Raw genomic sequence first — 72,089 nt, forward strand, 5'->3', positions numbered from 1 at the left:
CATGAGAAGAAGCTCTAAAGTCCCGCTGATAAAAACTTGTTTATGCTTTTTGTACAAGGAGCATTTCAGAATATTGACACAGTCGCTATTTATCACTAAAATGAATTATACACGGTGGTGAAGTAACTCTTCACTTCGAATTGGGTTTGTTTGAAAACTGATAACAGAGTATCATCATAAAATATAAACCAGCAACAGTATGAATTCACGTTTATATTATTTATGTTTATTTTTTTAACTGTAGAAAATATAGGGTTAGGGTCTTTTTCCAATCTTTGTGTGTTGTTTTTAAAAATTAACAAATAAAAACAGATTTCTCAGTGTCCTCTACAATCTCCTACATCACAGTACCTTTTTGGATACAGTGTGTACTTGCCTCTTACTTTGTAAACCAAGCGATTGGACAAATATGAGGAGGAAATCTGGTTCCAGTTAGTTTTTACTGCTGCTCCCCTGCTGGCTAAATCTGGGGGACAAACATCTTCCGCATCATCGTGCCATGAGGACTTAACACTCAATCCATTGGGGACCACTTGGAATGGAAAACCTCTCAGCACTTCACAATTATTTTACAGATCGGTGCACATTAACTCTTGCAGGTAATTGCAGCAAGCCCGGCTCTGTGAATAAAAACCAGCGAAGGACACAAAGTGTGCTCTTTTTTTTTTATGCAGCATGGAATCTTTCAGTTAATTCAAATATATGTAATCTGTGTGTACAATCAGTTGGTTTGCTGCATTATCTGGTGCAGCCATGAGTTAAAATTCCCTTAAGTATGCCAGATATTACATTTTCTGTATTTTTCAGCAGAGTAATAGTTTGTTTCCGACAACTACGCACATGTTTTGGCTCCTATTTCTAAAAACACTCATTCAAAAACACCGAGAAGGGAAAGAGGGAGAAGACAAACAAGCAAGAAAGCAAATATGTCTCATGGCTAAAGTATATTTTACTTGCACCGAGAAGAAAAACACTATTCATGTTCATCCATTTGGTTGGAATAAACTCCACGTCCTTTCTGCATCTGAGGCTGGGAATTATGAAGAATAGCAGACTGTCCCATTAACATCAAGAGGGAGTTTAGCATTTCTCAGAAACTGGAGTAAGAGGGGAAAAAAGCAGGTGGCTATCTCTACACATCAAACATATATTAAGCCTCCAGGTTGACCCAGCAATGCTGCTCAGTTTGGATTTTTCAGCGGGCCACAAAGCACAGCCTGTCCTGAATTTCAGTGAAGGGGGGGAAAAGAAAAAAAAAATTAGATATGCAAATGTACTCAAAGGATGCACGATTGAAAAAGGATGCCATATTGCCTCAAAGCCACATACTCTAAAGCTAAACAAGATTAGGAAAATTGAATCATTTCAAAAGCTGTGGGCAGAATGTAAACTGGTTAGCATTCTAATCCTCTGGGCCAGGTGACCAGCTCAGCATGTGTACAAACATACTGTATGAAAAACAAATAAGACGAGAGCCCGCGACTGAACCAAATAATACCTATACCTGAGAAATGCATTAATTTACTTTTTTTCTTTGTGTGACACGTCCTTGCTAGTTTTTTTTTAAATAATATTATTAGAAATCTGGCCTAATTTCCATTCTGCTGTTCCCTTCGCCATATGTTTGTTTTTCCTTTCTAGGGAAGGTCTTGTTTATTTTCCAGCATCTTATATTTTCTCTTTTTATTCCCACAGACATTGCAGACAATAATTAGGTATTTATTTCCTACAATAACAACATTCTTCATATTTATTTGGTTTAAGCTGTTCGACTGTGGGTTTCTGCAGGTTTTGAAGATTCTTAAAGACATTTTTTCGGTTACCCACAAACCCCCCCAAAATAGGCGATTATGGGAAATGAGATAACTAAACACGTCCAGATATACCCACGACATGGCGGTTGTGGTGAGGTTTATGAATAGCAGTATAAATAATTTGTACTTAAAACGGATACAGCGACATATCTTTGCCGTGGGGACGAGATCTGCAAAGGTCATTCAAACAGGAACTGAACTCTCGACCCTCGCAAACTGATAAGTAAACAGGCGACCCTCTAATAAAGTGTCACATTTCAGCTGTTTGTTTTCACAGAAGTCGACAATGTGCTGCGGGAGGATAGCTTAGCATTAGCTTAAACGTTACATGGCCAACAGCTTTGGTGACGTGTTAGCGCACAGAGGGCATCTCTTCAAGCGCTTTGATGGTCTTGGATGTGTACAGTCTTATCGACTGCACTCTGGCTGACCTTTACGCTACGTTCTCAAGGCTCCGCTCTATATTTGTCATATCAACAGCAGAGTGATAGTCTTTCAGTGCTGCTCTCGAATGACATTGTGGGAATCAAATCTTGGGTCAACACTGGAGTTAAAGGTATATTTTGGACACAGCCTGACGCACAAATGTTGCAATGGGCTTCAATTAGACAGACGAGTATCTTTTTTTCACCCTCATGTGGTAAAACGTGTCAAAGAAAACCACCTATTCTTTTCTTTATATTATTTTACACTATTTTCATCACAGAAAGATTTTCACTCTATTATTTTCATATTATTCATATTATTTAAAAAAAACACAGTGAAGCTTTGAGCCTGACGAATGCAGTGACTAGATCTGGCTGGTGTATTCACGCCCTGTCAACAGAGATCTTGTTTGAAGCACTGGGGTCAACAAACTGCTTAATCCCCTCCGTCAGTGGCTCATACTGACAGACTGATAGATGTGCCCAGCTTTGACATCTTTTATGAAACTGCTGCTTTCGAAGGGTTATTTGAGTTCAGTGAGTTAAAATGAAACTGACCAGACACAAGTGAATGGCTGGATGGATTTTTTCTAGATTCAATAAACATGTGTATACTGCAATTTTGACTTGCAGTAAAAACATGTGGGAACACATAATAAAACATAGAGCAACAATTGTAGGGTCTAACAATATTTAAATGATAACGACAAATATTTTTGAAATACAGAAAACTTGTTTTACCTTTGAAGGAAAAGTATTGTATATAGAAAATAACAAATATTATCAAATACAATCTAACAAAATACTTGAAACTCATTTGATTTATTATTATAATTAGCATTGATATGATCACTTTAAAGATCATACTGAGTAACTTGTGTCTTAAATCCCCTCCCTCTACTTCTTATAGAGCGAGGTGTATACCACAGGGTTTAGTCATTGGACCACTGCTGTGCTTTGCTAGTATATAGATAAAGTCCCTAACGCCACGTATAAACTGTTTACGACTTTTTTGAAGAAATCTTTTTCTGGAATGTCAACTGTCTTGTTGATATTAAAATCTATGTTTATGTCCATGTTTATTTGTGTTTTTGTATATTGAACAATTCCACAATTATTGCATTCAATGCTGAATTTGTTAAACAATACTTTTTAATGTGTATATATGTTTAATATATGATCAAATATAATAACATAATACATCACTAGAATATCAGTATCAAGTGTTATAATGATGTAATGTAGCTTGCTTTAGTTTTCTCTAGTTGTTTTAGGTCCCATTTGAATCATTTTATCTATAATAATACATAGTGAATTAATCACACACTAATTTGCAGTGACCTGTATAAAAAGCCTACATAAACTAAACCAAACCAAATATAAATATTCCATTATACCATTTGAAATGTGACTGTGTTTGGGTTCTTTTCAGCCCAGTTTAGCAAATGAATGCAGCTGCCTTTGTACTTTAGCTTTAATAGTTTGCATGGACCAGCTGACACTTTGAAAATGCCAAGTCTCTACAGGACACTGACATTATTCTAGTGGAAGCTTCTAAAGCACGCGGCTATCATAGATCAAGGGAAGTGGGGACACGCAAATAGCAAAATGAAAGGTATGTGATATTTGGAAAGAAATCTATCCCGACTTTGAAAAGGCTCCCAAATGAGTAAATACATAAAATCTGAAATACACTGCGCGACAAATTCTTTTGCACCAGAAGGTCCAAACATGTGTTCACAATCTGTTTCTCAAGTATGTGACAGCGACCTGTCGCACAACTGCTGCCTCCATGACCAAACTGACTTCAGTTTGTAAAAAGCAGAGGGCAACGTTTAGATTCACAAAGTGAGTAAGGGTGACATATGTTTTTGTAACGCGCATAAAATAAATGTGTTGCTCGTCCCTAGGCAACGTGTGAACAAATTCATTTGGCACTAATACAACCAGGATAAGGTAGCATCGTATTTATGCCCCCTGACATGTGGCATTTGGTGATCTATCATTTCCTGGGTCATTCGTTAAGAATGTGGTGGTGTAAACATTTAAAAAGAGACAGACACCTCTTACGTCATTTGCACTACAGATGTCCTCCCAACTAAGAATATGCAGTTTCATTTGCCGCAGTGAAACTTGAGTGAAACATGCACGTTTTAATATGCACACCTAAAAATAATCTGTAGCTCCATAACTACATGGAAATATGACCACGGCCAAACCCCACCAGCACTGGCAGACCACTGCATCCAGCCACCAACCTGTTCGCAGAACTCTGTTAATACCAATATACCATTTCATATATCATGATTGCAAAACCAGAACTTGGTTGTGCTCCACAGAGATTTTGTTCGGCTTTCACAAGAAGGGCTCGGATGCCGTGCTTCTCAGTAGTAATCCTAAAAACAGAATTACTTCTTGTAAGATATTTGGAAAGTCTTCCAGTAAGTATTAAAGGGTGGGATGCTGATGGCGAGGGGCAGAGGTTTCACGGAATCGTTGCCTGCAGAGCCTGCAGTGAAAGTTTGGTCACAGCACATAGCACGGCACGGCGCAGTATACTTCAGTGAAGAGCCAAGAATGTGTGTGTGATAAATCTCGCTCAACCCGGTGCTAAGTGTCACATTGTGTTTATGGTGTGCAGATTGCATACAGCTTGTTTTCTCCGAGGCTTGGGCCAGGGCAGGCGTGCTCTGGCTGCCTGACACACTGACAGACTCCACAGGCAGGCTTTGACTCTAACTAGTATTGTTGAAATGATTTTGTACTTTTCACTACCCGTGTGGCTCAATAGCTCCGCGAGTGGCAACCTGACTGTCTTACCTGGTTGGCTTGATGCCTCACTGCCTGGTAGGTTGAGCGATTGGCTGGCTCGCTGGCTGTCTGAGCGAGGCTGTGTGATATATGATGCGGTTCGGCGTGGTTGCGATTAACGGATTGGCAGAACAGTTGCATCCATTAATAACTCCACCCTATAGGGCTGGAGCAGTCCCAAGCTACACGCTGTTTCTGCACTCGCATCACATTTTTTTCGGGGGGGGGTTAAATTAATAAAGCTAGTTATATGATTTGTAGATTTGTGATTTTGGAAATGAGTTTACTCTTGCATTTGCGAGCGAATATCAATTTTGAATAGAAAAAAAAAAGAATGCATCAGAGGTGTCATCATCACTGCGCCTGGCTGTCACCGAGAGAGAGAGAAATGCACCGTTTCCCTGGGCCGCATATAGATCTCCTTTGAATCTCACCCACTCATCGCTGCAGGGTTTGAAGAATTTAAGTTAATAAACTGGCTCATAAGGCAAGATTAAAGATACCGTGTAATTTGATTAACCGAATGGAAGCGCGAGAGGCCACAGATGAGAAAATAAGCTTTTCCAAGGCCTCATTAAAGGGAACAATCCTGTCAAAACCTCATGGGTGAAATCTTACTGTGAAGATCCTCTCTCGGTGAAAAAAAACAATAATGTTTTCGTGAAGTTCCACCATGTTGACGAAAAGTGGCTGCAGAGGAACATTTTGTAATAATTTACATCCTCAATGAGAAAAGTGTTTCCAGTTGCGGTGGCCGCTCTGACGGGAAACATTCTGTACCTGATCCCTCGCTGTTATTTTAGAAACAAATCGGGCTCAGCCCTCATTGTTCAAACATGATAAATTTGCTTCTTCATTCTTAGTCACCACAAAAAAACTAAACAAATACATCTTGATGATCCAGAAGTGTGACTGATTCCACGGTAAGCACCGGCCCTATTTCATTTGTGTGTTTAACTCATTTTGTTTGAGTGTTCCCCCGCCATTTTAATCCAAGAAAACATCAAGTCAAAGGCATATGCTGTTGTATATAAGATAAGAGATTTTTCATTACACTGCTGATATTGAAAATAAAACCATGTGATGGGGAAATCTCATTTTAAAGTGAGAATGCATTTAAATGGCTGTAAATGAATGTAGTAGCCTAACTCCGGAAAAATGTACCATGTTTATACAAGCATGCATTTAAAACACAACTCGTATCTGCACAGGTTAAACGTATTTTACATTTGTTTGCAGGTGTTCATCTGAGAACTTTATTAAAAATAACATGTGCCAAGTTCCTTCTAATTGCTTTCGAATATGGACACATTTCCAGTGCTGTCTGACTTCATTCCCTCCTCCACATGTGCCAGGAGATCAAGATTAGCCGTCTGCAGAATGAAAACCCAGGAAGTTCACCTGCTCGCCCTTGATATTACGCTGGAAATATAAAATCCATTCCCAGATTTAGACATCTCTCGCCACCAAAAAAAATGTTCTATTCTGTCTGGAGCCACAGTCTGCCTGTCTGCGCCGCCGTCCCTTTATGGCTCAAACTAGATGTCTCAGTTATTGGGATGAAGAAATCCCTGTCGGTGGACATTCCGGGGAGAATCCCCCCCTTTTTCTCACTCTCAGCGAGGTGAGGTTAATTTATATTTCTCAAACCTGTTCCTTTCTCCTTAGAAATGGATTCAGTTGAAGTGTTGGCGCCGGATCGTTATCGGCGTGCTATCATTCCGCCGGGACAGCCCAGCCATCATCACAAATGGCCGTTTTTCAGCGGAATAAAACATATGAATTAAACTTCATAAGCTTATCTGGTCTTTGATATGTAGAAAGCCCAAGGTTTATTTCCACATTAATCCCCACACCCGTCTATTGCTTTGGCTCTTTGATGCATGAAGGTGGGTTTAGAAACTGGAATCTGCCAGGTATATATAACTCCATGTTTTACCCATCGCTTGAGCTTCAGGCCCTCTCTTCTCCCCCTCTCTCTGTCTCTCTCTCTCACTCTCTCACACACACACACACAGTGGTTTTCCCTAAGAATTTCATTACAAAAGGCAGCCATATGCATTGAAATACTGCCGGCAAGCAGGGGTCATGTAGCCCGATACTGAATTTCCCTTGCCTTTGTGCAATCTTAATTGTCTGTCATTTCTGTCTGCAGCCCCGTCTGTGCGTGCTCCAAATAAAACCTATGGAAACATGAAAGGTGGAGCACTGCCCTCACTTTCATCAAGGGATCGCTTACCGGGCCTTGCCGTGGCTACCCCGGGCTTGTGTTACGTACCTCATAAAAGTAGCTCTTGTTTCACCGATGCACTGCCCCATCTGGGCACTGGGCTAATCTGTCAAGCCGAGCTCCCAGGCAAATTCTTCTGCGGCGTAATAGACACTGCTACAAACTCCGCTCCCTCTCTCCTCCGCTCGTTTCACCCCTCATTTCGGCGGAGGGCTCCCCTGATGCCCTCTGATGCTGCTGACAGTTGGAGCTGAGGCTGGATGCCACGGTGAATTTATATTGTGCTACTGCATCTGTCATTGTTTTCGCCGAGGTGTTGACCTCCACGCGTCCTCTTCGGGCTGTTTGCCTCAGTTCTGCAACTCCAAGCAAAACAGATACCTACAACTTGGTTGATCGAAAGGGGGGGATATACGTGCCGCAGAGACCCTTTCCTCCTCTTTTGATAGTTGGTGCAAAACTTTGACAGGCGGGTTGGAAACCTCTGGGGAATTAGGTCACAGAGGGATGGGAGAGAGATGGAGGTCTCAGGGGAGTTGGGCTGTTTCTATAGCCAGAGCTGCATCACTGCCACAACAGCATGCAGTCAAAGATGGGGAACGCTCTTTAAACTGTAACCTATCTCGTGTCCTTCATACTTCACCGCAACATCATTTTGATCCTCTACACCTTGATCTCACTGTCAGTTCCACCTCCTGCTGCCATTTCTCATCTAAAATCTCTTTATTTGTATAAATGTGCATGGAAAGCCCTCCATGTAGGACATTATCGCTTTGTAAGGAAACTTCTCCGAACATTCACTCAATGTATTGATCGCTCACTTTCCGCTATAGCCGCTGATATCTTACAGTAACGCTTATTCTTCCTTATCTAGCACTGAGGGCATCAAGGCAGATACTGTATGAGTGGGACAGAAACAGTGACAAACCCTGTGCTCTCCGAAGGCTCGCCCGTCACATGGGCCACGAACGGAGCTGGAAAGTGACTGCATTGAGTTTATTATACTCTATACTGCTCTTAAAGCCGAGGATGGCGGATATTTCCCCCCTTTTTTTTAAAGTGTTATCACTCGGAGCTGTCGACTCACCGGGAAGCCTGACAGCTCCAGCCCGCTGAGACACGGAGTGGCCTCGCTGTGTCTTCTGCTCGCTAACGACAGACAGGCGGGACAGCCGTGCTACTCCACCATTCTTCTCCTCGTAACGCAGAGTGGCACGGACCTTTCCGCCTGCTTATTTATGGACGTAATGCCCTTTTTTTCAGTGTTTAACTCAAATTGTAGAACTTTTTACGTGTATACTATTCACGGCAATGGAGAGAATCTCCAAGACATGTAAAATTATTTTCTGAATGAATAAAGAATATGTCCCACCACGGCCTTGTACAACCTGACAACCTCTTGACGTGATTGATGTAGATACTTTCATCTTTTTTCCCTCCCCCCCAGGGTGATGATGCATTACTGTATATCCATGACTTCTAGAAAACCCCAAATCTCAACTTTAGACAGGTTTACCTATGGCCATAAATTGTGTAAAAATGTTGTATATACATGTGCAAATGTTTACTGATACGTGCACATAGAGGTGGTGTTCAAGCACCGGCCCTTTTGGCCTCTGACTAATTCAGTCCCCTTTTGGGAAACATTTAAAAAATTGTATTTTTCTAAATTCATTTCGATTTTTTTAACGTGATAGCATCAATCCTCTAATAGAAACATGTTGTAATGCCCAAAAACTGCATTTGAAAATTCTGTAAGAGCACACAAGTTCCTGCCCCTCCCTCTTCCACTTCCCTTATCCAAGCCACCACATTTTATGCATAAGAATCAAGCACCCTGCAGAACTGCATCACGGTTACGTTTGTTGTGAATGTAAGCATCGCAATGCATACCCTGTGGGTACGTTGTACATACGCTACTATATGTACACCATATATTATTGTTATTATTGGACATCCTCTTGTGTAGGGATACTTTAATGAAAAAAAATGTTATTTAAAGATGCACTACTGTATGTAACTTCATTTTACTGTCTATACAAATCCCTGGGGACAAGTCTTACTCTAAATCAAACCCAGTGTGCATGGCTCACCCGAAATGCACCCAAACCGAAACAGATCGTGGTTTCAGCTTAACTTTATATTTTCGTGATCTGGTTTCTCTTGTCTTTGTTTTGTTTTTCTCTATCGCTTAGTGTGTCCATATTGTCTGTTTATGTAAGCACAAGTGTGTGAATAAGAGGTTAAAATAGATAGATGGATAGATAACATAAATAATATAGAAAATACATGAAAACCCCCCCAAATACCTTTACTTTGAAAACTTTCCCACGACTCATCACCTCAATCATTATGCTAATTCCGCTCTGTTATTTATGCGTAAACGAATTCTCTTGTCTCAGCCCGGGGTCAATGTTCAGCTAAAGGCCTCAGCCATGTGTAGTAAAGTAAACCAAGCTCTGGTGTTGTATATAGAGGGGCTCTGTAATGTTCATTATGCTTAACAACACACCAAGTTGAGAGTTAAGCTCTTCTCACATTCCAGGCCAGTTATTAGTCAGCATTACGGTTTATTTGTCCAAAGGTAAGATAAACCAGAATGCTCTCGGCCCGCCTGCTCCGGACCTGCAACACTGACTGGTTTGTTTGAACAGAGGGAAGTGCTCTCTTATGACAAATAGTACAATAACAGACGATAATGCATACACGGCCCCCAAAACCAGATAGTGCCACTGTCGAGCTGTGACTGGGAATTATAAGACATTCACGTTTTTTAGGTGCACTTTGAAGTTGTGGTTTTTGGCATTGGAAACAGAGCATTTATCACATGTGTTAACCGAGGATGCATTGTATCAGTGAAAGCCGAGATCCCAACATGGGTCTTTTTTTTTTGCCTGGGAAATATTTAAAATGAGATTGAAACTGGAGAGCACTTAATGAGCTAAAAGTATTGCCGCAGCTTTCCATCAAACAAGTTGTACTTTAAAAAGGTATTCTAATTCATCATACAGTACCCCACCCCGGCCTTTAACTTCATACATGTAAGTTTTTTCGCCAGCAGCTGCGTCTGCTGCGCCGTCTGAACCGTGTTTTCTTCTATAGAACACCACATGTTCTTAACCTTAAAGCCAACAGCACATGACAGTCTCCATGTATGTGAGCTCTTCCCCCCATGCAGCCACATGCATACACTTAACTAATCAGGGCATGCAACCACAGTCACATTAGGTACATGTAACCTCAGTGGGTCAAATTTGTCTCCCAAGAAATTAAATCTGCACAAGTGTCTATGCTGTAATATCCTGCCAGTGGTCATATCAACTTCATTTTTTCTTTCTTTTTCTTCTTTAGAGGACAGCGCCCTCCTTACAACTATAGGATTGTGTTTCAGTTTTGACTTTTGAGGGAGTGTGACTGCTGCTGTCCGTCCGAATACGAATCCAAACACTTGACAAAGAGTTGGTAAACATGTCTTGTGGAGTTTTGAATTGCGGAGAAATGTATGCATCGACCACAAGCATTTCTTTTTCTTTTTTTAAAAAAACATAATCCCTTCGATTATCACAGCAAATAAACAAGTTAAGTGTAAGGTGTGACACGCACGCACGCACAACCGCACGGATCGTCAAACAAACCAAGCCACCCGCGATTCCGCCCATTTGCTGCGAGTGCGTAAATGTTTTTAATTAGCGAGGAGCTGTGGTGTTCCCTCTGTGACTGCTTACGGCCTGCCCATCACACTCACTTCCTGATGTGTCCTGAGGATGAACTTCGAGAAAAACATGGATAGGAAAAAAAAAAAAAAAGGCATCTTCTTCTTAACCAAAACCAGCCTACAGTGTGGCAGCTTGCGGGCCGCCTGCTGCTGCACAGAACATTCCCATCACAATCATGTTCAATTGTCCCCTAATTGTCCTCTTCTCTCTCCGCAGAAGAAGTTGCTGACATGAGAAATTAGGCAATCAGGATGGCATTAGTGCACGAGTGGAGGGACCGAGGCATGGTTATACTATAATGCATAGGCCCCATTGGGGGTGCAAATAAGCAGGAAAATGCTTGCGTCTCCCTTTGAAGTGATGGCCGCTCCCAAATTAAACTCTTAGTCACACTGCTATCAAAAGGATATGGTTGTTAGCAGTGCCCTGCTCTGATCTGCAGCACACTTCTGGATCTTATTACAATGTGGCTTCTGATTGATGCCCTTTAGGGTGGATCATTGTGAGTAAACATCCATATTCCTGTCCTTTTTCACGAGGCTGTCGCAGAGGAATGGTGAAATTACGGGTTATTACTCCAGAATTCACGCGGTTGCGGAAGAGAAACGTGCAGGGTAATTTGATCAGTTATCAAGAAATAAAATGTTTCTTTAATATTGTTGTATTTTGATGTGAATTCCTTTATATTATCAGCATTACAGTTTCTCATAAATATATAACTTACTTGTTTTTTGAAAGCTGAGTTTATTTGTTTTGCTGACATCATTTGCTAAAGCATGTACCTTTAATGACCAAAAATAAGAACGGAGCTAAAATAGCACTTGTGGGTAAAACTTTTGATGAAACAATTACAAAATACCCAGAGGAAAAAAAAAGAGATAATGATAAAAGGAAGTAAGCTGTATCCAAATAAACTGGGTCAGGTATAGCACTCTGTGGAGAAAGAAAAAAAAAAGGGGGAGAAAAGTTCCCCCAAAACCTCTCCTGGGGATTCAATGAGATTACCCCCCAAAAAGATTGAATTAGTTTGGCCAACAGAAGGAAGAAATGCTAGAAACTTAATGGCAAATAACAAGCTTGTGACAATTCATCAGGAGGCTTCACAGAGGGGAGGGCTCCGGTGGAATGCCGGAGACGGGACCTTTCCCCTGTGCTATGTTATTCTAACAAACAATGTCAATGAGATGGCATCCTACCTCTCACCAATTTGCATGGTTGTCAGAGGAGTGAAAGCCAGTTTAAAGGTACATCCTTTATGTGCCGGAGAAAGGATTAGGGCCAGCCCCACAAAGAGGCTTTGATTTCCCTGCAAATATGTATAAGAAGTTTGGCTGAGAAAAGTGAGTTTTCAAAGCTGCAACTTTTTAGCAGCTTTTTTTTTCTCTCCTCCATCTCTCTCTATCACTCTCTCCCTCTCTTTCTCTCTCTGTCTCTCAGCTGGCATGTGTGTGAGCTCAAAAAAGAAACTTGACTGATGAAAGTTCACCGTCGTGCATGTGTGAGTTTAATATAACACGATGTTTCGAACTAAAAACTGTTGTAAACTTAATTCCAGGAAAGATTTTTTTTAAAATGACAAAATGAACTGGTATTCATTTGCTTTATGCTGAAATCATGGAGGATAATTATGAGGTGTCAACTTTTGGTTTAAGGAGGCACGGCATGGAAATTATTTAAAATTTCAAGATAAATTTCCAAAGTTGTATTTAAAGTATAATTCATCCTGTGGCACTCCTTTCTTTTTCAGTTTTCCTTCTTGGTTTTCTTTCTTTCTTTTTTAGTTTTCTTTCTTTCTTTTTGTTAGTTTCGTGTTGTTTCAGGGTCTCGGACTGAAAACGCCTGCACCACTCAGTTCAATGATCGACACGCTGATCCCACGTAAACACAAGGAGCACGCCATATGCACTTATAGGGAATGGGGTTAGAGTGCAGCCCTCATTAGCATGTATAAACTCCCTGTGTCAAGAGGTCGCCTTTGACCCGAACACACAAACTCCTGCTCGAAACATGGCCGACACGGAGCGCATCTGTGTGGGTGAGGGAGGTACACAACACTGTAAAGGTAGATTGAAATCCATCATTGGCTTCTACGTCATTCTCCATAATATCCAACAAAAACAAATAGCGAGTTTTGCTTTTCACTTGAAATCAATATTGATTTCATATTATATAGACAACCATACATTAATCATTTACTAAACACAAAAATCCTTAAACTGCAAGCTACAAAGCAAAAAGACCCATTTCTATTTGCATCTAATGGTGCCGTCACTGTACTGAATAATTAAGTAAGTAAGTCAATAAGTTTATTTTCCTCTACCCACTAGTCTGCATTGCTGTATAGATGGAAGTTATGTTGCAGTAAAATGGATTTGTATGACCACTTATGGCTGCACCGACACTTGCTTACAGCAGACTTACAGAAATCCCTCACTGTCCGAGGGCTGCTTCACAACTTTAAGTCACTTAATCGATTGATGGCTACATGGTATCAGGATTTCCAACAACTCCAGTTGACATTATAGGGTTTACACACACACACACACACACACACACACACACACACACACACACACACACAAACACACAAAACACTGCTTCATGCTCAAAAAAGATCACCGGAGAGGCGATGTCCCTTCGGTGGCAGTCCAGCACAATGTGTTCCAGTTCACTTTCATCATGTTGTACCAGCTGAACATGGTGTAGCTTTCAGCCCTGCCCTGTGGGAAACCAGCCTGTCTTTTCTCTCGCTGTGTGTGTTTGTGTGTGTGTGTGTGTGTGTGTCAACGAGCATGTGTGTGTGCGCGAGAGAGAGAGAGAGAGAGAGAGTGAGAGATGCTGTTGGAGCTGTGTTGTCCCGAGCTTTCAGCGACACAAACTCCCTGTCCTCGGGCCTCCAGCGTGGATTGGCCACAGAGACTCTGTGTGGCATGCTCGGATGAATGCTACCCCTGATTCTCGACCAAAATGCCACCAATGCGACCCCTAAAGCATGTCTGTTGGGCCGCGCCGGGCTGCCAAGAGGGGGCCACTCTCTGCAATTTCTTGTTCTACTTCTCCATCTTTCTTCCTTTCTTTTCTTCTCCCTTTTCTCCGCTCATTCTGTGTCTTTACAGGCAAACAAAGCGAGTGTCGGCCTGAAAGCCATGCGATGTGTCTACAACCCCCTCCCAACTTCTTTCACGGAGAAATCCTCCTTCCTTCTACAGTCTCCTTCCTTCCGTCCTTCTCTCCTTCCTTCCTTTCTCCATTTGCTGACAGATGAACCCAGGCATACTGTAAAATCACAAACATTTAAAAAGTACGAATACGCCATATGGCCTCACACATCGTATACACACTGTATCCTTTACCCTGCTGTGGTTAATGAGCCTCACGGCCGACATGGGAACCTTCCTCTTTAGAGGCTCTAGTTAAACTGCTCCCCTCTGTGCATGTTTATAGGTCAAACCATGAAACTTGATCATATCTTCTAATAATGGCGACTCTTTTGTTTATATCACATGACAGAGTCAGCATTGACACTACAGCTGACTGGATCCAACAGTAGTCCACCAGTAAATGGCTCCCCTGTATTTGTTAGATGACAGTATACAGCCTGAGACTCTTGCTAATGTAATCACACTTCGTTGAGGTTTTGCTAATGAATTTCGTTTTTCTTCGTTCTCATCTTCGCCCCCCTCCCCCCCGAGTTCCTGTCGAAACAGCTGTCTGGCATATAATACGCTCCTCTGTGACTTGTGTCAACAGGTTTACGAAAATAACAATGTTCTCATTGTTTAGATAGGCCGCCGCTCTGAGACGTTCTGAATCTTGAGCTGTTGACGTTCTTGAATACTTTATGATATGAATTCCCCCCCCCCCCCAAGGTGACTGAATGCGACCTAATAACAAGTGCCCTTATTTTTGTAAATATACATGACAAATTCTGGCGTTAAACTCGATCCCCACTCTCCACCGTGCGTTTGGTCTTGGCACAATAAATCATGGCACTAAATAATATAAATGGAAACAAGAATAATACACGAGAATAATACACGAGAGGTTTTGTTCCGCGTCACAAGTTAATGGTGTAATCTAATTAGAGGATTTTTTTTAATTCGAGAAAGAGGATTTTAATCACAGTGTGAGTCAGACAGGCATTTTGGGGCCTGGCTGCCTTTCAAACCCTTATAGAGATCCCTTAAGACCAACAGTACACTATGTGTGGCTCATGTGCAACTCTGAGTCTAGCCGTAGTGAACAAATACATCTTTTATTTACTTTTCACCATTTTTAAATTTCCACAGAGCAGCAGCTGTGGTCATCCTGCCACTTCACCAATTATTACTTAAAGGCCAAATGTTGCCGAGCCCAGGGGACTCGAATCTAAACAAACTCCAGGTTTCCATTTTCAAGCAGCCTTAGCGAAGAGGATGGGAAAGTCTGAATTAAATATCTCCTTTCAGATGTCTGGTTTGTTTACATTTTGTTTCCCCGTGTATTCCTCTGGGGACGCTTGGAAATGGTAATAATGTCAAGAAGTGCTATGTCTTTAATGACTCAGGCGAGGAGGAGCTTGCCTCCAAAATGTCCATGTAAAACCAGCGCTGTGCCTGCAGGTCTGTGTGTGTGTGTGTGTATGAAAAGCCTAATCAGTTCTGAAGCTGATACGTAGGTAAAATAAATGAGACTTCAAACAAAGTAAAGTAGTCCTCGAGGGATGAGAACGAGGCACAAAGGGAGACGCACTCTGTGTGACATACGCAATGTTTCATCTGTGAGGAACACCAGAGAGCCGCGGCCTGTTTAACATAAACTCAGAGAGGTTGGATTTGTTTGGTGTCAAATCTAGTAAATAATTAGCTGATTCAGAGCAGTGTGGGGTCCTTCACAGAGCTCACCTCAAGGCCACAATAACATAACAGATGTAAACACCTATGGGAGTCAAGAATGTGTGGGGCGAAATTGGAAATGTGGACAGGTTCCTATATGTTTTTCTTTTCTTTTTAAGTACACATTTGTAGTTTATTTCTCTTAATTTTATGGAAGTAAACTGTATTTTTCTATTTTTTTTTTTTTAATGAAGAAAAACTGTTGTTGGCAAGAGGCTCCTGTTTGACTGTCTGCTTCAAGGTTATATCCCTTCAAGTCCACATTTTGGAAAGTTCTTGTTTGACACCTCTTCAGTTATTTTCATGAATGATCTACAGACTGTATAACTACATATACTATTTGTAGTTAGTATGAAGGGAGCCATCTGCAACTTACTTGCTCTACGTTAAGAGTTAAACATGAACAAATTAAGAAACCAATTGCCTTGAAAAAGGTGAGTAAATATAAATATTAGTATATTAAGTTGTCGTTGAACTTTATATTCAAGTTTTTCAAACTTAAAAATGTAAAATTAAATGAACTAGTGATTTTAGTTGAAGTAAAGTAAGTAACTGTGATTTAGTTGGTTAGTTGTGTTTTCTCAGTCTAATAAATCAGGAAATATTCAATCTAGTCAAATAGCTTGAATTTTGTTTTCATTGTAATCCACGATGACATTAACTTCCAGTATAATTTGTTTGGATTCTGATTTAGAAAAGTGAAGAACTCAAGCAGAGAGGGTGGAATATACCTTATTTAAATGGTAGAAACCATGTAGGTTTTCAACAAACCTATTCTGGGTGTTACTAACGCTGGAATCATGCATTGCATCGCTTAACGTTAGCTATGTTTGTCCCATGTGATTGTTGTCGTTATGACAATCACGTCTGCAGCCCGTGTCGGGCACGCCCTCCATCAAGTGATGACGTAACACAGACGTGTCGAGTCCAGCGTAAATGTGCACAAAGCTCCGTTATGGTACCAAAATGCGTCCTAAACAACAGCCACAATGAAAAGAAGTGAAATACTACCGGCACATGCCAAGTAACATCTAGCTATAATATCTCAGAACACAACTTAACTTACGTGTGTTAACATTGACTCAGAACATGCTGGGGCTACATCTATACCACTGCGTTTTCCTTTAGGAGGCTCCGCTCATCCACCCCCAACACACAACAATACCAATGTTGAATGTTCCTTTACTCTTCCAATGCACATGTGCACCACTGAGCCCTTATTCACTCCAGCAACACAAGTCCAGTTCACCCAAGTGAATGTAGTTGTATTCCTGTTTTAGGCAAAACAAGTACATTACTGACATTATATGAGTTGAATAAACTGAAAAATAATTAAAGAACACTATTGTAACCTAAAAACTTTAACTTTATCGCCTTTCACAGAGGTAGCCTATATCTCTCTTAACTCTTTTTTTCTAAATATAACCTTGTGGGCCCTTTTCAAGCTGTAATTGTTTATCCCTGTTATTTTTATTCTTGTCTTCCATGATAACTGCAGAATGACTGGACCCAATTATAGTGAAGCCACAAGCACAGAAACCAGACAATGGCACAAGTTCCGTGCAAATTCGTAGCTGTTTGCCAAAGCTGGTGGAGTCACCGCCTGCTCGATCGGGAGTGAAATCGGTCCTCAGAAATCTCTCTGCTTAACCAAACATTATCTGTTGGTGATTATCTAGCACCACTGCTGAGGTAGTGTGATCCAGTGCACAGAAGTGGCCCCGGGGAGCCCTCCCTTTTTCAAGAACTAATGTTTGCAATCATTTAGGGGCGTCCGCGGAAAGCATACAGGAGACACTGGCGTATGTTTGTCTCCGTTCTGAGGATTGTGGTTAAGCTGAAGCTCATCTGGCAGCCTTATGGGCTGCTCATCCTCACTGAAGCTCCTGTTGTTCCTTCCCCTCCTGTCCTCTCCCACTATCACACTTCTTCTCCCCCCCCCTTCTTTATCATCCCCTGATTATTTAATCGCTTTCTTTCTCTCATACACTCTAACATTGCTTTTGTTGCTTTGTCCAACTTTCTCCTCATTCTACGCTCTCAACACGTCCTCTCCGCTTTCGTGCAGCCACTCATCGAATCAGTTGTCTCTGGTCGTACATGTCATCCGCTGGTATGTGCTGATGGCTGAGTTTTCATGGGGCTTTCATGTGTGCATCATGTGTAGCAATGGCTGGAATAGGATGTAGCTGGAGTAAATCAATTTGTCATATGAGTCAAATCTGCTGAGTGCATAGGTTCATGAGCAGGTTTTGTGGCTCTTCTTCGGTCTTCTCTCACATCACGATTTCAGCATGTTCCAAATGGCCCCAGTGATCCACTGCTGTATTATATTTAGAGAGAGGAGGAACATCAACATCGCCAATATCTTTCTTTTGAGCTGGTCCTCTTCTGCTTTTATTCAAGGCCAACTCATTACCTGAGCTTCTCATCTGATTGACAGAAAGACATAATGGTCCAACTCGGCACTGATGTCGCTTCCAGAAGAAATACATGAGTCGAACGATATTAAGTCTTTCATTCTAAATTGATGTGCTTCCCATTTGGAAAAAAAACATGTGACACCAACTCATTTAGTAAAACTGCTGCTATCAATGCACTCTAGGCAATAAGAAGAGAGAGAGGACTGTAAACATTGTAATCTGAAAGTATTGTTGCAGAGAGCCGGGCTTTTTCAAAATATTTAAAATGAACGCTGCCCAGTCCTTAGAAATTAGAGAGATTCATGCGACTTTACACATGTGAATGCTAGGAAAAGGCACAAGCAGGGAAATGAGATGAAGGACACAGAGGTTGAATCACTATGACAAGGAAAGAATGCATTGGAAAGTGAGGGTGCTGTGGTTTGGGTAATGGGGCGGCATCTACATCTGTTTCCAACTTCACAGAACTGGGATTTAGTCTCAGCTCATGCAAAGATGTTTTTTTGCGCTAAGTTATCATTTTTTTGCAAAACTCTTTTTTATTCAACCATAACAAAAACTTTGGGTTAGAGCAAACCAAAATTATTTCCGTCGCTTAAATGTAACCCTCAACTTAACTCTTACCGCTCCACTAAACTTTAGTTTTAACTGCTTCTGTCACAAAGAGGTGAACTGTCCTTGTGAACTCAAATTCAATGAGGTTTTCAACAGCATTTGCTTGTTTTGTTATTTTCATGCAAAAACTACTGGACCGATTGTCACGAAACTAATGCTGCGAGATTGTTTTGATTTCTCAGAGAATAATCCATGGATCTTGATGAAAAAGCCTTGTTTAAGGAACTGATATCTATTGAAGTGTAACTTGGTGTGGATCCAAATAAAAATTCAGATCTATAGTGGATTTATATTTGGTTTCTTAGGGGGACTGTTGGGCCTTGGTGGAGGTATGCTCTCTACAGAGTGACCTTCTAGGTTTCATTCAGGAATCAAAGTTGCTGCAAAACATACAATTGTAAGATAATTGACACAAGTTCTTACATGTTTTTACTGTTAAATCCAGACCTAATCTTCTCTGGAATTTATTTATTTAATGTGGCAACAAAGAAGCATTGATCACATTTGGCTACTGGTCATTAAACACAGTTTTAGTGTGGGCAGTTTGAAAATCTGTTTGCTTCTCTTGTGTTCAGGTCCTTGTTAACAGGTTCGAAACATGCTACAACAATCTAAACCCCCAGGGATTCAGATTTAACTTTCAAGGTAAACTGACTGAATGTAGGTACGTCACAAAGTCACAAATTCATTATAGCCTCTTGTTCTGAAGTCTCTCCCCACATTAAGGTTTCATAGCGGAAGAAAAGTGCCTTTGATAAAGTTCAGCAAATTATTGTGACAGAAGCTCTGTTTGATCTCACTGCAGGACTTAGTAAACACAGCTAATACCAGCACCAGGTAGGACCCCAACACTAAGTGACTAGCACACACACACATGTGCAAAAGAAAACACAGCTGAGGAGGAAATGGCCTCCTGGGGTTTTCAGCTGGACCATGTTTATTTTCCTCCCATGGTGCACCAGGGCGAAGTTGCTTAACAGAAGGCCGGGGTTCCTGCGGGGCTCTGTATAATGTACTGTGTGTGTGTGTGTGTGTGTGTAGCTGTTTGCAGCCATGTGTGTGCATATGTGGCTGGTGGCATTATCATTACTGTAATGCATGGGCAAAATGTGAGTGCATGTTTACAGTCAGTCAAAGGTTTCGTGGGGGAGGTGTGTCATATTCTTTTTTTTCCTGTTTATTGTAAAAGGTTACATTCAGTCAAGCCTATCGTATGTGGCTGTAGACAAATAACTGGTGAAGTCGAGAGAGCAGAGGCTGAACTTGGGGCCTGAGTGTTGGATAAACGTTTGGTTTTCCCCGCTGCCTGTGTCTGGATTATGAAGGGCAGATATACGGCTCTTCAGAGTGTGCCAATTAACAGCCACAGCAGCGGCCGCCACACAGGAGGGCCCCTCATAAAGACTCACCCTATGGTGTAAGCCCTGCCACTTCCAAGTGCTTTATCCGGGGCCGAGCCCATACACACAGCTGTTAAACTGGCAGGTTTTTAAGCAGCCCCAGCATCGCCGAAAGGGCCCAGGAGTTCATAAAGATTTTCTCAGCAAGTGCTTTCCCAAGGAAAGAGAGAGGGAGAGAGATGAGAGGAGGGAGACGGACAGAGAGGGAGGGCGGGAGGGAGGGAGGGAGGGTGAGCGAGGAGACCGGGGCAATCAAGGGGCAGACCTTGCTCAGAGACAAGATCGAGCTACCACGCTTCCTGCCTTCATCCCTCTCTCTGTCCCTCTATCTATCCATCTCTCCTTCCGTTCTTGAATGCCCTCTTCCCTCATTCTCTCTCTTTTTCTTCATGTGAAGAACCAGTGATTGCGATGGCGAGCAAGCCAACAACAGGCAGGGGGTGGCCTGCTGAGGACTTGGAAGTTGGGATAAGTCCAATCGTCCAAGCCACTGACACTCCTGCCTGCCACATACCAACTGCTGGCATTTGAACAGCTTTGATACATATTTTAAAGGCTGCAGTGCATCAGAACTGTACTAATCTTAGTTAAAAGGCGAGGCACCATATACCGTTTTTTTTTTCCTCCTGCACAGAGGCCCAGCGGCTCGTGCTGCAAATTGCTGGGATGGAAGGACACACAAGCTGTGCATGAATCGACAGGGTTATGACATTTTAAAGATGAGGATATATGTAGTCATTGGCCAATGTGTACAGATGAAAGCAACATGGAAGTCCTACCTCTCCAGTGATTAGATGTTTTACAAACATATTTTATTGCATAACTGTTGCTCAAGACAATAATATATATACTGTATACCTACCTACTTATTCCACAAACATCTTTCTCTCTGTCTTTCTGTCAGTATGTGGAACGCATATCTCGCAAACCATTTATAATATCGACTTCACACTTGGCATGTGTATTAAAAACTTTACCAGAAATTGCTTTGTCAAATTTTGTATGATTTTAGACATGTGATCGATTCAGTAATAATAAAAAAATGTATAAACAGGCGTCAGTGGGTGACAGGGCAATGTGCCTTTATTCTGCGGACTGAGTTGAACACATCTTCTTCTACGCCCCTTGGAAAAACAACGGCAACGGTCGACAACTGGGTCACACCGTGGGTCGAAATCGCCACCAGATCATTTGGATGATTTGGTTAGTTTTCTTCAAAGTAAAAGCACAACAATCTTCTTGTTGCTGCAATGCTTCACACCGAGCCGAGTTACAGAGCTTTTGTGTTAAAAACTTGTTAACTTCAGTTAAGTAAATCATTCATAAATACATATAAACCACACATGTAAACAATAATAAAGCAAATTCTGTTCCATTTAATTAAACACATTGGCTGTAAAATCTTCACTGCAGATAAACAGGTAGGATAAACACAACGTTTTTTCAACTTCACTCTGCACCATAGACTGTTTATAAAAAGCTCTGCACACAAACATTACAAAGTGACAGTTTATTATAGAACCGTTTGAGGAGGACTCACTAATGACAAGGAATAATTCTGAAGCAGATCCGGAGCATTACCACAGACCAAGAGAACAGAACATTCCAAACTGGCAGGTGTAGAACGGGCACTGGTGTTTTAAAATGTTCCAAAAAGATGCAAGCAATGGTGTTAAAGACAACTTGTGCATTAACTTTTAATTTACCATACTTGATCAGGATTTAGTTGCGTTATTGCCACGTAGCTAAAGCCTTTATTGCATGCTGCATGAAGGAGCCCAGTGTTCAGGGCTGCTGTGACAGTGGAGGGATGTGGACTGAACTGTTTAGCGTGCTAGAATTTGTTTGACCAAGCTGTGCGAGTGTGTGTGCATGACGGCATATGCACCCATGTGTGGATGTCCGAACATGTCCATAACATGCGTGTTTGTGAGCATATATTGTACAGCGTGTGTGTGTGTGTATACACCAAAATGACCCCCATGCATTTGTGCGCATGCGTCGGTGCCCTGGCAGCCTTGGGTCCACTTGCCATTGTTCCTGCTGACTGAAGCACAGATAAAGCAGTGGAAACCGAGCTGACCACATGCTCGACAGTATTGGCCACAGATGTGCCCACACAGATCACAGAGAAAACGTGATGGCATTTCCTCAAGATGTGGATGTGTATTTTTAAACTTTGATGTGAACATGATTTGCCATGAAAAAATGCTTTGTTCGTATGATTCACATGGTCTCAATAACGGAGCTCATACATATTGTATGCCTCTCCAGAACTTTTTTCCGCGTCTCCGCTATAGTGTACGTTTATCTCAGGACGGTAAGTCGGCAGAATGAGTTCTCTTTTCTGGTAAAGAAAAACAGTGCACATTGTCGAACATCACTTTGACGTGAGGATAACGTGTGTGGAACTTCAGTGGCTGAGACAGTTGGTATCACAGTGGTATCAACACAATAAGATACTCTGTACTTCGAGGTCAGGTCCTGACCACGGGCTCCCTATTTGAATACATTAGCCAAGCAGTTAAAAGCCATTATGTGATTTAATAAACAAAATCAAACAAACGCTAACATCTAAAGTCTGTGGAACACATGCAACATCTTAAGACCGTGTAGATGGATATTTTTGTTGGCAGCCAACCAACACTTTCTGTTCTATCTTCAGTAGTGTAATAGTTTTCTTCTCCATCAAAGCCCATTTTCTTATCCACGCTACCTTATCTGAACTGTCGCTCCCTCTCTTGTGGCCATAAAGACATTTTCTTCTTCTGAAAGTTGCCTTTATGGATGAATCTATTACCAAAGCTTAAATAACCCGACAAAAATCCTATGACTTTGTATAAAAAATACATAACTTTTATCTTCATATTGTACATTTATAAAGCAGCCTAATAGTATTTATATTTCTATCTTATTTATTCTATGTTTCTACTCTTTTATTTCTTACTACATGTTCCCCTTGTGCTGCTTCTTCCTTGTGCTGCTGTGTCAGCTTTGAATTTCCTCCACAGAAGATCAGTAAAGGTAAATCTTTTTTTTACTTAATCTAATATCATATAAATCTGTTTGGAACATGATTTGAATTGATTCATTAGTAATTTCACATGTTTAAATAAACCTTGTCTCCACTGAATGGCATTATTTATATATTATTGTATACGTTTGATCCATGGCTTTGTGCTTCTAACATTCAGGAATCTATGCAGACTTCCCTTAAAACGATTTCCTGAAAAAACTCACCGTGGTAAAAACTTCTCCTTTCCCACATCATTTTGCCTGACATGCATTAACAGCAGCGGCTGTTATGGCAGATAGCTCTGCAGTTAATATTTGACATATCGAGCTTCTGTTGAAACTCCCAACATTCTGTGCCCGTCCCTGGCTAACGTTACATGGGCTAGTGTACGAGGGAATGGCAGGTGTGAAGAAAGACCCCTCCGGTTCAGGCAGAGGGGAAAGGTATCACTGCTGGATACTCAGGCTGTTGACTGGCCTGTCCCGCTGAGTTCAGGTTTGCGTGAAGTGATAGTTCCAACACATTGTGTTCTTGTTCTGCTCTTCTTCTGTTTCAGCTCTGGCAGGTGACCCAGCATTGGGTGTACTGGCTGCTGTACTCTGGGTGACAGCTTTTGACATTGTAATTGTCTGCTTTGGGCAAAGGGGGGGTGGAGGGTGTCATACGTCTTACGTTTCCTTTCAGTAGAAATTATTGATAACTGGCTGTGAGAGGTGGTGTTGGTGTCACTAACCTGGTTTGAGCAAGTCTTGATTGATGATAGTAATTTGGGTTTACATGAAATTCAGGAACTACAGTGAAAATGATCAGGAATTGAACAATTATCAAACATCTGGTGTAAATATTGAGCGTGTGGCTTTTCATTAGGAGCCTTCAAAGTTAAAATATGTTGTTGATAATCCAAATGTACTCACATGTTTTGTTTCACTAACTATTTCATCATGCTACAGCGAAACCAAAATAAAAATATAGCACATGGAAGAAATAACTAGAAATAGTGAGTTCATATTTAACTGAGTTTAACGCAACAGTTTTACAGATGTCACTTTTTTTAAATGTAAAAATATATATATTATTATTATTATTATTATTATTATTTTTATTATTATTGTTATTATTGGTAGTAGAAGTTCATGTTTCAGTAGTATTCATAATTATAATAATTACATAATAATAAACTAATATTGTACAATGTAATAATTGTTGTTTAATATTTTTGATTTCAAAATATTTTATATCCGTTTAAAATTAGGGGTATTTTTTTTTAAATTATTATTATTATTATTGTTGTTCTTGTTAATTGTATTTTTTACTCTCCATGCACATGATTTATTATGAGATATGTATATAAGTATACCTGTATATATTGACATACATTGTGAGTGTGTAGAACAGGTCTCTGTATACACTCTTCAATTGCACAGCTGCAGCAAATACTCATGCACAGTCAGTGAGCAGACAGCTTCTGCCACAGTGCAAAGAGGGAAAGGAAGGGAGAGCGGGGCAGAGAGAGAGAGAGAGAGAGAGAGTTGGACAGAGAGGGAAGAAGAGATTTCACATTCGCAGGGACGAGGATGGTGAGTTGCATTTGATATCACCTTCTGCGCTGCACATGTGCTGCGAGAGTTCAGAGGGAGCGAGCGAGGGAGAGCGACGGAGAGAAGCATCCTCTACTAAATGGAAATTCCTGTGCTTCAGCCACAGCTGCAGTGTGACACTTCAGATGGCCGCGCTTCCCTTTGTACAGCCCCCTGGAATTAGCCCAAACCACAATGGCATCACATCAGAAAAGCAGACAGGAAAATCAGACTTTATTATCTATCGCTGTGGAAATATTTGTGCAGGGAGGAAAAGGGGGCACGAGGCCCTTGGCTTCTCTACTATGTCAACCTGCATTTTATTACTGTTACACACACACACACACGCAACTGTCTTTAAATAAGTGTCAGCGAACCCACTGCTACGATACCTGTGCTCCTGGATGGCTTGGCACAGCACTGAAATGTAAACACGGGTACACTTATCATTTTCCTTTCCTCTTCTTTCAGTCAGTTAGGCATGACATGTTACAATTGTACGTTTTTTTTTTTTTTTTACTTGGTGCAGAGAAATGAGTTGTAATGTCAAGCTGAACCCGCACACTGAGGGAACATTGTTCAACTAGTGCTGGGAAACAAACTCGGTGCTAACGAAGAGAAGTACAATCGCAGGGAATAAAACTTTCCATCAAATTGTGTTTGGGGAGGGGGATTCACTTCAAAGAGATCCCAGCACCAGCGCTGTCTGTCTGATTTACGTTTTTCAAGTACATGCCAAATGTAAAAACCCCAATTTTGAGGAGTGTATAATTACAGGGAGAGAATGAGCGACTATAAATACCCCCATCATTACTAGTTCTTCCTGAAGAACATGATCCATACTGAAGGATAATTAAGGCAAAAAATATTTCTGATCCTCCAACAGCCTGTACCAGGAATGAGCGCACAAGTATAGAGAGAGAGTGAGAGAGAGAGGGGAGGGGGTCACAAGGCGTTCTCCCCTAAATATAGTTGTGTTCTGGTAGAGCTGCTATGTGCGGATACTTCAGGAAAACTCAAGACAGACAAGCTTTAATTGGTTTGTGAAGTCATTAATGGAGCAGAAGCATAACTCGAGAACATGTGTGTGTGTGTGTGTGTGTGTGTGTGTTGGACCCTGTCATTGCCCTTTAAACAACAACAGACACATGGAAATAACTTTGATCAACAAACATGTAGCAAACAAGAAGATAATAATGAACCTCCATGTTCAGCTGAGGTCTCTTAAAATAGAACATTTCAACTAGGATACATCAGATTTGAGGATAATATTTCGACATTAGGCCAGCTAATTAGTGCCCCAATATCTGGCACCGTGCTTCCAGTTCCGATCCAAATAAGCATATTGTCCTCGTAGCAGACGAGTGAAAGAGCCGATCTGTGTGTTCCTCACTCAGAGTCGGAAAGAATGTTCGACTGAGACGGAGACAAACTTTACTCTCCTCCTCTCCCTGCCTGGCTTTGTTATCCCCTTCCCTCTCTTTCTTGCCCGATCAAAACGCAAGAATGTCGCTTTGAATGGCCAAATGAAAGAAAACCAGGCAAACAAGAGCGAGAGACCGTGTTTATTTCTAGTGTTGTCTGTGAACCGGGCCAGGGTTTTTGTGTCGGCAGGGGTCTGCACGGGTTGTCGAGAGTTGTTGCTGAACCGGCAGCGAGTCAGTCAGCCAGCCAGTTGTCAGGCAAGTACCGGCTCCTTGTTGCTATTTGTGTTCGAGTGTAGCCGTGCCGAAGAGCCACTCTCCCTGCGTTTTCCCCCCCGTTTCCAACCAAATTCTGCAACCCCTTCCTGCGGCAGGAATCGTGTCTTACAGCAGCCTCTCGCTGCTGGAATGAAAAGTCCTGCAGCTGAGGCTTTCGTCCCCCTTCCCCTGCCATTGTGTTGCCGAAACAAGGGAGCAAAGTAGTCAGCTAAACAAAGTGCAGCGGGGTCTGATGGTGGCCCTGCTGCGGCTGATGCTGCTGGGCTCCAGTGACTTGTTTTCTGCTTGTTGTTGTGCGTTTTCCCCCCTCGGCTGTGGGCCGGGGTCGGGGCCCGGGACGGCTTTTGTGTCAGCGCTCGACCAATGCTGCTCTCGTGAAACTAGATAAATGGATTAGAGGGGGGGCATATATGGGTGGGCATCTTCTGAGAAAAGACAACAGAGAGGTTGGAGGGGAAGCAGGGGTTGGAGGAAGAGGAGGGTGAGGGGATAGGAAGAGGCAAAGACATTTGTGTTGTTGGACTACAAGGGGTCGGGCCTGTTGTAAGAATAGCCTGCTTCTGCCAAAAAAGACAAGACAGTGATAAACTTTCCTCCACATGCAGTCACCTCGCTCCCCCCCCCCTCACACCATCCCTTTCACACACACACACACACACACTGCACAAACTGTCACCACGCACAATTCACCATTAAAATGAATGGATTGCCACAGTGTGATACGTCTCAGTTGCATGGGGGAGATGGTACTTGCTCGCCAACAAAAGGCCGTGGTGTTATGGAGGGGGGCCGCAGCCTGTGACAGAATGCTAAATTGTTTTAGGGTCAACAACTTATTGTCTTTGCATGAGCTAGATTTACATATCTCCCAAGTGGGACTCAGCACTCGAATCTCTTGAAGCCTCTCTGGGAGTTGCAGCCCTTTGAAAGGTGGCTTTAAAAAGTTTGGATGATTTGTTTATTTTTTTACTTTAAAACAGCAAAATTAACCTAATTTTATTCAAGCAGTGAGTCAAATTATGTATTATTTAATGCACAGTAATTTTAAAATTGTAATGATCTTATCACTATAACCATTATGGGGCAATTACCATGCTACAAGCATTGTTTACTGTGCCTAACAGTGGCTGTGGTGTTTTGAAAATCTGATAATATCATGTATTTACCTCTCTAATCCCAAGGAGCATTATTATTTAGCTCTATATTTACATTTAATTCATTTATCTGCTGTTCTTCCCTTTCTTTTCTTTTCTGTCCTTTAATTTCATGGTCTTTATTTGCTCTCCCTCCCCATCGTGGCCCAGGGGCGTGCAGGGGGAAGAGGAGAAAATGGCTGGAAGTGACAGGCCTAATTATCAGCTCCAACTCCCGCTCATTACCCATTAGACAATCCCACTGTACATCCACTTACTAAATGAATAATTTTGTATATATTACGGGAACACAATATTATGGCCCGCAGCTAACGCCTCGGTGCTGCAACCCCACGCTGTTCCAGTACAAAAGGAATAAATGGGACACCGAGAGGTTATTTAATTTTAGCCCCCAAAAGCCAGCTCATGAGAGGATGTCATGTGCAAATGGAGCAGGGAGGGAGGGAAGGAAGGAGGGAAGGGAATATGAATTTTACACACCTGCCTCTTCTTTTTTTTTTCCTCCTCCACAGCAATATTAAAATCATTATTGCCAAAGCACGTGTTGTAGCATTAAGTGAAATTCACAAAAGTCAGATATGAAATTCCAATTTTGCAATGACAGAGGGCGGAACTCGTTGTCCCATCATGCACTGCAAAATGCTGCAGCACAGAAAAAAGAAAAGGGAAAGAAAAGAAACCAAGATGACTGTTAAAGTTAATATTGGCACATTCATATTAAATATCCCCAACTACCCTGCAATCAATCACTGATTTCCTTTGCGCTCTGTTTGAACTGTACCAGAAGCCTCTTGCTTTTTTTAAATTTTTTTTTTAATTTCGCACATAATGACGCACAGTTTATGTTGTTGGTCCAACAGTGTTAATGTAAGTGTGTAAAAGCGCAATGACCCCGCTGCGGTCAACAAAACCTTCAGTGACCTTTTAGTTAATTTTTCAACACGCTCCTCACTGTTTAGCGAAGTGACACAGATTTATGCGCCCCCTGTGCCACACACACACACACACACACACACACACACACACACACACACACACACACACACACACACACACACGACCTAGTCAACGTTTACCAAGCATTAAAAAAGGAACAGAGAAAATAAATCACCTTTGTCCCCTTTGCACGTTGCTGTGACGTTTAAATCCCGTGCAATAATTTGTAATGACTTAATTTGGAAGTTAAGTTGAGCAGGGAAATTATTTATTGCAGATCTTAAAACGAAAGATCATTTTGGCACGTAACGAAAAAAATTCATTTTTGTTTTATAATATTTTATGTGAAATGAGTGTAATCATATTCCCATAAATAAAGGGATTTCTATTCGAATTCCTTTAAAACCTGCAATAGCACAATACAGTTAAGTGCCACGTGTTTAAATCAAACTATAGAACACACACTTCATTGTGTGTGATGATACAGTTTAAGCACATTGATTTATAGCTGCTGGGAAGGTGAGCGCCGACTCAAGTGGAAGCGAGCTATATCCCTCGCCTATAGAGGTCGCTGTGATATTGCAAAACAGACGTGCACAAGTCACTCCACAGGTTTAGGCCACTCACAGCATTCATGCTCTGGAACAGCTCACTTCGCAGCTCAGTGGGATTCACAAAGGTGCACTAACTGAGGGGGGATATTTTCTCAGGTTATACTAAAGTTATTTTTTATAAAGAACGAAGTGAGTAATTGATTTTAACCAGAACAAAAAAAACGAGGAAAGGCTTTGGCCCTGGGTAAAATTGAGATCAATTTCATTTTAAAGGAAATTGTGAATATGTTTTTATTATTTTTTATTTTCCTGTAATTTGCATGCTCCTGCAAATTTGGAATAAAACGAGAAAATAAAAAAACAAAGGCCGCATCATTTCCCACCACAGCTAATCATGGCACTTTCCTTTATTTAAACCCCATTAGGCCGTCGCGATAAATCAATATTTGGTTTTGGTCACCGATTGAGGAGCAGAGAAGCAGGTTTTGCAGGCTAATGATCACTATCAGCCTTGGAGCAGACAGGACCCCCCCCCTTTAAAAAAAACTCACTGACCCACAGGCTCCACAATGCCAGCCTCCCCCTCCTCATCCCAAAGAGAGAGAGAGGGGAAAAAATATTAATAATTTATCTTCGAATCGACTTCTCTCCCTGACAGATTAGATTTTAACCATTTGATTTTGTTTGGACTGGGCGTTCCCATATTATTACTTAATGACCTTCCCAGCTGCTCCTGTCCATTTTCTGTCACCAGCAACCATCTGGACACTTATTAGCACCTCAATGCATCCACGCCGCTTTCCCCCCAAACTTGAATAAAATTAAGCCTGGCTGCAGACTGCCAATACATGTAGTTTGTTTTCTGTCCCATTCCCACCACCCCTGGAAGAAGAAAACAGAAAATAAGCATCTAATAATAATAGCAATAATAATGCACACTCTAATGCATTCTCTATAATTTCATTTAGTTTATTAGGCAAAATATACGATCTGGACAAATTCCTTCAACGCTTCCTATTTACAAATTTAAATCACTTGGTATTTACATTAAAGGAAGGACACCAAAAAACACAAGATAGAGACAAAAAAATAATAATTATAATAATTATAATTATAATAATAATAAAGTAAAAAGCCTACCAAAAAAAAAAAATATCCCAGCCTGCCTGGGTCAAAGTGGAGAGAGAGAGAGAGAGAGAGAGAGAGAGAGTAACATTATAGGCGCGATTATAGGCTACACAACAATAGAGGAAGTAATCCATCCATCCACAGGATATTACCAAATTACGCCATTTGTTCTGTACCGACTGGATGCTACGCTGCATTATTATTTCTCATTGTCCTCTTTTTTTCTCAGGGAGTGTAAAGTCTCTTTTTTTGTCTCTGTTTTTCTTGTCTTGTGTGTTGGAGGGTTTTTTTTTTTTCAATCTCGGGGAAAAAAAGAAAAGAGAAAATGTCTTGATCAAGCCGAGGAGAGAGCAGTGAGGACGCGTTGCGTGGCGTCTGGTGGACTCCTGGCGCTGGAAGGCAGAGAGGATCTGCGTGGGGAATAAAAAACAGAGGAGGTGGGTGAATGGAGAGCCTCCGTGTTTGGACAGCGGGCTTCAATATGCAACTCAAGTGGGTGGATGAATGGCTGAGCAGTTTGGATTTGAAACACACTGCAGCAGCTCCCCCCCAATTCCAACATAATAATAACAATAATGATAATTAGATAATAATAAACACAATAAGGATAATAACAATCACAATAATTATAATTATCATCATCATAAATAATAAATAATTTCGAGTGTGTGAAGCCAGGAAATTAAAACATTTTTTGCTCGATCATTTTCAATAATTATAATAACTTAAATACCTTTTTTTAAAATAGGACTGTTGCATTATTAGAGGGAGTATTTTGTAGGACTTGAAACTGAGGTAAAGGTTTTTTTTTCTACCCGCTTCCCTTTTCTGTGAGAGCGCTCCCCTGGGCTCCGGCTCTCCCATGGGTCTTTAGGGAAAGCACACAGCCCAGACAGAGCCCGTTTTACTCGGTGACTTGATAAGTAGCCACACTCTCCCCAGAGGGGAGGAATTAAAGGGGGGTGTGGGATGGGAGTCAAGACCCCTGTCACCCGCAAAGCAAACTGTGCTTTATTTGTCTTTGTTTATTTTTATTTCTTTACGTGTCATTCTAATTATAAAAGCTGTTGCATGCAGGGGAAAAAAAAAAAAACTAAATTTCCTATAAATTCAGCAGTTAGCTTGGTTTGCATCCCCTAAAATAATATTATTTATTTTCGAATATTAACTGAGGTTATAATTTAATTCAAATGCTGGCCCTTTCCTTCTATCCATAATCGTGCTTCATTTTAATAATTTTAATCCCTCACATTATGCATATTACAGGAGAAAGGTGCATTGTCTAAATCCGTATAAATGTCTAATAATGCAAAGATCACAAGGTTTGATTTAATCATTTGATTTAAATCTGGTAATTTTTTTTTATTCCAACAATCAACAAGAGCAAACAAGGCTTGGATAAACGTTGTCTCACCTGTCATGGATGGGTCGAAAGGAAGACTTCAGGATCTGTGTTGGAGGTGAAACAGACCTTACACCGTTTTCATGGTCTAGAAAAGGAAACGAGCAAAAACACTTGTCAGTACTGGTGCTCTGGATTAATTATACAGGCTTTTATTTTTATAAAAAAAATTTCTCACACATGATCATGTTGAAGCTAAACTGAACCCTGTGTTGTTGTGTACGTAGGAACTGATTTTAGTGCCCATGCGCTTTTACGCACGTCTGTGCAATACTTATAAATATGATAATCAGAGGCTACATAAATGAGAAACAGGTAGGACCAGGACAAATAACACACACATATTTCATATTTTAAAATTAGCGTGCATTTTACTGGCGTGTGATATTTGTGTGCATGTGGACAGACTGTGTTCCTACCTATGTGTTTGGGACTGTGGGTCTCTCGTGGGGCCTTGCTGTCATTGCTGAGCGCTGCTGCAGCTGCTACCGGAGACACCACCACCGACGTCGGCTGCTGCTGCTGCTGCTGCAAGTGGTGGTTGTGGTGGTGGTGATGGTGCTGGTTTACTCCCAGAAACGACCGCACGTTGAGCAGGGAGTTCTGGCCCAGGAAAGCCCCGTTCGTCCAGTTGTGGAACTTTCCAATCTGGCAAGTGTACAGTCCGTGGCTGGGGAGGAAGGCCGGGTGGGTTTGGATCTGGTGGTGGGGGGCTGACGGGTGAGTGGTGGCCGCGGGGCCACAGGGGGACGAGGGTTTCTGGGATGAAGTGTCGGGGCTAGTGGCGGTCTCTGCTAGAGACCAGATCTTAGGCTTGTTGTTGGACGGGAGAGGAAAGCTCCCGGATCTGTCCGGAGACAAAACTCTAGTCGTGTTGTTGTTGTTGCCGTCCGAGCTCTCCTTACTCCCTGCGTGAACTGAAATTGTGCTCTTCGATTTGTCAAAGGCCTCGTGGGCCTGCAGGGCGAAGGCCCGTCTTTTCTCCAAGCTGTCCAACTCTCCCCCCGCACCCACACCGCCCCTGTGCTCCCTGCTGCCCTCCGTCGATTTATCGTCATCGTCCTCGTTGCTCTGATCCCCGTCGTTGTCGTCGATCTTGTCGATGTCAATGCTCTCCAAATCGATCTCCTCCTCGTCTTCGTTCTTCTCCGCCTCGTCCCCGCTGCCGAACAAGTTCTCCTCCCCGTCCTCTTTGCTCCTGCCCCAGGTCACCTTGTTCTCCTTCTTGAGCCTCCTCCTGGCGTTGGCGAACCAGGTGGAGACCTGCGTCAGCGTCATCTTGGTGATGATGGCCAGCATGATCTTCTCGCCCTTGGTCGGGTACGGGTTTTTCCTGTGCTCGTTGAGCCAGGCCTTCAGGGTGCTGGTGCTCTCCCGGGTGGCGTTCTTGGGCCTGGCCGGGTCCCCGTACTGGAACTGACCGTATGGGTAGAAGGCAGGTGAGGTGTGGGCTGCGAAGCTGCCAGGGTGCACGCCAGGACTGTCCTTCAGCTCATACTGGGACCCCTTGAAAAATGCAAGATGATGTGTTATTACAATTTGGCAATTAATCATTTTTTCCCCCAACAGAATGAAAAAGCACGTGGTTTGATTAAACCCCCCCCACGCCACACACACACACACACACACACACACACACACACACACACACACTCGTGCATTCTGGACATTATCTGCAATCCACACGAGTGACATGGCTGCTATTAAAAAAATCCTAGAGTACAGTTGCACCTGACTCTGGGCTTTCCACAAATAAGCTTCTCAACTTGCACAGCGGCACACGAGGCCCCGCGACACCTGCGCCCGCACAGCCACTCACCGTGAGCCGCAGCCCTTTTATTAGCAGACATTTTTCACACATGTCAGTCTAATAAGGGAACAAACAGCGAACAGGACAAGAGAAGGCCCGTCTCATTCTTGGTGAGCGCGCACATCGCATGCAAATCGCCAGCTTTCGTGCGTACCTGCCAAAACTCCCCCCACCACCACCACCCCCTTTCTCCCCTCTCTCCACTCTCCTCAAGTTATATGTCAAAGCAAGTTTGAAGGCCTAAGTTAAGTTTGCCCCAGCACGCATCATTTATTAATCCTCCCTGTCGTCGTTTCCACTTGATTCTGACACCGCAGCACTCACACACACACATATCGACCAGTTCCAGGAACATCCACACATGCTTGGATTTATTTATTTCTTTTGGATAATGGCCCTTGCTGTTGTTTTGAAGCTTTAGCGCAGTAGTTGGTGTCTATGCGGGCCCGATGCTCGCATTAGCCAACACATTAACACACTGCAAGTTAATCATTATCACCAGGGGGATGTTTTTAGGTCAGAGAAAGTCGGACAATTCTTCATTCGGCAACAGACATAAACCCCCACGTGTAATTTAGTGAGATGCTATTATAGCTCGGCTGTACTGCAGCACAGACTAAACAAAGATTCAAGTTAATAGCACATTTATAGCAGGATATATTTAAATTTAAATAGAGAATATAACGATCTCATTAAAAAAAAAAAACCTAGCCGGGATACAAGACTGAGCAGAAACTTTCTTTTTTTTTTAATGGTGCGTAAACACGCAGATGCACGTTTTTCTTCGTCAGTAAAATTAATTTAAACTTTGTAATCAATCATTCTTACACTATAATAATTATTATTTGGCTGCTGTGTATTACAATTATGCTCTTCTTTATTTCTGGCCTTATTCTTCCTTCTGATTTTCTTTGTTGTCTGGGGCCAAACTTTTCACAAGTTAACTAAACCAAACAAGACACTGATCTGCCCAAAATCAAGCGTATATATAAACTGAAATTTAATAAAACACATAAAAATGAAGTCATATTAAATTGTTTAGATATTCGCCTATTTCTTTTGGTTCGGTAGCTCACATTGTAGTCTACGGTTATTGTTTTCTTTGTATGGGAAAGTCAAGCGTGCGAGTCCTCAAACACGGAACAGAAGAAAACAGAAATATGTCCTTACCATTTGTGAGAAAAGAGCCAGGTCCGCGCTGGTGTAAGGTAAGAAAGCGCTGTAGTTGTGCGCGTACGGGTTGGCGTACATGCCCAACACCGAACTGACCGCCGCCGCGGTGGCGGAAGGACTACCCCCGATTTCGGAGCTCCCTCCGCGGGACGAAGACGTAAGCACTCCCGGTCTCTCGCCCCCGTACACCGCCTGGGAGGCACTTAAGTACTGCGGGTAGCCTAGCTGGGGGAAAGACATCTCCTCCGCCGAAACTGTGGCACAGCCTGTATCGTCCGACAAACTGTGCGTAAAAAGACCAAAAACAAGTGTGTGTGGTGGAAGGGGGAAAAAAAAGAAAAAGAAAAAAAGGAACCCAGAGGAGTCGAGGGAAAGTGTTCAAGCCAAAGTCACAGCTACTGGAGACATACAGCGGTATGTGCCGTCAAAACAAGCCCGCTCTTAAATCTCGGCTTCCTCTCTCTTTTTCTCGCGCAAAGTCCGCTGGATGTGATCTGATCAACAATTGCGCTCCGACTGACGCGCCTGGCCCTGAGGTCTCCGGGCTGATCTCTCAGATACAATTTGAAGTTGATGCTTTGATTGGCATCCCCTACTTGAGCCTGCAAGCTCCTCCTCGTTTGGAGCAATGTGGATAATGTGAATATGGAGTGAAGCACATTGGCTGGGGCCTCTCTCTCTCTCTCTCTCTATCTCTCTTCTCCCCCACCTTCTCTCCCTCTCTCTCTCTCTCCTCTCCTCTCCTCTCCTCTCTCTCTCTCTCTCTCTCTCCGTGTTTGGACTTATTGTATGTTAAATGTTCAAGCATTAGAGTCCATTCACCGAAGGCTTTGATTGTTGTATGACAACCTGTCTACAAGATTTTACAGCTGTCCGACACAGGAGGAAGTAAACCCGTCAGAAGAAGGAACTAACTTTTGAATAGATTTAAATTGTGGGCTAATTAAAAACGGAAGAACTGTTTCTGCGCGGAGGATTTAATATTTGGTACCAAAGACTTATGGTGCGTTTATTTAATAGTGACTAATTTACTCCAAAAAAGTGTCTTTGTTCAAGTTGAGTTTATTCTTTGTAAAGTCCTTGTCTTCATTTAATACCAAAACTGGTATCCTACTTGTTATAGCAACATTATATTTATGTGGACGATATATTAATTAAAAGAAACGTTTTAATAAAATTAACAAATACAATTAAGCTTCATATTTCAGCTATGCAACGCGCCATAATTTCATGACGCACGTTTTCCCCAAAAATCCAAACTGCACCGATCTTTCCACATCATTTATTGATTATGTAGCTTTTATTGACTTCTGTTTTGCCTCCCTTTGATTTCTTCAGAAAAGGTTTTATCAGCCAACTTCTCCCTCCCTCTCTTTTCCTCACCCTCTTTCCCCCATCTGCACGCGCGCTCCGTATGTGTGTGTGTGTGTGTGTGTGTTTGAGAAAGAGTGTGTGTGTGTGTGTGTGGATTTAAACCAGATTGTTGTTGTCCCTTATTGCAACAGCACAGCCACTTCACGTCTCCTTGTTTGGAGAGAATAGGGATGAGGAAAACTCCAACATGGATCAGGTCCCTGTGCAAGGGACAAGCTGTTATCCATGTACATTTCTACGCAGCTAATTTTAAAGCAAGTGACGTGGCAGCACTTTCAGCACTTGTGCTCAAAAAGAAAATGAGAATGAAGAATAATTTAGCCGTCATAGTGAAATAAACCTGTTCATAAATTGATCCTAAAAGACATTTTATTTTTTATTTTTCTTATAAATTAGACTTTAGGAAATAATAATAATTCCACAAGAGTTGAATTTGAAAATAAAAATGAATCTGTTGCTGTAGCTTCTGGTCGCCTCTTCTGAAACAAATTTCCAGCTCGGAGGAAGAAAATAGTCCGTTTTTCTGTCCACTTGTGACCTGCAGCCGCGTGGCTCAAAGGAGGAGGAGGAGGAGGAGGGTTGTTGTCCGTGTTTTAACATTTCTATTTTTATTTGATTAGATTCTTATATCGCCCAAGCACCTCAACGTGCAGGGCTCGGGGTGGAGTGGAGTGGGGTAGGGGGGTGGGGGGGTTATTCTGTAGATCTAGATTTAATGCCTTAACGACTGGAAGCCCAAGAAGTCAGTATAGATTTTGATCTGCACCAGATGGCTCCGAGTGGATATTGCCCGAGCTGAAGCGCCGAGGATCTGTTAGAAAAAAAAAAATATCTGAGGGGCACTGATGGTAATCTGGGTAACACATCAGAAAGGAGGGGAGGAATGGCAATTGTGATAACCCGGTGGAAATGTGCGCATGTGAGGGGGGACTAGATGTGATGGTCGTGGTGTTGGAGAGGGGGGCGGTGAGGACACTGGAAATATCTCTCAATAGAAATGAAAGAAGTATAAAAAAATAAAAGAAAGAATTATAAGACCAGTAGTAAAGTAAAGGTGCGTGACAATGTATTATTATTATTAATAATATTATGAATAATAATAATAATTTACTAATATTGTTATTTCTTAATTTTTTTCTCACAATGGAACCTTTTCCCCTTATTTTTGAAGAGCAAGTTGACTCCTGGTAAACAGTGACAAGTGTTGAGGGCAATAAACCATTACCGTTAACTGATTTATTGGGTCTTGTTAAACTCTCATTACCACCACAAGCTCCTCAGCTTCCACCCAGAGAGAGAGAGAGAGAGAGAGAGAGAGAGAGAGAGAGAGAGAGAGAGAGGGGGATAGAGAGAGCATGTCAAACTTTGTTCCGGCTCCTCTCGCCGCGTCCATGAAGCTATTTTTTTTCCCCCAAACACGTTGACTTCTAATGCACTGCCTGGAAACAGATGTGCATTCAACATCTGTATCTGTCCATGACGCGCGTTTACGCACACGCGTCTGCACGCACACGTATACATCCGTCATGACTTAAGAATTTTGAAATAGTCTCTCTCTCTCTCTCTTGAAAGAAGGTCCCCAGGCTTCTCATATCAGATTAGTTTAATCATGTAAATCTACAGGAGCCTCTTCATAAGCTGTTCTGCCTCGGCCACATTCTACTGATTCACTCAGGTGGAAAAAAAAATCCTGTCACCATGTCATCTTTAAATTGAGATTTTTTTTTTAGATTAAATGCTTAATTATAATAGAGATGTGATAATATTGTTTAGATGTTACTGATGCATTATGTAAAATGACTGGGCCACATCCACCCAAACTTCCACCTACAAAATCTGAAAAGAAGATAGAAAATATAATCTCTATCCTTCTCTTCAATGTAATTAAATAATAATTACTCTGTTCGACGATAGAAATCGTCATTTTATAAAGTAGAAATACAACTTTCATTAACAGAACACACACACACACTTTGAGCATTTGTCTGGTATAAAAACAATACCCTATCATTACAGACAGGCCAGTAAAGCTAACACCATTCTACAGAGGTCTGTCAAAACACATATGGCAGCACTTTGCAAACCACATCCATATATATTAGTTTTTATAATTACTGTGCAAGTTTTGTCAATTTGTTTGTCCTCGAAAAGACGCAGGCGTGTTTGTCATAAATATTTTAACAAAAACAACGTCCTCTTGTAAGAAAATGTATATTTTGCTCCATCAACATCTTATTTTTTCTAAAACATATATTTTCTTAACTATTGATTAAAACTTCAACCGTAAAAGTGTGTTAAATAAATTGCTGTTGCTCTGGAAAAAAAACATTGTTTATGTCAGTTAGGCATTTTAAAGCTAAGATGTCCGTCAGGTTCTGGTTGTCATAGTCTTGTAATCTAACCTGTTTATGTTTAAAATCTATGCGTGCTTGTTCTCGGGCCTCTCAGACCCCTTGAAGCCAACGACACGCAGGCCTGAACGATTCCAGTCGAATTGAAAGAGAGTGAACCTGCATTACAAAAACACGGGTTATGTTGACAGTTGGCTACCACCGCAGAGGTCAAGGGTGTCTCTGTGAACTAATAACTGTGGTGAAAGATACTCCTTTCCTGCCTCTGGGAGTGCCAAAGTTGAGGAAAGGTTAAGAATCTGCAGAATGTCCCTTTTGTGCTTTTTCTCACAGATTATCAAATTAAGTGTTGAAACCAAAACTCCTTCTCCCCCTGGAGGGAGGAGATTAGATGAATATAACTGATACCAACGGACCATCACAACTGTTCAGCCGACCTCTTCCCTTTAACATCGCACACACAAAACACTCACACGCGCTCAGCTCCGGTTTATACTCCCCGAACTGCGTCAGAGCAACTCGCCTATTTAGCGAGTTAGAGTCGCAGGACCACTGGTGTTACTGTGAGACATTTGATACGCAGACAACTGCACCACACCTATAGGTAAGGAAACTAGGAATTTCCTGGATAATAAAAGAGGTCTATTCTGGGTCCTAGAAGGTCAAGACGTTACGCAGTTGACAGCTAAACACTTGGAGGGGAGGTGCTCTTCACTTCTGACATGACAGAGAGCTTCTGGACGATAAACACCGGCCGAGTGAAAGGTGTTTCACTGCAGTTAGGTGGGCAGTTCACTTTCACTGTACACGTGAGTACACGACAAGAACAGGGTGATAATTGATTTGACTTCAGATGACTGGTTTTCTTATTCATATTATTCAAATGTCTGTCTGTTTCAGGCCCCATTGAGGATTATTGAGGTAATGACACCTTTAAATAAATGTGCATTCACCTACTTTTCTTTTTTAAAGTATCCAATACATGTTTTTTTTATGATTTAACCATTGCATATCTCTCTAACTTTTTTATATATATTTCCACATAGGAAAGAGTAAACAATTGTATTAGTGAAAAAATAGCTGTGAATCGAGAGAAAAAGAAAACAATTCAAGTCCTTAAAGTTAGAAGTGAGTGATACAGTGTGAGGTTCTGAGTTGTCACCTTTCACCCTTTTTACCCTTTCTGGTAAGTTTTTGTATACATTTGTTGCAAATGCAGTCTTCTTGAAATGATCAACTGATTTGTTTTTTTCAAGTATGTTTCTGTAACAAACTTGCAAACTGCAGGGCTGTGGCACTGGGGTTTAAGTTTGAGCAGAAATACATTGTGGTTAATGTTTAAAAAACTTTGGTTTTGGTTAAATGTTTGAAGCAAACACGTAGTTCACTTGGCAGCTACGTCTCTTAAGTATCCTCACTGTGCTGATAAAAAGCATATTCCAGGAGGTATTACATTTCATTCAAAACATATTTGCTGATGGTATTACTCGTGTATTTAAATGTCAGTTGTGTTTGTGGGAGACAGGGTTGAAATAAGTTCATGCCGGTGCATTTAAGGTGACTGACACTCAGCAGAGTACAACACTGTCCTGCACTGTTCTTCCAGCTGGAGCAGCAACACGCTGCCACCACTGCTGCCGAAGGCACATGAAATAAAAACAAGACCAAACACTATGAGCAGAGCAGGTGTTACCTCATCATGATCAAGTGTTATCATGATGAAGTAGTTCATCCAAACTTCCTAAAGTTCAGTGCTGAAGTGCAGGAGAAACACAGCACTTCATTATTGTTGACAAGTTTCTTTTAACTCGTTCTAGCTTCTGACTGCATACCACGCAAACGACAAGAGCCAAGGATCTGACTTTTCTCCTCCCTGAGGGCATACTCAGGGGTGGGTAATGAACGAGTGGGCCCAGATTTTGATGTGGTTAGGGGCCAAGGGGAGAGAAATGTGAGAAGGGGTGTTAATTGTTTTGGCTCTTTACTGGGGAAACATATCAACATTAGATCTAATGGAGGTTAAAGACTCTCATTGCCATAGGGGCTGGAGCTAATGAATAGCTATAGCTAGCCAATGAGAGAGACAGGGAGGGAGAGAGGGAGCAGGAAGAGAAAAAAAAGGCGATGCAACATTCACTGGCCTTTAAGATGTTTTAACTGCACTAAGCTGAGTGTTTTATTGAGCTTCTGACCCAAGAGGATTAACATGAAGAAGTTGTGAAAGTATTTTTCACGAGTTTTTTCTACTTTTCTGCTCCAGTATTTACACTGTGAGTGACCTGAAACCATAAGTTTTGAGAAAAAAAAAACGTTTTCAAAATCTCCCAATTTCAAGTAGTATCATCATCATAATATGATTATTGAATATGAAAGCTGCCTAATTTAATACCTGCCGCGTAAATATTCACAAAAACTGTGCAAGTCAGCGTACAGGACTGTATAATTTAATTAACCATTCTGGCATTTCCCAGACTAATTCCATTACTTGGTATTAAACTTCCCCCGTGAAACAATCAACTGATTTCCTGTAAGCCATAGCACTCCCAGTCTATACTGTACGTGCACATACGCACAATTCACTTGCAGATGTATGCAAAGTACAGTAAACGTGTGATACATACGAGAATGACTCTAAACAAAGAGAACACTGATATCAAAGTCCTCTCCTTGTCCCACATATAATGTTATGCTAAATCAGACTAACGGGAGGCTCAGACACTGGTTCGAAACACTAGCGTAAAAGATATTCATAAGAGTTAGTTTCCCGTTTCAGATGTTTATTTGCTTCTTCAGAAATGGTGAAAAAAAAAAGAAAATGGGAGCATGCAAATCCGCTTTCAGATGATACAATTCCCACGTTTATTTATCAACAGAGTTAATTGAATTTTAAGGAACGGCCTTCTTAGGGGGAGAAAAAAAAGATTTTTGTACACTGAAGTATTCTTTTGAAACTGCACCCCTTGATAGTGATAGACTCATAGATGAAATAATCAACAGACAGCATGACAAATGGAATTTCAATGAGGCTGTTTTTTTCATCCGTTATCATGTTGTGCTGCGTTTTGCTTTGGTGCGTCTTTGTACGAACTTTTGATAGTTGTCAAAACCTGCTGTTTTTGTGTGTTGCCGGACCCGCTCCCCAGGATGCCTCGGCCTCTCACGCCGTATAACACTCCTATCACCTTGATCACTGATCAGACTGACTCTAGCTCAGTCGCTTTGGGATGTCACTTGTACTTATATTTATGTTTCGGAGTGTTGCAGTGGTTACCAACACAGAAAATAAATAAGAGAAATATTGGAAAGAAAATACATTGCTGTCCAGTGTGGCTGCGTTTTTGGCAGAAAACACAATATATTTATTTCCATCATTACACCGGTAGACAAATAACATTCCAGTAGCATATCCAACCAATATTTGTCACAGGATATTGTTCTTGACGTCTGTGGGGCCACAAACTACTATTTGAATTTAGATTATTTATGTCATCATGGCCTCTGAGCAGGCTAACCAGTGGTCCTGCCCTCTAGCCGTGGGTGTTATGGGGTCACAGATGAAAACAGCAGTCTGTCAAATTCACTTATGTAGTAATGTGTTATAGACACACAGCGAACCGGGGAGGGGAGGGGGGGAGACGGAGAACAAACACCCTAAAAGAAAACAGGGCTCCAAGAGGGTTTAAAGGCTACTGGTGTACTAGATTAGCTCTTTGTGGCACAGATTAGATCTTCCCATGTGGCCGACCAAGTGCAAACTACATGGAATCTTCTTTTTTCTCTGTTTAGACAACCATGACAAACCTGGAGACCAGCTGAAACAAGACTAGCATATGGCTCAGGACATGGCTGGACTGTGAATGGCCAATATAAGAAATGGAGGACGTAGCTTTGTGGTGGGATCACTGTAAACAACAATTTACAGTGGAAAGTAGCAGTTCTGCCTGGTGTCGGCTGCTCTCGGCTATTTATCTGTATGCTTCTCTCCTACTCTCCGTGCTCACATATACAGCATTTTAATTCAGTCAAATTCAATAACGATAAATAAAGATGTTTACTTTTACATGTTTTTCAGTTTCTCTAGACATTTTTGGACAGGAAATAGTGAATGAAATGTGGCCCATTAAGATAACATGCTAACTAGCATTCACTTCCGGCATTTGCATTTTCTGCCCTCCTGAAATCATAATATTACAACCATGATGTTGCTCGACCACCAACTGAAAGACGAAGGCTCTGCTGCGATTTCAGCTGCATTTAAAATGATCAATCACAGAGAAAGCTATAAGCTCACTCATGTGTCAGGTGCTGTGCGTTCAGTTGAATGACATGTACAGAGACGTGTGCCGAGGGAAAAGTCCAACCTCTTGATCGCAGGGCAAGGCTAGCACCTAGGTTTGTCGCTAGGTGCTTGGTTGAATCGTGAGTGGTGTGAAACTGCACAGAGTTGGCTATAAACCTCTCAGCCAATGGGGAAAGTCCAACATTTAGCCGGCCGACCAATGGCATAAGATACTGTACGTGTGATGGAGAATAAAACCTAGTTGTGTCATTTGGTGATGCTCAAGACATTGTTTTAGCTTGAAGAACTTTAATAATATAAAGACCAGGAACGGTACTTTCTGGCTTTCTCCAAACATTACCAACTACATCAGCACAATTTATTGCCGTTTAATCCATGAACTTCCTGGAGCCTTGTTTTCACCATGGTTGTCATGCAGGCAACCAGCCGAGTAACCATAAATTTAAAGCATCTGTCCGAGAACTAATCTGTTTTATGGCCTCGCTGTAACAACACAGTGTGTCTTTTTACTTCTTGTTTTTTTGCATAGATTATATGAACAGAATAATAGATAATATATAATACTTCAGAAATGCAGCAGATTTTTTGAATGACAATGGAAGAAAGTCTTTATTGCAGAAATGGCTCTTGATGAGAAAATGAATCAAAATTCCGGTCACTCACTGCGAATCTAATCCCATGTAAGTGGACCATTAATTATATTTTTCACATCTCCAGAAGGAAGATAACCTGTACACTCTGATGTGGAGGATGCTGAGCAGCCAATTCAAGTTAACTTTTTATGATTTTCCTTTAACACGCAAGATATGTCTGATAGAAAGTGCGTACTGTGGAGGGCCTCACCTTCTGTTCTAAGAGCAGCGCTGGTGTGGGTGGCAGGTTGCGCCGCGGCTTTTTACATCACGCCCATGTTAAAGCATCATTGATCCCAGCTGGAAAAAAAAAAGAGAAAGAAAACCAATCTGGACAATGAAGTTCAATAACAACTGACTCCCGTCTCAAAAGGGGGCCAGCTGAACTGGCGCGGTGTAATGCTTTAGCATTAGTGGCACTCAGCTGTTTCTGCCAAACACTGGGCCACACCATGAAATCTCTTGTTAAGAAGAGAGAAATAGTGTTCGCCTTGTAATTGAACCATTTTATACCCCCATCCTCACCCCCTCCCCTTTCTCCACCTTCTTTCCTCTCTGTCCCATCCTGCTCGTCACCATTTGTTTTCCGTTCAAACCGTCTTAACACACACACACACACACACACACACACACACACACACACACACACACACACACACTCCTTTTGTATGAGCAGCAGTACCCATCAAAATCTGGATCGATCCCCCGGTGTCATTGTGTGAGGAGGTTATTTATGTGGGCATCCAATCTGCACCTGCCGTTGTGTTTGAGCAGGAGGGGAACATGGCCAGAGTTTGTTAACAGCGAAAGGGGAAACATCAAAAGCCGAGAGAGGGAGAGAGGTAGAGAGAGAGGGCAGAAAGAAGGGAGAGAGAGAGAGAGAGAGAGAGAGAGGAGGGGAAGAGCAGCCACCTCCGAGCCCCATGAGTATCCACCAGCTCGCTGCCTCGTCTCTCGTGAAATGAGCACTTTCACAGTCAGTTAGTCTTTAAGTAATAGATATATTGAGTTCATCCCTTGTAACGTTAGACAACTAATTTATTATTATTTTTTTCCCCCCTCAGCCTTCGCGGCTCCCCTTCTCACCCCGCCCCCTCCCCTCTCCATGTCCTCCCCTCTGTGTCCCCCTTTTCCCCTCCGCTCCCCATCAACACAGGATTATGAAGGTTAAATAAACTCTGTGAAAATGAATGAGTATTGCCACCGACCAACTCCCCTCCCACCCGACAGCAATCAAAACCAGCACCTCCACCACCACCACCACCACCCTCTTTCTCTCTCCACCCTCCGCTCTCATCGCCTGGAAAAAAAAAAGAAAGAGAGGGAAAAAAACACACAGAACTCCAGCCCAGGCTATCTGGCGGCAGAATGAATGATCCTATTTATGTTAATGCATACATGAACGTTACACAGGTTTTTCCCCTGATAAGGCGATAGGTTAATGAAATGCTCATTTCATTTTACCAGTTGTTTTCTCTGTGAAGTTCCGATAAGTAGCAAACCAATGAAGCTTGTAATTACAATCTTACAGAAACCCGGCCAATCTGTGTATAAATCTCACCATCCAATTACAAGATGTAATAATTTTGCAGTCAAGCTGGTAATGAGGTCTAATACTCATGCATGTGATAATCCCCCCTGGATGCTGACTCTATCAGATGTTAGCTTTGTAATTATATGAGCTTGAGAAAAAAAAAAATCATTATTTCATGTTCAAGTAGAAAATGAGGTTGGTGGGAAGTTAATTTTCTCTATGCTCTGTGAAGCGTAGACAAGAATTTAATGATTTAATTACAGTTGTTAGCCCTTTTTTGCGAGAGGCTTAAATTGAGCTAAGCATTTTTCATAGCCCCCGACATCAAGAGTCGGCGAGCATCAAAGATTTTGACAGCATACAAAGTGATGAGCAGGCCCAGTGGCCCTGACATTTTTTTTTCATACTCGTCCTGTTTGCCAGAAACAAAACCTCTCCTTTCCTTTCCTTTCTTTTCATTTCCTTTCTTCTCATCTCCCGTCCTCTCCTCTCCTCTCCTCATCGTCAGGGTAACCACAGCCCGGGGACGGCCGACCTGCTGGATAAAGGCAACATCAACAAATATTAACCGCTCTGGCTTTCACCACCGGCAGCTAATCCACTGTATGTGAATTTGTCATATCAGATTACTATGACAGTCATGGTGCAGCGCAGAATGGAAAGCATCCTCCTGCATCCTCAAAAGGACAATATAGTTTTACTCCCCACCTCCTTTGAATTTCAAAACAGCCTGTGAGTGGTGTCTGTAGTCCTCTGATTTCCATACAGCCTTTATATGAGAGAAAGGAACTGTAAATACATTCCTCAGAGTAATCCCTAGAAAGAGGAATGGCTGCTTTTGGTACTTTAAAAAGTGCTTTGAGCAACGTAATTCAACTTCATAGTAGCAGCGGCGACTTGGTGGTGCAGTGGTGTGAGTGTGTCATTGATCCTTTTATCAGGTTTTTGGATACTGATTGAGATTTTAATTACTTATTTGGGCTCTGGAAGTTGGCACGAGAAAAAAGGGTGAAGTTGAATGATTTGTGATGATGTAATAGTTCATATTTATGACAGATGACATATTTGCAAATCAAAGATTATAATCCAAGACGGTGAGTGTAAATGTAAATGTATATATATGTGTGTCTGTGAGGTAATGTTGGTGTAGTGTAAGTTACTTTTTGGTTACTAAATATATTGTTTAGTTACTTTTTAGTTACTAAACATTTAGTTTCTATTGAAATGCAGTTTGGGTTATGGTTATACTTACTTTCACATACATGTTATACTCCGCCTATAAAACTGAGTCTTGATAAATAACGTGTCTAGGCTTCATCTAATTATTATTTCCATTATAAATACCCATCACAACAAGAGAGCATATTGACACAACTAAATAACTTCCCCCATTTTTCTAAATGTTAACATTTTAATCCAAAAAGTCTAAGAAAAGTAACAAATGTTCATATTTGAGAAGCTAAAAAAGGTAATATATTTAGAAAAAATGCCTAATATTGACTTAAACAATTTATAAATGATCAAAGTTATTGATTGGCTAATCAATAAATTGGTTTTGATCCAGATCTGTTATTGTTGGCCTATAAGTGCAATCTTAGTATTTGTTCATATTTACCCTGAAACACACAAAACAGAGTTTATTTGTGTCTGTACATGTTTTACTAGCGTATCTTAACCGCTGTTTTGAAAACTGTCTTCAAAACAAATTGTACCTTACACATTACACCTCTATAGTTTCACTTTTCTTCATGAGGCATTTAAAAACAAATTAGCTGTATTGATATTACACTCCCTCTCCTCTCCCTCCCTCGTCCAGCAGTCCACACTTCCTCTTCTGACCTTTTTTAATCCCCCCCAGCCCACGGAGTCCTTTCTCTGTGCTTGGCCATGTCCTGTTAAACAAGGAACGTGTTGCGGTGTTGTGACCCACAATCACCGGCAGCTTCACGGCAGGTTTTGCAGGCCTTTTTTCTGCTCCGGTGTCCAGTCTGCCTCCATCTGCCACTGCCTCGCCACAGTCCCACCGGGGCAGAAGGGGCTAATTCTGCAGTCAATTAGCAGAAGGGCCGCTTTTGTTCTCTCGCTGGCTCCCATGGGCCCTATCTGCTTCAGTGCTCGCTCACTCTCGCTCCGTTTCGATGGCTCTCACTTTCTGTCTCATTTATTTGTCCACGGTGCTCTATCTCTCTCTGGCTGTGTAATTTCTTGTTTCATTTCCACTCCTTTCTCTTCCCTGCTCCCTTCCTTTGTATCTTCATTGACTCCATCGTATCGTCTTCATGTCTCTATCGTTCCTCTTTCTCTCTCTGACGTATATACTCTTTGAGGTATTAAATGTCTGCCTGCCATATTTCTCCTCCCAGCCCACCCTATAGCTGAGTGACCTTTGTGACATTGTTGGCCAAACGCTGTCTGTGGCAATCATGGGCCATAAAAGAGATGGAATTATGGGTAAATATTGCCAGACAGATTTTGATACATTGTATCATAAACACTGGCGATTAGTCTAAATGGCAAACATTAAACAGCAGGCTACGTAAGTTAACATGCTGTACGTGTGTGTGTATGATTTCTGTGATGTCTTTTTTTTATATTATAGCTTATCCATCATATTAATCACTTCAGTTTAACACAGGAATTGAGTTTAAAACTTTTTAAAGTGCTTTAAATCGTTTTAGATTTGCCTGTCTTCACAATTACAACATGCACAATGATTTACCGTATAACATATTTATGTTTCATTTTGAAATAAGGAGACATTACATTTAAAGACAAATATTAATTGCACCCCAAGCCCTCTAGTATCAGAAAAAAAACAGAAAGGGAAAAAAGGAAATATCAGTGTAAAATAAATAATCATTCTTCTCCCTGTGTCTTTTGATCGATGCGGCCCCCTGTGGGTCTCACCCTGCTGTTGTCCCTGTGGCTCTACCTGGCCCTACTGAGCTGTACCTGTCTCAAGTTAATAAATCATTTTGGCATTATAAAATATTCAAAGGAGAGGGTGGTGGCGGTGTGGGGGGAGATCAGGCTAGGCCAGGGTTAAAGAATTTCTTAAATTTTCATGGCACGCCAGCCTGATCCACATTCACCGCCCCCCTTCGGCTGATTCGTGTCCCTGTGTGTACGTGTGTGTGTGTGTGTGTGTGTGTGTGTGTGTGACTGGGGTTGGGGAAGATCTCCTGTGTCACTCTAATAGTGTAGAATTACACTTGTATCAGTGTCACTAGCATATGGGGTCTATGTATACCCTTAGGCCCATCACACTCCCTTCCACCTTCCACTGTCATGGCATTTAAAATGATACCATTTGGGCAAAGCTAGTTTTGACAGGAAAAGTGAAAAGCTGTGTGTTTCCCTCCTTAGCCTGACGACAGAGCCGCTACCACCGGGGGCCCCTGCCACAGAGCAGCCAATCAAATGATATTTTACAGGATAATGATGGAAAGTAGCTTCGCCTCCTCGCCTCCTCGGCGACTGCTCTCTCTCTCTCTCTCTCTCTCTCTCTCTCTCTCTCTCTCTCTCTCTTTTTTCCTCCTTTGCCTTTTTCTTCTCTCTGTCCCTGACTCTCAGTTTTTCCTCTGTCTCTCCCCCTCTCTACCCTGTCTCCTGTCCTGTGAGATGTAACTGATAGTCAGAGTGAGGATGACATCTCTTAAAGCAATCAACACTTTTGACAGACTGTACTAATGCAGTGTTATGAGTCGATTTGAGGTTACCTAACTTTATTTTTTTTAAGTGTGGGGGCTTTCGACAAAAACTTGGTCATAAAAGTGAAGTCTGATCTCAAATCATGATGCATGATCTTAGGAACTACTTATCTGTCAACCACTATTACTACTACTTTGGATGTTTTCTGCTTAAATGCTCTGATGACCTATTTTTGGGGTGGCTGTGGCACAGGAGGTGCATAGGGTCGTCCACTCACTAGAAGTCACGTTTCGATCCCTGTCTGCTCCATCCAAAGTGTCCTTGGGAAGATGCTGAACCCTACATTGCACCTGACTGCTGCCCCAACAGTGTGTGAAGGGTGTGTAATACAGAAGCGCTGTATGAATGTGTGTGTGAATGGTTGAATGTGACTTGAACTGAAAAGCTCCATATAAATACAGTCAATTTACCATGTTCTTTATCAGCATCCTACATGAAACAGCTTTATTTTTACATTAGTGATCTCTGTTTTTACTTCTTTGTTTTACTTTTACTTCAAGTAAACTCTTTTTAATGGCTTAACATAGGTGGGCTCAGTTGGACAATGTGATATCATGTAACTTCATGAACTAATCAGGATTTTGCAATATATAAACCAGACTCCCAAGACCGCTGGTGGGTTGACTGGTCAATTAGATCGGATCAAACCACACAGTTACTGTCCTGAGGTTTTGAGTGTTTTTCAGTCTGTTTTAAGGCTGCAAATGTGTCAAAATACCTGGACCCATCTTTCATTGTATTAATTCACTCATCACAAAGGTCTGCATCATCCTGCTAAGCTCTGTTGTGGAAACTCAAATATGTTGAAGTGGACATTCCTGGTATTTTACTCTGTAATGTGAATACAGCAGCTCTGCTGGGTAACTGTTGATGACTGTGACAGAAAGACATTGTCCCAAAGTTTTTCATACAGTTTGGCCATCAAGGCCAATGTCAGCTTCATTGGTTATTTTCTATTAAAGTAGTGCAGTGCCCATTATAAACCTGCCTGTTTGAAATGGGCTGTTTGTTTGGTCTGTGCTTTTGCTGCTGTTTTCTTTCTGAAATTGCAAGAGAACTGTTCACCTGTTTATTAGAAGTTCGGTGAAAGTTCAGCTCAGTACGAAGAATACTGAACAGGAGAATCGGATGTTCTCATTGCCATGAATGCGCCTCGCTTAGTTGATGAGTCCAAGCCGCCACTGCTACAGAGCGCTGTTCACCTTTTTAAACAAAGTTAATTTTATATTTAACATATTACGTGTTTTGCATTTCTTTACACATATCACAAATGATGAGAGGGAAACCAATGGTGTATTATGTATTTCATTTAAAAAAATTATAATTTGTCTGGTAATGTGGTGAACACTGCTGTGTGTGAGGATCTGGCAGTAAAACAAGAGGACTATGAAATGAACTATTCTGTCCTTTGCTGTATCAAACAGCTTGTAAAGGCCTGAGGTAGGTTAGCTTCACAAAGGTTAAACAGCAAATGAAATAGTGATGAATTCGCGGATAGAGACCAATTAAAGCTTCCTGCACTGCTCTGCCATCTCTCCCTCTGTCCCCCCCCCCATCTGCCTCCCACAACCTTCTCTCCCTCACTTTTCTCCTTCCTCTCATACTTCTTTGTTTAACCTTTTAGCATCTCTTGATCTTCTCTTTGGCTCTGCCCATGCCTCATATAGCTACTCATCCTTAACCCCATCCATCCATCCATCCATCCATCCATCCATCCATCCATCCATCCATCCATCCATCCATCCATCCCAGATAGCATATGGATGTAGACCACTTCAGGCTATGATGCAGCACTTCTGGCCCTCTTGAGGCCCGGCCAAACGGAGGTCAGCCTATTGTCCCCACTTGTAAAATAGCAAATATGGCCCAAATATCTCAAATCAAATGTTGGCAAGGTGTAATCTGGATATGAACCTAAAGTGGCCCATGTAGTGGTGACCCGAATAACACAAAACAGTTTCCAAATCTGACAAACAGGAGTGGAACACCCCAAGTGCCATCATTTCACGTGGTATGGTCAATGGTCTGTATTTATATTGTGCTTCTCTAGTCCAGATGAGCACTCAAAGCGCTTTACAGTTTTACATTCACCCATTCGCACACACATTCATACAGTGCATCTATGTGCAGCACTTCCTCTACGAGAAGGGGCAATTTGGGGTTCAGTGTCTTGCCCAAGGACGGCATGCGGAAAGGGGATGACTGGGATCGAACCGCCAACCTTCCTGTTAGAGGACGACCTCTAACCCCTGAGCCACAGCATCCTGTGGGCTGTAGACCAAATCTGGGCCAAAACTGTTTTGTTCTCCGTCCATCCTGACATCACTTGAAGACAGTGCTCTGGCTGGCTGTGTCACTTCCACAGTGTGGGAGAGAGGGTGATAGCGAGGGAGGAAGAGTTCAAAGAGCTCCTCTTTTTGCCAACTGAATCTTTGGCACAAAAGGTTTTCAAGAGGCCAGGGTGCATTCATTGATATGTGGCCACCCTTCCCTTTTTAATTTACTACACCTCAAATACAAAAAATAATGCAGTGTTGTGGATAGAGAGAGCACCAGTTTTATGTTGTACTTTCCTGTGAATATTATGATTATATATGACAAAAACAAAGGGATCCATATGAATAACAATCTAAATACATCTTCCATGTGTATGATAACTTTTATCATTGCTTGTTAGAGATGTCATCAACACAGAATTTTCTTTGCATGTCTGAGAGCAGCTCGTCTCAATCTTAAGCAGCCGCGTCTCCTGAATTTCCAGCCCCTACCTCACACTGGCCATCACTGCTTTACTGTCACTGACAAACATACAAGGGACCACATACACACACACAATATTGCAATATTGATATGTTTTTCCTTCTTATCTCTTCATATCTTGTCCCCCTTTTCTGCCAGGCTACAGTCTGACCTCTGTGAAATCCCTAATATATGCCAGTAATTGCACATCAAACCTCAATGCATTATTTCAACCCCAAACTCTCCCTCATCCAACACACACAGACGGGAGTGCACAAATACGTACGCACACAGTGCCTTCTCTCATGCAAACACATATATAAATTTTGTAATTGCATGTGCATATACAAGCACACATGCATAGATTCGAATGGCAGCTCGCAGGCCTTATTTTCGTGTGTATGCACACACAAACACACAACGCGGCTCGCTGGCCCGCCGATGGTTTGGGACTCATGTATTTTGATGATATGAAAGTTGACCACATTTACATGCAAATCGAAGTTCCAGATTAACATGGTCCGCGTGCCAGCGCGAGGGAAGACTGCATGGTAATATGCTATTATGGCTTTTAAATACATTTACCAGTGTTTTGAGGCAGAATTAGCATGGTCCGAGCACAAGGAAATCATGTCGGTGTGATAGCAATTTAGTTTTCCAATTGGGAATACAATTTCATCAGGTTCAACTGTCGTTTCTAATAATGACTCAGGTTGTGCTCACTAAATTGAAGATTCTTTTTTTTTTTCCTCACAGTTTTGTTCCAACCTTGGTGGATGAAAGAACAAGCACAGTGTTAACAGAGGCTCTTGCAGCTCAGGCATCGCTGTACAGAATACTATTTACAACCTCTGTGTTTAAAACAGTGAATGGCAAGTGTGTCTGTTTTGTATTTCTTTTAAGTTTCTGTTTTGAAAATAACTAGCTTGTTCTTTCAACTTAAGAAAGAAAAATCGGTGTTGTCATTGGACGATAAAGTGAAAATGACTCTTTGGCACCAGCCAGAGTTCTTGTCTTCTTCCCAGCTAAAGAGCACATTTGCATATTCCAACATAAAGCATAATCTCGTCCGCACTCGTCAAATCATTGTTTGTCAGTCCGAGCAAAATGTCAATCACCTCACCCAAAAACGATCCTGACAGCTAAATACAGATCTCAATTTTCATGCAGAGAATTCATTACTTATGAATAATAAATGCCAAAATAGTCTGCTTAATCTTTGCATTTTTCTTGCTTCGTATTATTTTCAGAATCATGAATTTCAATACGAAGACTGTTGAGGGGGAAAAAAAACTCAGGGGTTCTAGTTGTCGAGAAATGATTAGACTGTAGATTGACCCAAAAGGATAAACTGAATGCTCTCTACTGTTATAAGTCTTGTTTATCATCTTTGCGTTTAATTAATGTATTCAACTGTACCACGGTTTGATCTCCTTTGAGCACATGCAAACATGAGAGACATAAGGAAGCATAAAGGCAGGCGAAAGGAAAAAAACAAAAAACAGACTTCATCCTTGAGTGTTAGACTTGTGATGTATTTCCTTAAAATTTTCCCCACTCAAGAAAAACAAATAATTAACAGCCCCATGGGACATAACACACAAATAGAATAATGTATTTGTGTCAGTCAAATGCCGTTCCATAGCTGGGGAAAGAAAACATAATAAATGAATATGAAATACGTAAACAGGGTCCGGATACCATCCAATTAATAAATACCATTTTTATCGTGTCTTCTGGGGACTAAAATATTTTTTTTGAAAAATCGCAGCATGCCTTTTGGCGTCCTTGTCAATTTATGTAAACAGCCTGCAAACATTCAAGGGGCGAAGACCACAGCGAGATCATAGATTATTAATGGAGTTTGAAAATAACAAAAGCTGCGTCAGCTTCATCCTGTGCTGCGGTGTCAATGGCACCCGGTCACTAAATGGCACAGAATGGTCGCTGTACACCACAGATTTATTCCTTGGTGTTAGCTAAGCTGCGAAATTCGAGGTCTGACCAAGACCTACAAGAGCTCAAGTGGCGAGGGAAGAACGTTAGAATAACCTTTATCTTTATTCAGGCTGTGATGTGTTGACGGTCTGCTAATTTGACTCTGCTTGGAGGAGAGTGGGGGAGTGGCTGCAGGACTAAGTAGGCCAGAAATATTAGGCCTTTGACATCAAGGATCAATTCCACTCTCAGCAAGGGAGAGAGAAAAGAGGACTATGGCGACGCATGCCCCCTCTCATTAGCTGACCGTGGGGGAGCGAAGGCGTTAACTTGGCTTCTCCTCCGGGACTCTAAATGGGTCCAGGGCCACTGCTGATTGGGGGGGGGGACTTCACAAGCACAGAAGTGGGTTCAGTATTGAGTTAGGATAACTTTGTTTTCCTCATCAGACCGGCCGGGTTGCAAAGCCAAACTCATGCAGGGAGACAAAGTGGTGATACAAGAAACAAATAGTGTAGTTATGCAAATTAAAATCCACTCAACACACGCACATGCATTATGATAAAAAAACAAAAAACAACAACAACACAGTAAGTGCACCTCACAGCGGTTCAGGAAACAAAATTACACTCTTTAGTTAATTAATCTCATACACCCTGTCATTAAACGTCCAGGCAGCTCGGAAACGTTAGCCGACAAATAGGCTGCTTTGACTAGCAAGGTGGAGATAAAGGGTTGAGATAATGAGGGACTAATCATCTGCATCAGTTAAGTCCATCAGGCCTAATTTCCCTAAAAACAAAATAGTGTACACACGGAGCTAATCTCCACCTTTTATTTATTAATTTCCCATCTAGAGGTTCAGCGCCGCGCTAATAAGGCGTACGCACGCAGCCGTTCAAGCATGCATCGTAGCCCCCTCCTTTCACACACACACACACACACACCGATTAAAAGGTGTTATGAGCCATGGACTGCGGAACAAAGAGGAAGCGACTGTAAGTAGATAAAGAGTACACTCATAAGGAGATGCAGCTCTTAGGATAATTAGGCTGCTGGGGCTTTACTCGAGGAGTTTTTTTTCATATTTCTTAACCCTTTCCTTCACCTCACTGCTGAGTTTGTTTCTCTCTTGAAGCCATTCAGGTACGGCATAGCCACGTACCCCACATCGTAGCCTACACTGTAAAGGGCGTGCAGCTCCCGAGAAATGCAACAACTAGTTCCAGCGACGCAGGACGCACCGTCTATGATTGGTCTGTTTGACTGCTCCTCCATGTCACTCTCCTTCTGCTCTAATTGGTTCACCGGTCTTAGACACCATCTCCTTGGTCGTCTTCCCTATTTTATGTTGCAATAATTTCAGTAAAAATAATTGTTGGTCAACACATATTAGCTCCAGCTTCAATATGAACTTCTCAGTCTGTTGCCATTGATTGAAGTAATCTCCAACTATATCTACTGGTGGTTTAAATGCTGAGGGACCCTGACACACCTGCTCAGAAATGTACAGTAAATGTTCACAGAGTGAAGGATCTGCGTCAATGCACACAGACCTATAAACCAGACCTTTGGCCCTAAAGCCCCTTTTTCGAATGGTCAGAAAACCCACTATAACCCAGTAACATCTGTTTTTCGTCTGGAATGGGACAGGATGAAATCGGCATTCACTCTTGAGTTTATTTACTCTGCTGTAGACATGGGCTTTTGTCGTCTCTGGCACCGATCAGCAGTGATGCAAACTGGGTGAACGAGCTAATTTCTTCCTCTTCTTCTTGATTTTTAAAGTTTGGACGCTGATGCTGCGTTATTTCAATGCAGTGTCATGATGTGCATTGATCTTTCAGGCATTGATGCGTAAATACCCATAATTTTGTGTACTTATTGTTTTTTACATCATGTGAACAACGTGCAACAGCATTTTTTTCCTTCATATTGTGCAAATTGCAACACTGACAACACAGCCAGGGATGGAGCTTCTAAGTTTCTGGCAAATTCCTGATGTTGAACATGACTCAGCGGGGGAAAAAACTGACAGACATCTCCTCTACTGGCCATGGGAAATTTGTTAATTGCTTTTTCTCTTGGGTTTACCCGCTAAAAAAAACCTACATATACCCACTAATTCTGGTGTTGGAGAGGTTGGCCTATAACTCCCTGTCCCCTCCACTCCTGTCCATTCTTTTCCTGCAGTGTTAAATACTGCATAAAACATTGGTGCATGCATGAGTATGTGTAAACGGTTGTATGCTTTAGAGTGTAAATAGTTTTCATTGCACTCTGACTGGAGTAAGTCGAACAGATGAACATGACATATTGCTAATTGACACTTGAAGCTCTCAGGCCCAACTGTAGAGAACAGCGCGTACAACCAGCTGCATATTAGACAAATTCTCATACATGCCTAAATACTTACAAAATCTGACCTCGGTAGTTGCCCATTGTATTAATAACCAATTATTTGCACCAGTTACAGCATAGTAGTTATAAGGAGGGAGGCATTTGCCTGTCTCAAGTGCTCTAATTGGCAAAACTAGTGGCTCTCAGAGGTCCGCGCCGTCTTTGTTAAACTGTCAGATTTGCAGTGATAAAGAGTCAGAGAGAGCGAGATGGAGAGAGAGAGCAACAGCCCTCCACTGGCATGAGATGTCTACCGTCTATCGCAACAGATTTTTTAAACTTTCATGGCCTCCCGTCCGGCCTCTTTGCCAGCTGCGTCTCCGAACACTCCACTGTCGACGTAAGAGAACACTCAAGATTGTGTCGGTCCTGAATTAATAATGTGACGTTAATTAATTAAGACACAACACTCCCTCAATACTGTTTACTTCCGAGAAGAAAAGCAAGACCTGAAATATGAACGTGTTGTGTCATTTATTGGCAAGCGCCGTCCGAGTTTATTGAAATGCACTTGTGGACGTGTCTCACCTCATCCATCAAACGACTCCTGCAATCTCTTATTAAAAAGTATGCATGGTGCAGCTTATTTCTTTAAAGATTAGAGGGTTTCTATTTAACTTGAAACAGATGTTAAACATTAGAGCCAATCTCCTTTTAAAAAGAAAAGTGGATGGGTAGCTAACACTTTTTGATCCAGTAGGACAGTGTAATGCCAGATATTTTATGTTTGAGGTGAAGGGAAGAGAAGAGTAGAGAAGAATAAGCAACATGGACTCACATTAACCATTAGAAAGCTGCATGGACCACCAAAGGCCCAGAGAGCACAGCTAATATGACACCCCAAGGCCTAATCTTCTTAGTGGGGTAGGATAAAATGAGTATCCATTACGGAATCAACCTCCATCCCAACCCTCTCTCTCCCCCATGTTACCGCCGCTACTGCTCCAACCCTTCTTCCTCTACACGCCCCCCTTCCACCCATCCAACCCCCCTCCCCGCCTTCCCTTTGGAGCAAATGCTAGCATCGATAGCCAGCAGTGAGACAATTGGCTGACTCGGGGCCCTAATCAGGTATTAGCCACTAAAGCTGTAAGGGAAGGCTGCTAATCTCCATACTCACTTCATCTGTAGGGGCAAGGGCCCAGCAGCTTGCTTTCCCCCGGCCCGGGCCTAGATCAAAGATGCCTGCTAGAAATCAGATTAGAGTAAAGAAGGGTGGAGAGAGGGTGCAGGGTGCGAAGGCCACAGATCTTTGAGACCTCCCTCCACCTTTCCTCCTTTAAAAGCTTTTTGCATAATCATGGAGGTGACTTTAGCAACCCCCCCCACTCAAAAAGCCTCTTAGCCGCAGATGAGACAAAAACATTAAGGGGTGGAAAGAGTGAAAAGGAGAAAGGTAATGTCCTTCATGACTTAAAACTGTATAGTAACGTTAATTTGCCTTTTAAGCCTATTCTAGCTGAAGTACCCACAAATGTAGTGTGATGTTCTAACACACAGTCGCAAAACCGACTGGTGGTGGTTGTAGTGTTGGTGATGTGTGGGTCAGGGTTGTGTTATTTATAACTTCCCTTTTATTGATAACGCAAGGAATGAAAACATTAATGAATAAGCAAATAAGTAAAAAGTTTGTATTTGTCAGTTTGAACCAAAGATGGATGATGTGTCTCCACTTCCTCCTACTAAACAGAAATTAAGCATTCCTGTATACCAAAGCTGCCATCTTGAGCCAATGGAGTCATTTGGAGCCAGTGTGTGCAGTAGCAAGCACAACCAATCATGAGTCAGTAATGATGTTCCACCCCCTTTTCATAGCATTAAATAACTACTTTAAACCAAACTTAGTGGAATAATGAACACTTGAGTGAACATCAATTTGACAAGAACTACCAAAAATGCCAGAAAGCATATATGAGATAAATATATTTGAGGCGTATTTTGTCTTTTTAGTTTGGCTCAAGTCCCATCAACTAACATGGAGCAGGCGGTATATATGGCCTCTACTGTAGTCAGCCACCAGGTGCCGATCAAATGCTTTGGCTTCACATTTGGGGAGATGTCATGTCGTCCATCTTTAGATACAGTCTATGGTTTGAACTTTGTCCACTGATTGTCGCTGAAGCCAAGTTCATCAGGATCTTTAACAGTTTACTTTTGTGTCTTTCTACTCAATTTAAATATACATCTAGTCACAAGCTGTTTTAGGTTGTAACCACGATACATACTCCTCATATCATCGAGCTTCTCGCACCACCCTTTGCAGAGATGTGCAGAAGAACATCGTGGTTTCACTTCCAGGATGTGACCAGGGCTGTGGAGAGAGCTGGCTATCAATGCACATGGTTGTCTTCTGTAGCCCCTAAGTAAAACCCCGGGGTTAAGATATGTATAGCATAAAAGCCCCAGAGTTAAGATATACATAGCAGTAGAAATGTTCCTATTGCTATACTAAAAGTTTTGTCACTCGAAAACAGGTAACTTCTTTAAAGAGTATGTTACTGTTAGAGTATAACTTTTCTATAGCTTGGTTGAAAATACTTCCCTCAACACCAGGTGAGACAGACTCTCTTTCATGTGTTTTATTAATCAGATTGGGAAACCCACCGGTGTTCTTCATGACAATTACGACTAAGGAGGAATGCTTTGTCCTTGTCTTTCTTCATCGTCCGAGAACCAACGGTGGAATTTCTTCTCCTCAGTGTGTGGGACCACTTTTGGACAATGGAGACTGTCATTGAACTATGCATCTTGGGTGAGTAGCCCACTGCTGCTCAGTTGAGCGAAGACATCATCTGTGTGGCTCTGAGGTACCACACACACACACCCACACATGGCATCTGAGCTGCACACAGACCTGCAACAGGGTTTCATTTGTGGTTTATTGCCGGCTTTTGTTTCTATTTTCTGTGGGTCCACTAATGTCAAAGCTAAATTGTTTAGCCTTGGAATGGTGAATTGTTGTTGATTTAGTGTTTCTTTAAGGTTTTATTCAGAAGAAATACCAGTAACAGGTGTTGAAAACTCCTATCAAAGTTGAGAGGTAAACTCAGATGTTAAATCTTGTGGTTTAATGGTGCCTTGATAACGTTCCAACAGATTAAAGAGTACTTGCTAATTTCATTTTTGAATTTGGCTTAACTGAGAAAAGGGCTAGTGCACATTTCATTTTCTTCTTTGTTGTATTACTCCTGCTGTATAGAAGTAAAGGGTTATTGAGCAATACAATTAAAGGGTTTTATTTACACATTCACTTTAAAACATGTAAAACTTCCGTAAGATCTACTTCAGTACTTACTATTAAAGGGTAATATAAGGTGAAATGTTTGTTTGATCAAAGGACGTGGGGCGCTGTATCTCATGACAGGTGTTTCATAAAAAGCGTTACACATCTACCGTAGCGTCACCACGGGAGAGTAAAAACAAAGATGTTTACGGCCCAGGCAGGATGAAGCCAGCTTTAAGTTCTATATTGTTTTTTCAGTGGCCACTGCAGGGCACCAGTTCACCTTGCTTTGACATTTTTTAAGTCTGCTACTTCACACTCACACACACTACTCTCTCTCTCTCTCAGACACACACACACACACACACACACACACACACACACACACAGACACATGCTCTTGTAAAGTGCACGGCTATTGTTATTGACTGGAGTACATTGGGTTCACACTTCTCCGTGATGGATTCTGGGGTGGCGGTGGTCCTTTAATTGTGAAGGCTGCTGCCTGAGTGGAGCAGCAAAGTGTCAGGGGAGTTCTGCCGTGTCGCCTCTTGAGTGTGGTCAAGGGCAAGCTTCCGCTGGAACCTCAGACAAACACACATACACACAGACACACATACAGACACACAAATAACATACACAACTATGTATAATACTGAACATAAGTAGGCCTACTGAACATATGTAGAAAAAAAATATATGATAACGAATGTTATGGTGTAAAATGTTTCTGACTGTTACTTCTGCTGTTTCCTTGCTATTTTATTTCCCTTTATTTTCTCAATTCAAGTAAACCAATTTGAGAATAGCCATCTAATTTCCATACAGTGCTTTCTGTTGGACAAAATTGCAATTTACAGTATCTTAAAACCAATAGCATGGCTCACAGAGGTACTGCATGATCATTAACTGCACAGATAAAAAAAAACACAGGCTAAAGCTCACCAATATGCACACAGTTCCTGCAGTCTCCACGGAGGACAGCCTGTCCTTAGCGAAGCAGACAAATGTTAATTCCCTTCAGTGAGCACAGGTCTGACCTCCAGACTTCTTGAGGAGAGCGCACACACTCACACACACAGACACACACACACACACACAGTCCTCTCAGAAGGTCACAGAGCAGATGACACCAGCCTGTTCCCTGTTTCACTTCGATTGGCCCATCTTTTCTCCTTCATTACCGCACACAGCTGTGAATAAGAGAGTGTGTGTGTGTGTGTGTGTGTGTGTGTGTCTGTTTCCCCTAGTCTCTGAAATGGCTAAGTGCTGTTAGTGCAGTTTTTATCAGTGAGGCCACTGCTGAGACTCAGGGGAACAGACCGGGGCTATCTCTCTCTGCCGGGCCTGAAAATTGATATTGAACATGGAGGAGGAGTTGGAGAGAAATCTCACTTGCTGGTAGCAATTAGCTAAAAAGGGATTTGCAACTCTGTGATTCATCACACCAGAGATCGAAGCCATTTAAAGACATTTTTTTCCACTCCTTTACCCCACTCCTTACTCGCTCACCTCCTCTCAGGCTGCGCCTCCTTCAGCCCACTTACATGACAGTGCGATATTTCCTTTTCAGGGTTTATTTCTCCCCACTGAAAACCTGCAGTGTGCCGATGCACAAACACACTCTTTGATTTGACTGGCTGTGTGTACATACCTAACACCAGGGTGCTAAACTGATGCAAGGCCACTGTTGGTTTGCTTTGAGAGTTGGCAACGCTGCGTGACACACTGTCAACAGCACGGCAAGGGAAACGCATTCGCTAAAGGGAGGAGAAACGGCACAGGTTGAACAAACTTTCTATCACCGACTTGAGGCTTCTTATTTATGGCACTGGGGACCTGTTGAGCTGTGTTTACACTGTGTCCTTCACAAATACTTTGAGCAAACCGCCAACTTCAGGATATGAGGTTGAAGTAGTAAAACACACCCCTGCCACTACGCTGTGGAAGTTTGTGTTACAGTGAGAAAGAAGAGCCACATTCACTCCACTTTGTTATCTTTACAGCTTAATGTTTGGAGTGATGGAGAAAGTCTGTTTTGCCTTTTCAAACATGGACTTAATGAAACTCACACACGCCGGACTCAGAGAATGTGTGCAATGCCGAGTCATTTGGACTCTGTGTTTATGCAAGTGGTGGAGATGAGGTCAAAATTAACTCAGGGTGAGGGCAAACTCTCGCCGGACAGCAAGTATGTGTCTTATTCATTTGCACAACAATGTTTGTGTTAACTCAGAGCGAAAAATTGAATTTCTTAAATATGACATGCTCATATTTCAATGGCCATGACTGAAGAAATGTTTGTAAGTATATTCGACCCTCTGAAAACTAACGTCCAGCAGACGGCACCTAATTGGTGAGATTGTTGTTTACATTATTCTGTTTTAATTGAACTAAATTAAAAGCTATAATAGCTAGAACATCCGTTTTTTTGTGTTAACTAAGATCTCTGTCTTTCGCCTAATCCCATTGTTCACTTGTGATGACATCATAACATTTTGTGAGGTGGTGAAAAACGTGATGACAATGCATGGTGGTGCCAGACAGTGGTGGGAAAGGAGCGGAGAAGAATGGGCATATCTCAAAAGCAAAAAACTACATTGTTCAAATAACTTATGGAGTGAAATATTTTGTTTATGTTTATATATTTAGAAATATTTTGTATTTCTTAGACATTTGTAACCCAAATTTTGTACTTTTATCATTTTCTACAGTTTATTGACTTACATAACCTTTTAGCTGAATGTTTCGTTATATGAATTATTTAAAAATACTCCAAAAAAAGACATCATAGCAAAAATGTATATTGAAATCAACAATTGAAATCTCTTATACAAGAGGAACAGAGTAGATAATGGAAAAGACAATAAAATATAAACATCATACTGTGCATACACTAAACTATTTACTAACCACTCACATTTTTGTTATACAACGACAGGTAAGATTGCCACATATTGTAACAGCAGTTAAATGAACACATGCATAGTCCTCTAACAGGGCTAAACAAATATAACCAGTCGTGACTCTACCCAGTGCTACAAAGTTATAAACAAAGCCTTCAGTGCCAAATTAAACAGCAGGTTTGCCAGTAATGTATAATGGGCTTCGCATCTGTAGATCTAGAAGAACAACTGGTATTTTTCTTTTCCAGAAGTCTGAGCCTTACTCTCAGACTTCTTTTACTGAGAGTAAAATAAGTCTGTATCATAAAAGTAATTTCCATGATGACATGATGTTAAAATGTGTAAAAGGGGCTGGTGTAAATTGATACAGACTAGAGAACAGATGTAGTAGTAGAGAGAACCTCCGCGGACAGGGGGTGTGGGGAGTGTTAATGTGAAAAGATCCACATCCAGATGTGAGTCGTGATGTCGGGGGGGAAATCAGCACCCTTGTAGCGGCTGATCTCTGATGTCCGGCGGCCGAGTGTATAGTGTCCACCTGTGAGACTGTACTCCTTCAAAAACACAACAAACCAAAGCGGTTTCTTAGTTATTATAACTGGAGCTAAGGAAGAAATGACGTGATGTAGTGTGAAGAGCGATAAAGTGTGTGATAGGAGGAAGTTGAGAAGGATGCGTTAACAAAACAATGGACTAGAGACACAAGACAGTTGCTCATTTCGCTTGTGAAACTGATCCATGACCATCCTATTAAAGTTACCATGGTGACAAAGGGCCTCTACCCAAACCTCTACCCTAATCCAAACCACCTTCTTTCCCTAAACCCAATTTACCATATGTGTCTTAATTCAGGGGTTGCATCTTCAGATTTATTGAATCACACTGACGAGACAAGACTGACCCATTTCAATGGCTTCAAGTGTGGCTGAAAAATGGGATCTCTCACCCACGAGCAACAAAGGCCCCAATGAATTGATCCTTCTCTGGTGAACCTAACCATCCATTGCACTTGGAGACAAACTGCTTTTCAGAGAGATAAAGGTGGCAGCAAGCAATGAGGCCAAAATGTCCAATGGCTACACTTTTAAATGTAGGTATCAGGATTCAACTCAACCAAACAGTTAACAGTGTGTTTAAAAACAAGGGGCATTAAAACTTTCTCGTCAGTGTCCAACTGCAGCTCTGTTGCTAGGCTACAGCGGTTTGGATAGGACAAGCTGGGGATGCAGATCATTGAAATCCTCAGTAGACCAGACCGTCTCATTTCAGCTCGGCCTTTACACTCTACATGACAAGTTCACCTCCTACGTGGGCTGGGTGAACCACATGCTCCCAAGGAGGTGGGACCTGATTCAGGACACAGCTCATGACTGTTCCACAATCTTAATAACGCGTATATCATGGTTACCTATGACCCATGTGAACTTAACTTTTCTTGTTGCCACCTGCCAAAGTACAGCACGTGTTGGCTTAGTTTGGACACACTTTCCTTCTCATTGACATAAATCCCTCTGTTTTAGATGGTGTGTTGAAAAGAAAGAGTGGAGCTTGGAACGATTCCTTGGACCAGATGTTTAGGATGAGATTAACATTGGTTCCAGCACCAGAGAAGCAGAAAGAAGTAGTAGTAGTATTCAGCTTTACTGTCTTGTACCAGCAGTTCATGGTGGAATATTTGAGTATGAAAATAGAGATTTCTAAAATAGAGATTTTCATACTGGGGTAAAAATAGAGTGAGATTCTTAGTCACAATATGAGTTGATAATCAGTTATCCTAAGTTTTGGTGTAACAATACAAACAAATTAGCACGTCTAGTTTTGTGGCATTTCCTGTTTCTCCAGGTCAAGAAATCTATGACCCTTGTACTCATACAACCCATTAAAGTCGTTGGGTACCCCCTCAAACGGGGTAATTTCTTTGTTAGTATATCCTGTATATTTTAACTTAGCACAGGCATCACCAAGCAGAAATCTCACTTACTTTTCCACACACATTCCTCATAAAGCCCATACAGGCAGGCGGGGAGCCAGTTAACCTCTACAGTTTAAAACCGGAGCTTTAGCCATTAACGGAGCTGGAGATGACAGATGAGTTCATGTGCCATGCAAGCAACCCAAGACAATGGCTGTAGCCCGATGACAGATTGCCTGACCGTAACCCATTTTATGTTAAACTCATTCTTGCTGTTCAATTTCACAAGTGTAATTTTGTTGGGCCGCGGATGCATTGTCCTCGGCGGTGGGTGAGGCGCTGGGGTGTGCTCTCAAACTCACAATCCCCACCTCTGGTAATGATTCCCCCGCTCTATTCTATTGTATTGTTTTCTGCATAATCAGGTTGGTAGTCAAGGGTTTGGGTGACACAGCCATCTGTCAAGTTCATTTGCTCTGCGAAATGCAAAGGAATAATGGCTGATCCTGTGGGAGCCTATCTGTTATCAAATAGGAGAGGTGCCCCCTGTTTATGGCGCTGCTCCACCTTACAGCAGAATGTGATTGTGCTGGCATCCACACAGACACACACACACACACACACACACGTAAGCAAGAACAAACAGATAAATGTGAATTCACATGTGCCTCTTTTACACAAGCCTGTGGAGACAAAGGACACACACGGTATGGGCCTGGCACACACTCACATGTACGATTGTGCATGCTTAACTTGATCCGCTCATCTCACTCTAGTGTAGTTGTATAGGCATCCTGTGTTATCAAATCTATAATTCAGTTAACACTGTGAGCTGTTGTCCATCTGGAGCTCAGCGCCAGCTGTTTGTCTGACGACTCAAAGTGTGTGTGATGGGAGAGTGGCATGTGTTTGCTGACGTTCGGTGCAAAGACACATGTAACAGTCATCTGCAGCTGTGTGTTTGTGCATTTTTATGCTATGCCTACTTGCATACAGTAGGATTTTGGTGTCACTTTTTAACCCGTTATCTGATTGTCCTGGTAACCATGCCTCCATAAATGTGCACCCGGACCACATCCTCACTTTAAAACCTTGTAATAAAATAGAGATCAAACTTAAGGATGCTATATCAGGAAATACAGAACAGGGATAACAAGTTGACAACAATGTAAACATAGACAACCAGAAAAAACATGTCAGAAGAGAACTGCATAGAGTATAACATCACTGCATTATGGTACAGTTTAGCAAATGAGAATGATCATAATCAGGCCACATCCATACTTATATGTTTTCATTTTAAAATCTAGTTTTAAAACCAAACACTCTCAGTCCACACAAGCGTTTTAGCTCTGCATCACTAATAAACCCTGACCATACCAACACGCCTGGAAATGTGTATCACGTGACTAGTCACATATGCTGGGCATGTACATGTTGCGGTAAACAGGAAGCAGATTAAGTACTCTGCAGTTGGTTGCTTAGTTAAAGAAAACTACGAGAGAAACAATAATGGTGAAAAGAAAAAAGAAAAAAAAAATGGTTTTGCCCGTCCAGATCACAACACATCCGAGTTTTCAAACTAAAAACGTTTCCTAACTTCTCAGTTTCAGGTACTCAAAAACTCAGTTGCCTAAAAGGTATCCTGTGCTCATTGGCGACCCTAGAACTGAGATCAAGCTGAGAGGCAGATTCGCATTATAAATAAAAGTAATGTGAAGGAAATATGTATCAATCAGAGCCACTGTTATGATTTGACCTTAAAAATAAATGCATTAAAATTCTGAAGTGCTAATTATAATGAAGAGAAACACCATAAGTACGTTTTTCAATTTTATTTAGTCCTACATAGCTTTACTATTACATTATTACGTGTATGTATGCCATGAAACCCCTCACCATCATTATGAATACATATTGGTACAAGAGCACTTCCATAATTCTACACCTTGATTCAGAGGATAAAACTAGTTAAAGTACAAAAACTGTGAACATTAAGATCGGCATCGAGCCGTATGTGGGTAAAACCATCAGACGCAGAAACACGGGTCTTAGATGTGAAACCAGAGACCAAAACAAACACAACAGTAGTAAACTCAAACTGTATTTCACAGTGTAAGGCAGACAGAAAGATTAAAGCAGACTCGGTAGGTTTCAGATCGCATCGATGTTAACTTCAAATGAGCGAGCAACCCCAGGGGAGCGAAATCTGAAAGAAGCACAAAAAGTGCACAGTATGAACTCTGATCGGAGGGCAGCTTCTTGTCAGCACCTCAATTCTGTTTGCTTTCTTTGGCAAAGTATTGATTCAGCTTCGCACTGAAGTCAGCAACCGGGCCCATTGGCAGTTCACTGGTCATCAGACACAAGCACCGCCAGTGTATTTGCTGGATGCAGTGGATGTTTGAGAGAGTGGTCAGGTAAGATAACAGTCATCTCTGAGTCTCACACAGGAAACTGCTTTGATTGACAGTGAGCTGATTGTGATAAAGTCATTTCTGAGTATTCACTTTTACATATAATCTTCTGTCACTATGACAGAGTATTAGGGCCATATGAAGAAAAAGAAACTCAGAGATTTTGAGAATACAGTTATAATATTACGAAAAATAAAGTAATTTAATGAAAATGTCATAATATTATGAGAATAAAGGGGCAAAAAAGCTTCCTTTAGCAAATAAGCAGCAAGGAGGACCTGTGATCACAGGAGTTCCTCTACTGGATCCAAACTCTTGATTATCAATCTCCTTGTTTCTTGAGAAACTGCAAAACACACTAATATTACGACTAATAATATAATGACTTTATTCCTATAAATATACTTTTTTTTCTCATAATATTACGACTTTATGATCTGTTATTTTCCCTTTGAGTGACCCTAATATGCCATCGTATGTCACAGTTCCTAATTTGCCCATGAAAGAAACAGCACTTCATATATTTATTTATGTATATCACATTTATGTATCCTGTAGCATTTAAACCATATCCACTACTGTACAATCCCTCAGGAAGGAACCATTAAAAAACTTGATGTCTTTTAATCCAGAAATGTATGATGATAATAAGCTTCACCTTCAGCAAACACAACATTTGACTTACCTTTTCATCTTGGTAATTTCTTCAATATATTCCCGCAGCATTGCTTTGGTTCTGCTAAATTATCTCAATTTGGATTTAGCATTGTTGATACTTTTTACAAATCATGTTTTGCATGTTCAGAAGCCTGTATAGGACTATAATATTTTTTGCCAAGTTCACAGGCTGCAAGTGTGAGGTGAATGAAGCACCATTAGAATAAATTCACTTTACTGAGTTCCAAGCAAGGATTACTCGATGAATTAGAATCACACGTGAACCTTTTTTTCATCTAAACCACCGGCCTCAGTTTCTCTCTGTGCTCCATGACCCTCTTTTCTGGTGTCCCCTCCGCCCCCTCGCTCCACTCTCCGCTCTCTCACCTAACCCATTATTCCATAGCTTGTGTGAAAAGGGTAATCGCTCAAATCATTCAAAGGCAACTATCTGTGTTTGACACTGGGGAGCATAACCATCATCACAAGCAGCCGCTAATGGCTCTCTCTGGATCCAGCAAAAGCGGTCCGCCGCTCAGCCTAGTGCGGCGCAGCGCAGCAGGGCCAAATGCTGTGGGCACTACAGTGCTGCAGTCGAGGCCAAATTTTACCCTAATGAATTTGGACCTTGCCAGGTTATTGCAAAAGGCAGCCACGGCCATCCAATACCCTCCTAGATGATCTGAAGCGACTCCCGTGGTCACCGTTCCTGCCAGGGAGCCCAGTGCCATGTGGAAATGAGGGTGGGGGTGTGATGGTGGGGTGGCTGTTTTTGTCTTTGGCAGCCGTCTGCTCAGCTCAAGCGTTCATTCCTGCACACACACACACACACACACACACACACATATAGCAGCCTTGCTACAACCAAACGCAGGCATGCGCACGTATCTGCACTTGCCCACACTCATGCACACAAACAAAAGGGGACAACTTCGTGCGCACAAGCTCTCATGCACACACACACTCACACACACTTCCAAACACTGGCACAGTAGCTGTAATGAAGCCTGAAGAAAATGGCACGATATCCGATTATTTCCAGTGTTCGAATTTGGAGAGAACGTGTGTTTTTTTCCCACTGATGCACAATGAACATATTGATTTTTTTCCCCCTTCTAAATTGCTTGGAAGCTTTTGCATATTGTATATTGAGCTCGAGTCCAGTCCACATTGAAGTGCACTGCTTTTATGGGTTCTGGGAGCGATTTGAGAGGCTATGAGAGAGACTGGAAATCCGTTTGTTAGCACTAATTTCTGCATGCATTTTCCTTGTAGAAAGCAGATTTTAGGCAGATGCCTATTTAGCAACCAGATTTGTTCAACTAGCCAAATGCTGAAAGCTAAAAAACTCACAGGCCCTGCATGAAAGAAGAACGGCTTCCTCTGCTTCCAACATGACTTTATTAAAATGGAAACAAATGCCATCATTACACAGTGTGAGCGTCCGGCTAATTTATACAAACCATTCTTTCTCTAATTTCCACTGGACTTTTATGTGTCTACCATCCACCTTCTATTCCTCTAATTCCCACACCTATTTTCCTCCGTCCTCCACCATCTCAAATACACACACACACACACTGTGCTCACCTCCCTGCCTGTTTTCCTCTGTCCAATATGCTCAAGGCCCCCCAGCTGTGTTACAGGTAGCGAAAGTCTCCTTCAATTAGACATAATCATCACTCACGGTCAATGACTGCGCTAAAGGCTAACTTCCAGTCTATGAGGGGGCCTTCGCATCTAATGCACTGATTCGGCTTGTCTCGGCCAACTTCTCTGTCTGCTGAAACCAAAGCAATTTATTCGTCGCCCAAGGCTCTTTTGGCAACAGCCAGTTGAGCAAGCTAACAGAGAGACTGATAGAGAGACATGAGGGGGGGGGGAGAGAGAGAGAGAGCATGAAGAAGGGGGAAAGAGCTAGTGAGGAGGACTCTCTCGTTTTTCTCTCTCTGAGATACAATTTAATCAGAGACATCTGTGTGCAGGCAGGCGGCTTTTCCCTCGGAGGAGACTTAGACAGAGTCTTAGTTAGGGAGGCTGTGTTTGAAGTGCAGGGGAATTATCACTTTCTTCCAATAACAGTGCCAGAGATGGAGAGAGAGAGAGAGAGAGAGGAACGGAGAGCGTAGAAAAACAGAGAACCTACTTAATCTGCTTCATCCCGGTGCGCCGGGGTGTGCTCCGGACACACGAGAACCAAATCCAATCACCAGACAGGAAAAGGCCCACAGCTGACCAATCAAGTTACCACCTCGCCGGCCAAAGGGACGAGGCCAGAGGAAATTAAATACTGGTAATAGGTTTTAAAGCAGGGGGGTGGAGCAGGGAACGTGTGTGCGTCTCATCAGTAAGACTAACAATAAGCTACTCTGTCATGCTAAATCATTACAGCTTAACAAAAGGCTAAATTATAAGCAAGAGCAACACATTTAAAAGTGTTCAGCGCAGCACAAAACCATCTGATTATTAATAGCAGGCATTTTTATTGTCCCATTTTATTTCCTCGACAACTCATCACTCAAGCGTCGGATCTTAATTGCCGTGAGTCGAGGCTCAGAAATGCAACATGACGTGTCCTGTTGGTTCGTTCAGTTCCATCCTGGAGACGACATTCTGCCCAGAGTGGCCGAGCTGTGAAGAGACATAATCTGGGTGAAGTCTGAGAGGGAAGCGATAACCGCACAAGTGTGGGGCAAGAAGGTTAAAAGGAAAGATAGTTCTTGTCATCGGTTGCTTTGCTAAAGGGCAAGAGATGTGCCGAAGCTCGGTGTATGTGAGTGTGAGTGCTTTTCAGGTGGAAGACGAGCGCACGTGTACTCTTATAATTTCCCTGTGTGTGTGTGTGTGTGTGTGTGTGTGTGTGTGTGTGTGTGTGTGGGTCCGTGTCCTCATCCCTCCTCGGTATCTTAAAATAGTCAAGTGATGGAAGCTTGGCGGAGATAGACACCCTGAGCAGTTTGGAGTCACAGTTCAACAAGGCGGAGTGTCGCCAGACAGCACCGTCATCACTGTCACATCAAAGGGACGGAGTATTTTAAAAGCACTGACGGCTCTCTGCCCTCTTTGACGAATTGTGTAAGATAAACTTCACGATAACTGGAAGAATTACGCAACCAATGTAAACTTGCCGCTTCAGAAATCCAAACACTGGGAGTCTTTTTTCTTTTTCCTTTAAGTGTTCTCTCGAGTGTGGTCTTTGGCAATTTGGCAGTAAAAGTGGCCGTAAAAGAGGCAAACGAAAATTCAAAGTTAGGGCTTATACAAGTGTGCTCATGACCTCATTATTAAAGCAAAAATCAAACAAAGAGAAGCAATAACTCACGTTATTTCTGACATATAGCGACCTGTAAATAAGCTGAATGGGCCATTTAAGATGTAGAGTGTAATCCTGTGAAAGTGAAGGCTGCTCGGGGGCGCAGATGAGTTACAAAGTGAGTGGTTAATCAATCAATCAGGCAGATTGTTACATTCACTTGAATCATAACAGACACATGCCAAACAATGATGATGTCTGCCTCTCGCAAACACACACAGAATGCACAGCAATTGCACACACACAGACACACACACACAGACACACACACACACACACACACACACACACACACACACACACACACCACCCTGTGATTACAGCTTGGGAAAGTAGTAATTTAGTCCAAGATTACAATCTATCAGGCTGCCTGGGGCCAGACTCTGAGAAGTGTCTGTCTAAATGACACTTTAATAAGATGCCGTCAAACACACAAAAGGTACAGGCACACATGCAGGTACATGCTCATGTAGGCTTACTAGTAGCCATGTTACACACACACAGACACACTGAGGCACAAACACACAATCACATTTAAGCCTGCACGCACGGGTTACTGCAAACACACACAAACAAGGAAAAGAAATCAACAAACTTGCAGAAAAAGGAATGCACACTTTTATACATGCATGACGGCACACACACACACACACATACGAGCTCCAAAGATGGCATCTAGACTGATTACTTTTATCACTCGCTGTGTGTCAGCCATGCATCATTTCAGATGAACGCTCCTCTCTCTCTCTCCGTGCTTGACAGTGGATAAATGCAAATGAAGTTGTTGTGAAGCAGACCTCATGCAGCAAAATGAATAATGTTTCTTAGTTTTATTTTTTATTTCTTTCAGACACTTGAGATTTTCAAGGCTCCGCAGCTTAATTTCCTATTTTTAACCACCTTGATTAAACAAGTTGTTGCCTGAGCGATTTCATGTCTTCTTCTTGTCGAAGAGCAAATGTCACCTGCACAAGTTCTTCCAACAAGTTAAATTCAGATGACCAACTAATGAGTGTAAAGATATGTATTCTGCATGATGCTGAAAATAAATATATGTTTAACTGCACAAATAACATCCAGTAAATTAAACCTCAGTAAACAAAAGACAAAAAGACGACAACTACCAAGCAATTACTGTGAAGGACAATTTATCAAGCAGCCATCTCAGACTTCAAAAGTGTTCCTTCGCCTACACCAGCACATGTTTTACATATTTTACCTTGCCTAACAACCAGTTGTTAGATTTGTAATGTTAATGTGAGTCATTTCAATTCAATCACTTCTACTCATAGCATAGCTGACAGTGCCAAAGAGGCATGTGGTTCACAATAACTGCTGTTTGCGTAGCAGTGAATGGCACATATTTTATTATTTACCTGTAGAGCCACTTGGGAGCTCAGCACTGGGGCAAAGAGGTGCATGAATATGTTTCAAATGCAACAAAAAAAATACAAGAACTTTGTTATCTTATCATGTGAGCCGTGTGTCCACTCTCTGTGCTTCAATAAGACTCCGGCAAGTGGAATCAATTCAACCCCGGAGAAGTTCAAATATTTACCCCGGAGGGATCGACAGACCAAAACAGATCAAATGAAAACTCGCTAATGACTAAAAGAACACACGCACGGAAGAAAATCAGGTTAGTGGTGTGATGTAAGAATTGTTTTCCTTTCTTTCGCAGCCGCCATCTACAATACCATCAAGTCAGTGAGTAATCGAAACTAATCTAAAACCCACAATTTAATCACAACGAAGTGATTCAGTTCAGCGTAAACACCTGTTTAAAGTAGTGTGAGTCAGCCGAAAGCTTCAAACGGCAAGAAATACAAATAACCGTTCCCAAAATCCCAAACCTTGCTTTGACACCAGCGATGAGTAATCGTCTCTTGCAATCAGCTCTGCTGTCTTTTTTTTTCTCGTC

At 41.9% G+C, this 72,089-nt stretch overlaps 1 protein-coding gene across 1 annotated transcript; it reads right to left on the reverse strand.

Annotated features, from left to right (window-relative positions):
• Positions 1-30,201: 30,201 nt before the first annotated feature.
• Positions 30,202-35,380, reverse strand: irx1a (iroquois homeobox 1a). The gene is made up of 4 exons (XM_035164547.2): positions 34,759-35,380; positions 32,198-33,284; positions 31,791-31,866; positions 30,202-30,786 (listed from the first exon to the last, which is right to left on the reverse strand). The coding sequence occupies exons 1-4, from the start codon at positions 34,999-35,001 to the stop codon at positions 30,711-30,713; spliced, it is 1,482 nt and encodes a 493-aa protein (XP_035020438.1). The 5' UTR covers positions 35,002-35,380; the 3' UTR covers positions 30,202-30,710.
• Between the last annotated feature and the right edge of the window lie 36,709 nt (positions 35,381-72,089).

Source organism: Hippoglossus stenolepis, chromosome 8 (assembly GCF_022539355.2).
Source record: "Hippoglossus stenolepis isolate QCI-W04-F060 chromosome 8, HSTE1.2, whole genome shotgun sequence".
Lineage (NCBI taxonomy): Eukaryota > Metazoa > Chordata > Actinopteri > Pleuronectiformes > Pleuronectidae > Hippoglossus > Hippoglossus stenolepis.

Coding starts and splice junctions, on each gene's coding strand:
- irx1a (XM_035164547.2), bottom strand. CDS start 35,001: ATGTCTTTCCCCCAGCTAGGCTACCCGCAGTACTTAAGTGCCTCCCAG. Junction 31,867..32,197: donor CCACAGTCCCAAACACATAG/GTAGGAACACAG, acceptor TTCCTTTTCTAG/ACCATGAAAACGGTGTAAGG. Junction 30,787..31,790: donor TTTCGACCCATCCATGACAG/GTGAGACAACGT, acceptor TTCCCCACGCAG/ATCCTCTCTGCCTTCCAGCG.